At 42.9% G+C, this 67,105-nt stretch overlaps 1 protein-coding gene and 1 long non-coding RNA gene across 3 annotated transcripts; both read left to right on the forward strand.

Moving 5' to 3' along the window:
* The first annotated feature begins 26,118 nt into the window (after nt 1-26,118).
* LOC140592673 (uncharacterized) lies at nt 26,119-35,609 on the forward strand. Of its 2 annotated transcripts, XR_011993062.1 has the most exons (6): nt 26,119-26,538; nt 26,905-27,042; nt 27,289-27,453; nt 27,710-27,815; nt 32,318-32,410; nt 35,101-35,609. It is a non-coding gene; the product is annotated as an uncharacterized lncRNA (long non-coding RNA). The 2 variants fall into 2 exon arrangements; XR_011993061.1 differs by lacking the exons at nt 26,119-26,538; nt 26,905-27,042; nt 27,289-27,453; nt 27,710-27,815 and adding an exon at nt 30,769-30,932.
* Nucleotides 35,610-43,133: 7,524 nt separating this feature from the next.
* On the forward strand, nt 43,134-47,708 carry has1 (hyaluronan synthase 1). Its single transcript, XM_023834820.2, has 5 exons — nt 43,134-43,179; nt 45,306-45,987; nt 46,386-46,611; nt 46,736-46,868; nt 47,033-47,708. Exons 2-5 carry the CDS (start codon nt 45,310-45,312, stop codon nt 47,706-47,708), a joined length of 1,713 nt encoding a protein of 570 aa, XP_023690588.1. The 5' UTR covers nt 43,134-43,179; nt 45,306-45,309.
* Nucleotides 47,709-67,105: the final 19,397 nt, after the last annotated feature.

The following is a 67,105-nucleotide window of genomic DNA, read 5'->3' on the forward strand; positions in this document are numbered from 1 at the left end:
CAAAAAGCAACCTCAGTGTGTTAATAACTGCTGATGATGACATAGAACTCATCAGGGATACCTCCAGCCATTTGCTGTGTGCATCCACCACTATGAGGAATACCTTGCCTTGGAAAGGGCCCGCAAAGTCAATATGCAGCCGGGACCATCTTTTAGTTATCTACTCCCAATGATGTACTTTTGCCTTATTGGGTGCATGACGTGACATCTGACAGGTTCTGCATGCCTTGACAGTCCACCACACATAACTCCTCGCGAGTCCCTTCATGTGTACGATGCCCGGGTGTGCATCATGTAGCATAGCCAGTACCTCCCTCCTCGCGGAGCTAGGAACAACCACACGACTTCCCCAAAGCACACAGTTCTTATGCGCGGAGAGCTCATGGCAGCGCGAGAAGAATGGTCTAAACCGGCCATCCGGTGCCTCAGCCGGCCACCCATGCAGTACCCAATGTAGCACCCGTGACATGACAGGGTCCTTAAGTGTGCAGCTGGCAATTCTTTCAGCATGCATGGGTGCATCTGGGACCATCTCCAATAATAAAACTTCCAGTGGAGGAGGTGTAGCAGCGTCAGGTGCGGGTAGAGGTAAGCAACTCAGGGCATCAGCATTTCCCATTTGCTTTCCGGGCCTATAGCATAACTCATAATCGTAAGCTCCCATGATCAAACTCCAACGCAGCATGCATGGTGATAGAATAACCGGCATGGGCTTGGAATGGTGCAAGAGTCCAAGTAGGGGCTTGTGGTCTGTAAAGATCACGAAATGACGGCCTGCTAGATACTGGTGGAACTTCCTGATAGCAAAAACTACCACCAATGCTTCCTTATCGACTTGGGCATAATTTCGCTCCGTGGTGGTCATTGTTCCGGAGGCAAAGCAGATGGGCTTTTCCTGGCCATCACGCTCCAAGTGAAACAATAAAGCCCCGAGGCCATAGGGCGAAGCATCGCAAACCACTGCCAGGGGTTTCTTTTCATCATAATGTGCCAACATCTTATCCGTCTGCAGCAACTGTTTCGCCTGAGCATACGCCATCTCATGCTTTGCGTCCCACCGCCAAGGGACGGACTGGTCAAGAAGATGATGCAGAGGCTCCAGAACAGTGGCCTTGTTAGGGAGAAAACAGCTGTAAAAGTTAAGGAGCCCCAAGAACGCCTGAAGCTCTGTCTTGTTCCGTGGGGATGGAGCCTTTTGGATAGCGTCCACTTTTTCACAAGTCGGTTTAATGCCATCCTTATCCACATGAAAACCCAGAAATTCCACTTAGTTCGCTGCAAAGACACTTTTCTCCTTTTTTAGTCGTAACCCCGCTTCCGCGAAACACTTCAAGACGGCCCTTAGCCGCGCATTGTGTTCCTCCATGGTCTTGCCCGAAATTAGGATGTCGTCCAGGTACGGTTGGACACCTGGGATGCCTGCGAGCAAGGTATCCATAAATCTTTGAAATATTGAAACAACTGTTGACACCCCAAACTGTAAACGTTGAGCCCGGAAAAGTCCACGGTGAGTGTTAATAGTCAGTAAGTCGGCTGCTTCGTCATCCAATGGGAGCTGCTGATAAGCTTGTTTCAAATCAAGTTTCGTGAAAACTACTCCTCCCGCCAGTTTTGAGAACAACTCAGATGCTGTGGGAATGGGGTACACATCAGGCTTAACAGCTGTGTTGACGGTACAGCGATAATCACCACAAATCGTCAGACCCCCATCCTTTTTTGCTACCAGCACTATGGGTGTGGCCCAGCTTGCATGCCGCACTGGTTCAAAAATCCCTTGAGCCACTAATTTATTCAGCTCTTCATCGAGCTGTGGCCGTAAAGCAAAAGGGAACTGGACGGGCTTTGAAGAAACGTGGCGTCACCATGGAATCAATGTCAATTGAGATTGGGGTAGTGCTGTAGTTCTTGAGACTAGTCTTGAGACCAATTTTTTGTGGTCTCGGTCTTGTCTTGGTCTCGACCCTATTTGGTCTCGGTCTTGTCTTGGTCTCGGACATAGCGGTCTCGATGGGATGGGGAAAAAAAGAGAAAACAGCACAGAACAGTATCATTATTCATTACGCGCCTCAATTCAAATGCAACCAGCCAGATGCATCTACTTTAAAAACGTTACATTGTATACATTTTCTCAATGGACACAGCGCTTCATAGTCCACACACTTCATACACATCGCATGATAGCGAAGTCGGCAAAGAAATGTTCCAAAACGTCACCACGCGTCACCATGTTACATGGTACAAAATCCTCGCGAGAGCAAGACGACTTGCCCTTATTGGCTGAAGATTTTAGTCACACGCATGAGGTTTGTATCCCAGGAAGTTCCAATGCGTTATCTGCTATTTCTCCTGAAAAACACATAAAGCAGTGAGAACTGGTTTCAGTTCATTTACTGGTAAAATAAAGTTTAAATAAATTACATAAATGCTCTAACAGTACACGTAAGTTAGTGGTTTATTTATTGTTAGTTACTTTAATGTTGTGCTGCTTTATTTGTTTAATCGTCAGACATACCCATCAGAAAGACATACCTATCGGACATACCCATCAGAAAGACATACCAATGAGACATGCCGATCAGAAAGACATACCTATCAGAAAGACATGCCCACTAGACATAACTATCAGAAAGACATACCAATCAGAAAGACATACCCATGAGACATGCCCATCAGAAAGACATGCCTATCAGAAAGACATACCCATTAGACATGCCCATCAGAAAGACATGCCTATCAGAAAGACATACCCATGAAGACATACCCATCAGACATACCCATCAGACATGCCCATCAGAAAGACATACCGATCAGACATACCGATCAGACATACCGATCAGAAAGACATACCTATCAGAAAGACATACCAATCAGACATACCTATCAGAAAGACATACCGATCAGACATGCCGATCAGAAAGATGGTGTTATTGTGGTGTTATTCTTCAGTGTTATTTCCTGGTGTTATTTTCTGGTGTTATTCCTCAGTGCTATACCTATCAGAAAGACATACCGATCAGACATGCCAATCATAAAGGCATACCCATGAGACATGCCCATCAGAAAGACATACCGATCTGACATATCCATCAGACATACCCATCAGAAAGACATACCTATCAGACATACCTATCAGAAAGACATACCGATCAGACATGCCGATCAGAAAGACATACCCATGAGACATGCCCATCAGAAAGACATACCGATCAGACATATCCATCAGACATACCGATCAGAAAGACATACCTATCAGAAAGACGTACCCATGATACAGTTGATCTGAGTAATGTGATGTCTATTCTAGCCCTAGTCTGTTTTCGGTCTTGGTCTTGGTCTCGACCAGTCTTGGTCTTGGTCTTGATACCCTCCGGTCTCAGCAATGTCTTGGTCTCGGTTTAGGCGGTCTTGACTACAACACTAGAATGGGGGCATTCTGCAAACCCCAATGTCCTGAAATATTCAGTCAGTATGTTCTCCATGGTCTGAAACTGCACTCTGTGCACGCCTTCAACTCCCAAGGGCCTCAAACCAGTCTCGTCCCAGCAGACTAGTGCCCTGGCCCCCGATAATGAACAGAGGCAGTGTGTTTCGTGTCCCTTTGAACAGCACTTCTACAAATATCCTCCCTTTCACGTCCAAAGTTGCTTTCGACCACTGCTTTAACACTCCGCTGTCTGCATGCATTTCAGGGGGTTGAGAGGGCCACTGTGAGCGATAAGTATGCTCACTAATCAAGGAGCATGCTGCTCCCGAATCCACTTCCATTGTGTGTGCTTGTTTGTTCAGTATCACATTGGCCAAATATGGCTTATACCCCCCTTTTTCCGATTTGGCAGTTGCTCTAAAAACAGGGTACTCATTTTTCTGGTTGAGAGTTACAGTGTTTGTAGGTCGTTCGGCTGTGACCCCGGCTGCCTCCTTGTTGTTACTATGTCTGGTCTTGGATAAACACACTCTAGCAATGTGTCCTCTTTTTTTACAATAATGGCATACAGCAGTGGAAAATTTACAGGCTTGTGGAAAATGCTGGCCGCCACACCTGTAGCATGGTTTGTCATGGTTTTGATTTTCACTTGTAGTTGTCACTTCGCGTGCTGATGCGCGTGTATGGGCTGCATAATGAACTTCATCTTGAGGCAGTAATTCATGTAGTTGCTGTCGAAGTAAGCGAGCATTTAACAATGCTGTTTCTGCAGCCAATGCCCTTTCTTCTGCCTCTTTAAAAGTGAGCGTAGGCTCCGCCAGTAGGCGACGTTGCAGCGCTTCATCCAAAACCCCGCATACTATCCTATCATGCAGCATTGCATCTAACTAATCCCCAAAAGAGCAGTGGACTGAGAGACGTCGAAGTTCAGCGATGTAGTTAGAAACGCTTTGATTAGGCTTCTGCTTACAGTTATGAAAGTGAAATCGCTGAACGACCTCTGACGGCGCTGGGCTGTAATGATGTTTTAATGCAGCCACAATGTTAGCATAAGTCACTGTAGAGGGCTGCGTCGGGGCGATAACAGAACGTAACATGGAATATGTCTTTGCGCCACACACACTAAGCAGCACAGAGCGTTTCTTCGCGTCGTCCACAATATCATTTGCGTGGAAAAAACATTCCAGTCTTTCTATATATTCTTCAAAAGAACTACTTGAGCATTCATCAAACTCTTCGATATGGCCGAGCACCGACATGGCTGTAGCTTCACTTATTTGCACACAATCGGTCCGAATCCGCTCGTCGCCAGTGTAATATACTGGAATGACAGGAGGCTGAGGTGTTCAGAACTCTTTACTGACTAGGTGTCGTACAGAACAGCACATACATCATCAGCCAGCGTCTCAAATCAAACGACAACTTCCCCTTTTCCTAGTGGGTCACTCCCCATGCCCCTCCTCATCTTTGCTCTCTTAAAGGGGCTTCATTTATCGCAACTTATATATAGTCAAAACACTACACTCAGCATGTTTTTGGACTGTGGGGAGAAACCAGAGTACCTGGAGGAAAACCCACAATGACATGGGGAGAACATGCAAACTCCACATATGTGGAATCCCAGCAGAGACTTGAACCCAGGTCCCAGAGGTGCGAGGTGACAATGCTAACCACTGCATCACCATGCTACCCCACCAACAAAACATAGTTTTTTAAATTGTGCTGTATTTCCCAAAACTCTAAACACAAGTACATGCACACTCATCTTCACAAACTTCCATGTCAAAAACAAACTATCCACTCAAAACCATGTAATTTTACATTTAAACCAAACCTTTCCTTCAGACATCACAAAAAAACCACGAAATATACAAACACTACAAAATAGCCATTACACACTGGTGAGATCAATTCAAAACACTACCATAAAAACTGCAATGAGCAATGGAGCTTATGGCTTTGCCCTGGGACAACTTCTTTACATTATGAAATAATATAGGAAAGTTAAACTGAGTACATGTAAAAGGATGCAACTGATAAAGAATGTAGAAGATTTCCATGTGTTTACCAATGTGAACTAATGAGGAAAACAAGGCTCATACATGACAAAAGAAAACATGTATTCAGCCTCAGCATCCCGTCTCTGTTCTGGGTCAGGCCAGAGATTCTCAGCAATATCGCAAGCAATATGAGCCCTGGCCTGGCAACCAGGGAAAACCCCCTCGCATGCCTTATCCACCCCTGGCAAGCCTTGACCGTGATATCTAAACAAGCCTATGGGATTACTGTAAACCTTGCTTTTTACAAAATAGGAGCATACAGTAATTCCCAATTACTGTACGTGAGATGGTACAGTAATACAATGCATTTCTGACAGCATGCAGTGCAATAGCGCAAGCAGGTACAGTACGTGTCTGTGCTGTAACTGCACAGAATACAGCACTCCACAGTTTCAGTAGAGAGCAGTATGTACATTACCTACCTATGTTCCTCTCTGAAGGTCCGGATCATAGAGGCCACTGCGAAGCGGCTCAGAATCGACTGCACTCTTTGCCCAGCTTTCCTCATTGAGGTCTCAGACACAAGGACAAGGTTAACTACAGTTGCACAAATCTCATTAGAAACTATTTGTCTAATTGCTCTTACTATCCTATATCCCATTCCTCTACCTTCAGATCTTTGTGGATTCATAGTCCCAAAATAAGTGCACTAACCCATGGTCCTTATATCCATCTGATTAGTGTGTGAATAATTTTGCCTCTTAGCGTTTGTGTGCTACTTGGGTTTAAGCTGTGCTGACTTGAGTTAATGCTATTGAATGCCAGTGCTTCATGAATAAGCACATGATGCAGCCAGTGATATACAGTATGAAGGGATTATGGGTATTTTGTTTTTCAAGTTTATTGACCTTTCATTATTATTACAGGTTCACAAAGATCATTGCCATTAAAAATTCGGAATTATTTTGCAGTTACAATAAAACATCATTACTAATATCAAGTTAAAATTGTGGTATCTCAGATCTAAACACTAAAATTCACTGTCATTTAGAAGTCTAAACATGTAGACCATTGGTGATCTTCAATATCTTTCAATTTGACATCTTAGGCTGGCCAGTTTGTTTGAGTTCCTTGATGACCTGTGAGCTTTTCAGTAAGGGTATCAGGGTCGGTGCCCATCTGGCCCTAGCCTTTGTGCCTTTTCCCACTTGCCATCCTGAATGGTGTAGCCCTAGTGTTTTTCCATGCTCCCTGGGCCACAGTGTGGCTCAATGGGCTAAGTATGTGGCCTTTGAGGCAGATATCCCTTCCATCATGAGGTTGTTTTTATTGGTTTTATTTTATCCCCTGGTGTCTTGTATTGTTGCTTTTGTGTCCTTGTTAATTGTTATCCTACAGTACCTGTACCTTATTTAGATATATTCTGTATTAGTTGTGTTCCTTGTCTCGCCTAGTGTAGATAGCCCACAATGTTTAAGATCTCCTAGTCTCCAGAGCCAGTTAATTGGAATATATCCCACCTGTTCCTTGTTGTCCTGAGTCCTTATAGTGATTGGTTGATTGGTTATGGTTCTGACTTGTCCTTCAACTTGTTTTGTTAGTAGTGTATTTAAGTGCCTACTTTTGTTCTGTTCCTCAGTGGGTCATTGTGGCTATTGCCCTGTGTTAGTTGTGTCATTGTTAGGTGTAGTCAGTATTGTTATCCTATGTTAGTTATTGTAGCTTCCTGTGTTCCTTCCTGCTTTTGGTAGTTTTCTGTGGTGCTCCCTGCCTTTGTTTTGCTTTACCTGTTCTATTTTGACCCCTTGTGGTCCCTTTGTTTTCTGGTTCTCCTGTTTTGTTCTACATTCTTAATAAATCCTTGTTAGTTGAGAGCCACTATGTGGATTGTCCCTCCTTTGCCATGCTGAACTGTAACAAAGGGGAGGTAACCAATCCCTGAAGTTGGACCTCAGCAGCTTACTGGCAAAGCCAAGATGAGTTTAATGCATTTCTGTGAGATTGTATATTTCTCTTGTATGGAGTACACCGGATTTGCCTTGGCCGATAGGGCGATCCGCGGATCTGCTACGTAGGACTTGGTTCAGAAGTTGGGAAATCCCTACAACTTAACACAATGTCACAATGCCCGGCAACTAATAACACCTCAGAGGCTCAGCCGACACTTGCTGTATCTGAGCTTGTGAGTGCCTCAGAGGCTAAGCCAGTGTTTGCCATAACTCAGCATGTGCGCGCTTCAGAGGCTGAGCCGGTCTTTGCCGTAACTCCGGGTGTGTGCGCCTCAGAGGCTGGCTGAGCTGGTATTCGCCGTAACTCAGCTTGTGCAGTCGCATTGGGTCTCGGAGAAACAGAGTTGAGTCAGAGGCTGCAAGACAGTGTTAGATGTAATGAAGCTAATATACCCGAGCTAAATGGCAGTTTGACTCTGACTGGGGAAATAACCCCAATCTACCGGAAACTTAGTGGTTAGCAAAGTGAGACAACCAAGAAGTAATCAAAACACATTTTATTCACAATTAATACAAGACACATCAATTTAACCAAATATAACATTAATGTAATTCTAACATGTGACCACAAATTCCTAAACTATACCATCAAGTCAAAACAATTACATACCTCAGCTGAGTGGGCACAGAGTAACTGCAGAAAATATCTGATTACAGATGTAGATTCATGCAGCACTATGTGGGAGCTCTGATTACAGAGTGTCTCCCTTTGCTACTCTGGAGCTCTTCCTTAAGTATTGCAAACCAAGTGACGGGATGTCTTTGAAGACTAAATTTCCAGAACAAATATTGTGATTAATTATTTTAGGGACTGTTTTGATCTTGTGTGTGTATCCTGGAGAACTGCTGATCTTATCAATTCTCAATTCCCTCAGCCGATCGAATTGCTTTAGGAGGAATGTGGGAATTCCTTTGTTCAACCAGGTGATAAGGTCCTCCACTTCGGTGGGTTTAGTCTTATTTTCTATATTTCTCTTATGTGAGGACATACTGCTTTAAGGTTGAGAGTATTGTACTCGTCATACTGTGACCATTCAAATGAGACCAAACATGGGTGTATGTGCCCCTAATGTTAGTCTGGGGTAATACCTCCTGTGTTCATGTGAGTTAGCGAGTGTAGGATGCATCTGTGTCTTGAGGCAATCAGGCCTTGTTGCTGGAATTTGGCTGCGGGGTTCTGGCCACCCAGGAGGGGTGAGGTCCCTTTTGATGTGGTGATCTGGTAATGTGGGTCCAATCTTGTTGGAGCCGGTGGACCTTTGCCTTAGGACACTGGGTGAAACATTGCAGGCTAGTCAGAGCTCAGGCTGATGGGGCCTGTGGCCTTACAACTTTTTTTTTAAACATAAATATCTTGTTCTCTTTTTTTAAAAGAGACATCCAAAAACAATCTGTCAGGTGCATTGTCTGTAGGGTCCAGGGTGTCCCCTGTGATGGACTGGAATTCTGTTCAGGGTACCCCCCTGCCTTGTGCTCTGTGATGGACAGGCATCCAGTCAAGGGTGTCCCCTGTTCTATGTTTTATGGGAAAGGCTCCCATAAAACATACACTTCTATCCATCATCACCGCTTAACCCCAACTGGGGTAAAAGGGGACCAGGCGGAAACCAACCCACCACAGGGCTTGCACACAGTCACAACTTAGATTTGCCAATTAACCAATCATGCACACTTTTGTACTGGGGGAAGAAACCAGAGCCCCCAGGAGAAACCCACATGAACACAGGGAGAGCATGCAAACTCCACACAGAAAGGTCCTACACCGACCCAGGGATTGAACCCAGGATCTTCTTGTGGTAAGGCAGCAGCACTAACCATTGCACCACTATGCCGCCCTATACCATACACTTCCCCTTGTAAAATACTTCCCATTTTCATCTTCTTTTTTCACAAGACTGATATAGTGTGATGGCTTTCAAGGCATAACATTTACATAGGCATTTTAACAGACATACACATACAGCTTATTATATATATTGTGGGGACTGCTCACTCATTTCCACGCTAAACCAATAAAAAAGGAAAAACAAAATCATATTATTATTTTGATCACATATATCAACATATCCTTCGTTCTTTTGAAACATAAATATCTACAGTAGTTCTCTTTTTTGTAAAATACATTTCAAAGAACCTGTATGTCTAAACACAGAAAAACATTCACAAAGGAAGTCACTGATGTAATGTGATGACAATCTACAAGCAGGAAATGCTGGACACCAACAGAAGATAAGTTTAGAAGATACCTTCATAATGGATTACAATGGTCGGTATAAGCATTAAGGATGCTTTATATTACATAATGTGGGTATCTATAATGCTTTATGAATGTATTATAGTGCATTATGAAGGTGTTTATAAATTACTAAAAACATGGCCAAAGTAAAATGCTACCCAAGAATCTATCATAAGAGCAGTTGTCCATTGAAACCCAGATGACAAACAGAACGGAGGCAGACCAAAGGACAATCGGAAGCAGAACTGAACCCTGAACCATAGCTACAGCACTATTCAGAAACCCACCTAAGAGAGAAAAGTGGAAACCCTTTACTGTTGCCCTACATGTCAGCCGGCATCATGAGCAGTAGTAACAACAAGATGTCATTAAGGGGAGATGCGTTACACTTTGCACTTCTTTTTAATATGTCCTGGGATCGATACATCATATTGTAAATGACATACCTAATGAAAGAAGAAAGTCTAAAGAATATATTTCCTAATCATTACAGTTTCATGTTTTAGTTCATGACAGTCATAGGCAGTTAAGTTGCTAGTATGTACTTGTGTCAGTTTGCCCCATTAACCAATTCGAGTTTGATATTTTTTACTTCAAAAAGGGCCCAAGAAAGCAATGACATTTCTGTGGTTAAAGCCATTTGCCCTGGCAAAGCTGGTCACTTCTGGCTTTTTGAGAGAGAGTGTGGGGTGCTGCTTTAAGAAGCCTGTGAACCGGTCGCTTCTGGCCGTTCCATTTTTAAGCCATGTTGGTGGAATCTGCAGCTCCTATGCCACTACAAACTGGTCAGCTAATTTTATCACTTTGTTGGTGACAGACCTCAGTAGATATTAGCTGATCTCATACAACACCCCTCAGGCTGTAGCTCCAAGTCCTAGCTACAAACTTGCCATGGAGATGTATAACCAACTATTGTAGCTGCCCCACTTTCCATTTCATCCATCCAGCAATGACTTGAGATGTTACCATTGATTAGTAAAAAATCATATTGCTTAAAAATTGTGGACACAGTAGTGATATTACTTATTGCTGTAATGAGAAAATGAAGAGGGTGGGGCATTCTAGAGTTGTATGCAAAGCTGCAATTATGACTGGCTTTGTGCTGGAGTATCAGAAATAACCTAAGCCTAGTAACGTCACTGATGGCAAGGAAATTGTTGTCAACAGAGAAACTATTGTGTTACCTTGTAATGGAAATTGAAGACTACTCTCCCATTACACAGAGAAGCCAGAATTCTACACAGCTGCAATTGTTATGCAAGGGATAAATATTTACATTTTTAACACTTGTCTTGAAGAGAACTTTGCTGTCATGAAGAGAACATATTGAGTCATGAGGGAATGATGATACTTTGATGGCTTTCAAACAAGGGGGATTTTATAATAAAGGAAGAGACCAGAAACAAAAAGGACAATGAGGGGTCAAAACAAAGGCAGGTAGGTTGAGAAAAAATCCAACAAGAGCTATAACTCACACAGAGGAAAAGACAGAGGGACCACTATCAAGGGCCACTCAACACAATTCAACACATGCAGCTCAAACAATGAGGACAAACAGAGACACAGACCAAGGGCATGCATATGTATACACTGACGACGAGGACTAAACAAGAGACAGGTGTATTCCATTATCAATTAACAAAACACTAAATTCACAATCACTAAAGTCACAATCATAAGCACTAAAGGACTCAGGAGAAGCAGGGATTATAAGACATAACTACAAAACTAGATACAAATAAGGATGATTAAGAACAAAGACACAAAATCAGAAATAATACAAAAACACATGAACATACTAAGGCAATTACTTACTTATTAACTAAGATGTCTGATGCAGCTGAGGCTGGTCACTGGATAGCCTGGGACTAACAACGCAAGGGAAGCATGGATACCTAACCACATGTTCAGTCTATTCAGCCATGTTGTGGCCTGCGGAACATGGGAAAAATTAATGAAGGGATAATGAAAGGTGCTAAACATGGAGAAAAGAACAGGAGGGCCAGCTGAGAAAATCTGTCCACTTAGGTGTCAGACTCCAGTCCTGGGGGGCCGGAGCCCTGCACATTTTTGGGTTTCCCCTCGTTTAACACACCTGATTCAGCTTCTTGTGCTAATTACCACATAGCTGTTGAGCTGAATCATTAGTGGTGGAAGGGGGAAAGAACTAAGCTACACAGGGCTGTGGCCCTCCAGGACTGCAGTTTGACACTCCTGACTTAGAGACTTACTAAAGAAGTCTAACATGTGGGCATGGAGACTCAGCAGCAGGAGGCTTTTAATAGCATTAAAAAGGAACTGACAACACTCCCTAGCCTAGCACTGTTTGGTCCAAACACTGACACTGTAGTATCAGTGGACGCCTCATCATATGAACTAGGCATTCAGTGTCTTAGGATGTGCCTGATGAGATTCTCCCACACCATATCGCATTTGGCTGTCAAAAATGTTGTGAATACAGGTGTGCTGTCCAGAGCACCACTACACAGCACAGCGGATGGCATACAGGAGGAGGAAATAGACCTCTATGTTGTGTTATGGCAAGCCTGCCAGCCACAGAAAAGAGGCTCAGAGAAATCCAGGCACACCAAGACCATAATCACCCGCTCAGACATCGGAAGCAGTACTGCATGGAAGGCTGGCCAGATAAATTCTCCATTGAAGAAGTGTTTTAACCCCACCTACCATTTTTGGGTGAGTTCACAGTGTAGGATGGTCTGTAACTGATTAGAAACAGACTAGTTATCCTAGCATCACTTCAAGAACACATACTGAGTAAGCTGTGCAAGGGACACCTGGGAATAACAATATTCAAGGAGAGGGCTAAACAATCAGTGTGGTGGAAGGCCACAGAACAAGATAGAGAACTGTGACACGTGTGCTTGTGGAAGAACACTGTAGAGAGTCACTGCTGCTGACTGAGTTTCCAACATGACCATGGTTGGCTATAGGAGCAGATCTGTTTCAGAACATAACACACCCACATAACAAAATTTGTCTGGCCCACTTGTGGGCCACATCCTTGCCTCAGTTCTGGGTCAATTCTGGCTGGGTCACCGGCCCAAAAAATTAAAACCGAGACTAATAATTTGCTTTGGCCCAGATCTGGCCTGCACACCGTAAAATGACTCCTATTGTTTATTTTGGCCCAGATCTGGCCCACACACTGTAAAACTGATCTGACTGAGTGTCAGTTTGGTCCCCGGGCCAGATGTGGCCCATAAACTGCTCGAAATGAAACACAAATTCAAAATTTGTAATCCACTTAAAAATACAAGGTATTTTTTTATTATAACAAACATAATAAACAATTAACAAAAATTAATAATTATAATAATGTCACGATGCGCATAAGCGCCCGGAGCGTAGACAAATGGGCAGGAAGCCAGGGATCGGGAACACGGGGTTTAATTGCAGACAATCCACACAACACTACAACATCAATGACCGGACTGGGGATACTAACACAGACGTGGACTAAATACACAAGACAAGTCAAAATCAAATAGGAAACAGGTGATAACAATTAGGAAATAACATGAGGTAACGAGGTGGGCGTGGCACACACGAGGATCGTACGGAGCCGGGCGTGACAAACAACCTATATTACAAAACCAATCAATTTTTCAATAATAATACAACAAATTTGAGCAATTTTTTACATATTTAAACATTACTGAAATTTTCTGAAAGAACCCCATGAAAAAGTTTAAAAACAAAGTCCCGTTTCCCTCGCCCGGACTAGAGTCACCGGGGCCCCACCCTGGAGCCAGGCCTGGGGGAGGGGCCTGTTGGCGAGCGCCTGGTGGCCGGGCCTTGGCCCGTGGGGCCCGGCCGGGCACAGCCCGAAAGAGGCACGCGGGACTGTCCCCAGGTGGGCCCACCACCCGCAGGGGGAATGTCAGGGGTTTGGTGCTTTGTGGATCGGGTGGCGGCCAAGGGAGGCCCTGGCGGTCCGATCCCCGGCTGACAAAACTGGCTTTCGGGACATGGAATGTCACCTCTCTGGTGGGGAAGGAGCCTGAGCTTGTGCGTGAGGTTGAGAGGTATCGACTAGATATAGTCGGGCTCACCTCGACACATAGCTTGGGTTCTGGAACCAATCTCCTGGAGAGGGGCTGGACGCTCTTTTACTCTGGAGTTGCGGCGGGTAAGCGACGCCGGGCTGGGGTGGGGCTATTGGTGGAGTTTACCCCGGTGAACGAGAGGGCTGTTTCCCTGCGCCTTCGGGTCGGGGATAGGTCTCTGACTGTCATCTGCGCTTATGCGACGAATGTCAGTTCGGAGTACCCGGCCTTCTTGGATCCCTTAGCGGTATGCTATTTGGCGTGCCGCGGGGGGATTCCATCGTTTTGCTGGAGGACTTCAACGCTCACGTGGGCAATGACAGTGTGACCTGGAAGGGGGTGATTGGGAGGAACGGCCTCCCTGATCTGAACCCGAGTGGTGTTCTGTTATTGGACTTCTGTGCAATGCATGGTTTGTCCATAACGAACACCATGTTCGAGCATAAGCGTATCCATAAGTGGACATGGTATGAACATGCCCGGGGCTACAGGTCGATGATCGATTTTATAATCGTATCATCTGATCTGCGGCCTTCCGTCTAGGACACTCGGGTAAAGAGAGGGGCAGAGCTGTCAACTGATCACCACCTGGTGATGAGTTGGCTCAGGTGGCGGGGGAGGAAGCCGGTTAGACCTGGTAGACCCAAGCGCATAGTGAGGGTGTGCTGGGAACGTCTGGCAGAGGCTCCTGTTCACTGGAGCTTTAACTCGTGCCTCCGGCAGAATTCCAACTGCATGCCGGGGGAGGTTGGGGACATTGAGTCTGAATGGACACTGTTCCGGACTTCCATTGTGGAAGCGGCCGTACGGAGCTGTGGCTGCAGGGTGGTCGGTGCCAGTCGTGGCGGTAACCCCCGTACCCAATGGTGGACACCAGAGTTGAGGGGGGCCGTGAAGCTGAAGAAGGAGGCTTACCGGGAATTATTAGCCCGGGGGTCTCCGGAGGCAGCTGACGGGTACCGGCGGGCCAGGCGGAACGCAACTCGGGCAGTCACAGATGCAAAAACCCGGGCGCAGGAGTTCGGTGAGGCCATGGAAAGTGACTTTCGGTCGGCCTCAAAAAGGTTCTGGCAAACCATCCGGAGTATCAGGAGGGGGAAGCAGCTCCTGTTGACCTCACCTGGGGACATGACCCGGAGGTGGAAGGAGTACTTTGAGGACCTCCTCAACCCTGCCTCAGATACATCTACGCACACTGCCTTTGAGACATCTGAGGGCACAGAGCCCGAGGGTGCTGGGGGGGGCTTGCACATCACTGGGGCTGAGGTGGCCAGGGTGGTTAAAGAGCTCCGTGGTGGCCGGGCCCCAGGGGTGGACGAGATCCACCCGGAGTACCTGAAGGCTCTGGATGTTGTGGGGCTGTCGTGGCTGACACGCCTACTCAACAGTGCGTGGAGGTCAGGGACGGTGCCGCTGGATTGGCAGATTTAAGAAAGGGGACCGGAGGGTGTGTTCCAACTACAGGGGGATCACACTTCTCAGCCTCCCTGGGAAAGTCTATTCCGTGGTACTGGAGAGGAGGGTGAGATCGATAGTCGAATCTCGGATTCAGGAGGAACAATGCGGTTTTCGTCCTGGCCGTGGAACACTGGACCAGCTTTATACCCTTGCAAGGGTACTGGAGGGGGCCTGGGAGTTTGCCTATCCAGTCTACATGTGTTTTGTGGATTTGGAAAAGGCTTACGACCGGGTTCCCCGAGGTGCTCTGTGGGGGGTGCTTCGAGAGTATGGGGTCCGGGGTCCACTGTTGTGGGCGATTCGGTCCCTGTACGAACGGAGCAGAAGCTTGGTCCGCATTGCCGGTAATAAGTCGGACGTGTTCCGAGTGCGTGTTGGGCTCCGCCAGGGCTGCCCTTTGTCATCAGTCCTGTTTATAATATTTGCGACTTGTTTATATATTTATGGACAGGATTTCTAGGCGCAGCCAGGGTGTTGAGGGTGTCCAGTTTGGTGGCCTCAGGATTGCCTCGCTGCTTTTTGCAGACGATGTCCTGTTAGCTTCATCTGCTGGGGGTCTCCAGCATGCACTGGGGCGGTTCGCAGCCGAGTGCGAAGCGGCAGGGATGAGGATTAGCACCTCCAAGTCCAAGACCATGGTTCTCAGCCGGAAAAGGGTGGCTTGCCCTCTTCGGGTCGGGGAAGATGTACTGCCTCAAGTGGAGGAGTTTAAGTATCTCGGGGTCTTGTTCACGAGTGAGGGTAGGCGAGATCGGGAGCTGGATAGACGAATCGGAGCGGCGTCTACAGTTTTGCATGCGCTTAACCAGTCCGTCGTGGCTAAGAAAGAACTGAGCCAAAAAGCAAAGCTCTCGATCTATTGGTCCATCTTTGTCCCTACCCTCACCTATGGTCATGAGCTATGGGTAATGACCGAAAGAATGAGATCGCGAATACAGGCGGCCGAAATGAGGTTTCTCCGCAGGGTGTCTGGGCTCTCCCTTAGGGATAGGGTGAGAAGTTCGGATATCCAGGAGAGCCTCAGAGTAGAATCGCTGCTTCTTCACGTCGAAAGGAGCCAGTTGAGGTGGTTTGGACATCTGGTGCGGATGCCTCCTGGACGGCTACCCGGAGAGGTCTTCTGTGCATGTCCTACAGGGAGGAGGCCCCGGGGCAGGCCCAGGACTCGCTGGAGGGATTATATCTCTCGGCTGGCCTGGGAACGCCTTGGTGTCCCCCCCGAGGAGCTGGTGGAGGTAGCTGGGGAGAGGGAGGTCTGGGTGCCTCTCCTGAAGCTGCTGCCCCCGCGACCCGAACCCCGGACAAGCGGCAGGTGATGGATGGATGGATGGATGAAATTTTCTGTATCTCACTCCCACACACACACACACTAAAGACTTCCCCTCATGAGTAGCCAGCTGGAGCCACTGTTTTATTGTTGCCTCAATATCTACTTCTGCTGCACTAGCAGTCAAGGGGTTCCTCTGAACTGGAGCTAGGTATAAATGAGTACACATTGTAAGGCCATTATGGAGGTCTTAAGCATCAGTTAAACATGTCATCTGAGAGTAACCTTCTGTACTGTATGTCCAGACAAATATACTTACCAATCACTATCTCTCCCAGTTTAAGGGTGACCAAAGAAGTATTTCCATTAACCCCCCTACAGTTGAGCTTCTTTGCCAGCATGTTTGATAACGCCTTCTTTAATACACGCCAAGTGCAGTCATGCACATCAGCCCCACCAAGAAGCCCCAAACAGTTAGATGCAAGCACAGGTAAAACTAGCTGCTCAGCATTTCTGCCTGATGCACCTTCGACGGTGCCGCTTGGCTGGCTGCTGGGTTGTCAGCCGGGAGCCACCCTTAACAGATGTTTCGCTCCTTTAATCCCGGAACATCTCAGGGTGGTGGAGCAGCGAAAGGGACGTCTCCCTAACGCTACATGCAGCCTGCCCTAAGATCCCTCTCTCCCCCATGCCTTGTCCTTCCTTCAGAGCCAGAGCCAGAACTTCCCTTGCTTTGCCTCATGAGCTGGATCTTGCGTTGCTCCCCTCATCCTGTGGCCTGTGAGACCAAAGGTTTTCAGGAGCCGCTGCATGGATGTTCCAACAAAGCCCCTGCACTCGACTTCCACCGGGAATGTAAAAGCCCTCCAGCTGGCCTGAGAGCATGCAGCAGCCAGGTCTGCATACCTCTCTTTCTTCCTCTCATAGGCAGACTCCATCTCCTCCTCCCATGGGACGGTCAGTTTCACCAGAATGACTACTTTGGCGAGTGTTGACCAGAGCACTATGTCAGGGGTGAACTGGTGATCTCGGCCGGAAATTTCACCTGGCGAACTAGATCAGCTGCCAGCTGCCACTCTCCCCCCGGGGACAAGAGGGTGAACCCTGCGTTGGTACTGCGCTGTGCTACTCCCCCTTGCCTAATGAACTGGATCCATCCCTGGGATGATGGGATGCTGGCACGGTTTACCTCCAGCCTCCGTGTCTCCAGCAGCTCAGCCAACTTGCACAGGACTTTGTCGTGCCACCATCTATATCTGCCCTCTGTCAGTGCTGCCTTGCAGCTACATAGGATGTGCTTGAGGCCTGGGTTTGGGGAGCTGCAGAGGTAGCAGTGTTCTTCTGAGCCATACCAGGTGTAAAGATTGCGAGGGCTGGGGAGTGTGTCATAAGTGGCCCTGATGAGGAAGCTCAGCCTTGCCTGGGGTGTGCTCCACATCTCCACCCAGGTAATGGTCCTGCTGGTCACAGCTTCCCAGGTGGACCATTTGCCTTGCTGTTGTTGGCTCACTGCTGTAACTTTGTAGTGCTCCTCATCCATTTTGGTCACCTCGGAGATGATGATATCTTTCCTCTCCTTCTTATTGGCTTTAGACCATCTTAGCGCTGGTGCTCTCCATCCTAATCCAGCTGTGCCAGGCTGCGTAAAGCCTGCAATCTCCAGTTAGGACTTGTATGTTTGCATTTCGGATAGACGGGTCTGGCGAGTCTCTTAGTTCGAATAGGAGTCTCACCTTCTCCTTCTTGTAGCCCAGGCTGATTGACTGAAGTGGGAGCTTTAGCATATTTTTGGCAAAGAGTGCTGCATTGGAGAGGCAGAGGGGAAGGCCAAGCCATTTCCTGACGTAATTGTTGGCCTTTGCTTCCAGTTTCAGGACTGTTGTCATGGTGATCTCTCACAGCTTCAGTGGCCACATTATTCATTGGTACAAGGTGATCTGGTAACACCAAACCTTGAATTTTCCAGGAAGGGAGCACTGATTGATCTTGTGAAGGCTGTCCATGAGATGGGTTGTAACGGCTGAGGCCATATGCTTGTCGGAAAGATCAGCCATATATAGCCTTCCGAGGCTTCGCACTGGTTCTTCCTTTCGCCATCCACAGTGAAACATGTTGTCATTCCTAACCCCCTTCCGGATTGAGAGGCTGCAGGACTTTGTGGGCTTGATTTCCACGTGGACCCATGCTAGCAATTCCTCCAGCCTTTTTAGGAGTTTACCTGAAACAGATTTTAAAAGAAAACAAAAGGGATTCAATTATTTATCATCAACTGTGTGACAAAAGTAGGATTAATGCTGTTATGCACTGTGACTGTCATGCCAGTGAGCCTAGCTTACTGCTCCTGTCATCAAAGTGTTTCTCTCCGATCATAGGCAGGGTTGGGATCTGAAACTCTGTTACAAATTAAAACTGAAGCCAATATGCTAAGTACCAGGTACCCATAAAAAAACCCAGCAAACGTATAATGCATATACACAAGCTATCCAAAAGTATAGCCTATGGCATAAGAACAGGGGACTGGTGGCTTGGCCATTTGCTCAGGGGTGTGCTCCCAGTGGCACCAGGGGGTTTTCAAAATAAAAGCCCCCGTGGTAACTCATTAGTCATTGCTTTAGTTTTAATTTAAAGTGATGTGTATGTCTCATCATTAAAAATGGTATTTTAATTAAAGGTCAGATGATGTTTTATCATCTAAAGATTTGCCATCTTTTTTAACATTGTAGAATAAAAACTGTGAACCAATAACATCTGGAATCTACAAGGAAAATTGGAACCTGAACTGATAAGCAACTGGTCTTGCAGGGGCAGCAGACCTTATTCAACGCCTAGGTCCAACAAATTGGTTGGTCAAGCATCATCTCAAGTTTTGTAAGGACTTCCCTAAGCAATGCTATGAAAAAGAAGTTTAATATATTAAAATGAAATGCACACACACCAGAATGCCCTACGATAGCCGTCATCATAATGTACAGTCAACCCAGCAATGTCTAGGCAAATAAATTTGCAACAAAATCCACTTAGTCGTAATACACGATTTAAGTATGTCCCCTGGTCAATGGATATGTAAAAGAGGTGGGGGTAACAAAAATATCTGGCCAAGATGACAGAAGCTAAAGGCTTGGAAAAATACCAGTAAGGTAGCTGAGCAAAATTAGTATTGGACTTACCTGGTTCTGATGAGTGCTGAGGAGCACTGAGTTCTGATAACTTGCCAGTGCTACAAGAGCATACAGTGTTAAGTGAATGATGTTCCATGAAATGTATCCATACATACACAGTCAATCAGAAAGCTAAAGGACACACTGACATGGAATTTCATCTCCTGGCTCTCAGCAATCTAGCATATCTGTAAGGGGCCCATGTGATCCCGGGGGTGCTGCTTCTGGTAATGTGGTGATAGGAGCAGGGAGTAAATTGGGGTGTGGGGTGGCTGTGACAACGGTTATGTTAGGGACAGGGAGGGAACTAGCTGTTACCTGTTGTGGTGACAGGTAAATTTATGGTAGAGGCAGGAGGAAGGTTTTTTTGGGATGGCGGGGAACAGTCCTCTTCTGAGTCCATAGGTGAGAGCTCCAGACCCACGAGGGCACCAAACCTGACATTCTTCTTGTTTTAATGAATCAACACAACTCATCAACACTGAAAGGAAAACTGTGTAAAATAAAACGCAAACCTCTACCCGTACCAATTCAATTCAGTGAAGTTTAATAGAAAACAAGATTTTAAACAGCATGTTAACGGGAAAAGTAATGGTGATGTGCTGAACAAATTGACATACCTTTTACGCCTTGGTAGCCATTGCTCAGACACATCTGCTACAGACTGGAGGTCAGACTGCGTCTCTGCCTCTTTGGCCTTCCTCCTGCCCTCTTCATAGCTGTCTGTAAAATAGAGATGCAATAAACATTATTGAATCCCCTTAGAATCACTCAGCAAGACACTGCTGATTTACTGAAATTGAGTACTTTGCAGAATATCAGTCAGCCTCCACTACAGCCAAACAATGATCGCATATCTTAGCCAATGGTCATGCATACAAAACAGTTTTTCTGTCTCTTTCATGCAATTTCCTCATCAGAAACACCATTCTCACCACTCTTAATGCAGTTCTCAAAACAGTTCATGCATTTCTCCTAACACTAAATCACCAGAAGCTACTGAAACAATCAAAACCTTGTGCACGTGTGTCAGAGCATACATCAGTCAATCACTCCATCACTGCGACAAATAAATAAAACACTTTCACCAGTGCATCAGGACTTAGTCAGCAAATGTTTTAATCTTTTAATTAAATCCTTACTCAAATCTAATATAGAGAAAAAAAACAGAATAAAATATAATGTGAAACATTTGTAAATCTACAGATAATTACTGTAACTGAGAAAGCATAGACCCAAGTAACAGAAAATACACACAAAAATATGTAAGTGAACATTGTACATTTACTGTAGTACATTATGTTACAGTACATAGTACATACAGTATATACAGATATGTATAGATGGATGAACTTGCATCAAATTACAGTCTTACATACCCCCTGGTTTAGAACAGGGGGAACACAGATGTGCCGTGAAATCCCACAAGGGGCATCCAGTCTCTCTTTCCTGTTAGGCCACATCATTGTGTCTACATCACACCTGATATTTTCTCTTCTGAGACAAAGCGGGAGAAATCGTTTGGCATGCAGCACCCAGGTCCAACAAGCCTCAGGTGTGATGTCCCCACTGCCAACATCCATTGCCTCCAGTAATGACATTTGATCATGGGGCCTGCAATCATACACCTTCCACCTCCAAGCAGAGAATAATTCCTCAATAGGGTTGAGAAATGCTGAATAAGGTGGCAGGAACACCATTATCATTTGTTGGTGGGATTCAAACCATTCCCTCACATGGTTTAAATGGTGAAAACTAACATTGTCCTAAATCACAACATAGCATGACACGTTGGCTCTCACAACCCCACTTGCATTTTCTGGAATAAGAGCATTGTAGAGCCCATCCAAAAACTGAAGAAGGGCCCAGTGGTGGCTGCATTGTCAATGACTCCATGTTCAGCAATAGCAGCACACATTGTGATATTGGCCCCACGCTGGCCTGGGACATCTACTGTGGCCCTCTGACCTTTTATGTTCCTGCCATGTCGCCTCACTTTGTTTAGGTTAAAACCTGCTTCATCTACATACACCACAATGTGCTGGGTCTCACTGGCCTCCAACTCAAGTATCCTCTAAATAGAAATACAAACATATATAACGTTCATATATACTGTAAATAAGAAAGAGCAAAAGAGAGAGCAAGAGTGATCATGTTGATCATGAAATCTTGTCAAGGACAAATATGCATTTCGAACACCACGCCCTCTCACAACTTCCTGCTCCATTTTTAGCACTATGCACTGAGTGGAACCTGAGCATCTATATACAGGTATGCTTGTGTAAATGCAATTTAGTGGCATGACATGCCCCTGTGATATAACATTGTGAACATGTGTTTCTCTTTGTTTCAAATGATTCTTATCTGAGAAAATGTAATTTCATTTATTTTCAATTGAACTCCAATTTTATTGTTATCACTGCCAGTGTGTGATTGGCCTTATTCTTTACTACATACCTGAAAAAAGTTTAAAATGATTCGATTGATGACACTAATGCATGGTGCGACAGCATCAAAGCGAGTGACAGACCTGCAACTCTCAGTGATGAATGTACGAACTGTTTTGATGAATTGTCAAAGTCAGATGAGAAATGCTAATTTGTTTGGGAGACTGTGTTACTGTTTCAGTGTTTTGAGAACTGCATTAAGAGTGGTGAGAATGGTGTTTCTGATGAGGAAATTACATGAAAGTGACTAAGAAAAACTGTAATAAATTAGAATACAGTGGTGCTTAGTGTCACGCCCAGCTCCGTCTGATCCTAGTGTGTGCCACGCCCACCTCGTTACCTCGTGTTAATCCCCGATTGTGCTCACCTGTTACCTGTTATTTCGGCTTGTTTCATGTATATTAGTCCACGTCTTCCTTAGTTGGGTGTCCGTCATTGATGTTCGTTCGTTGCCATCTGCCCAGTGTTATCTTTAATAAACCCACTTGTCAGAGGATTACCTCCTTCCTGCCTCGTCCTTCCCCAGCGACTCTGACAGAATGACGGACCCCCTCGGAAGCACAGCGCAGCAGACCGAGCGCCAACGGCTCGGTCTGCTGCAAGAGGTTGTGTACTAGCTGTCCCAACCAGAGGTCCAGGAGGACCCCGTAGCAAGGGACTTAGCCAGCCGGAGCGGGACCCTCCTGGAGGAGATCACCCCGCTCACGGAAGCGCACGTCTTCACAGACGTGCGTGAAATTCTCCTGCAGTTGCACGAGAGGGTAACGGATAGGCGGCTCCAGCCACTCACCCTCTCCGCGACAGCCCTAACTCAACCCAGCCAAAGCCGGAGAAAAAAGAAGAGGCGTAAGGAGAGGGCACCGGAAGCCGAACCTGCGATCTTCCTGAGGGCATGCTCTCTCTCTCTCCAGCTTCTCTCTTCATCACCCCGGAAGGCACCGACACAGAGGCAACTTCCCCCTTCCGGGGCTGCCCCTTAAAGGGGCCAGGGCCATCTGGGATGCAATTCCCCGGATCCCCAAGGCCCTTAAAGGGGCAGCGCCTGCACGCCCGGCGCCGATCCTGGCGCCTATTTCGGACCTGCCTGCTCCGGACTTGCCAGCAGCACCGGCTGCTACTGCCGCCGCACTGCCCGCAGCAACGCCTGTCCAGCCTGTCCAGCCTGACCCGCCTGTTCTGCCTGCAGTTCCTGCAGCTGATGTCGCTCTGCTCACAGCACCACCTGCTGCTGCTGCCGCTCTATCTGAGGTGCCTGCTGCGGCACCCCCTGCTGGCCACGTGATGGCGGCGCCCCCTGCTGGCCGCACATCTCTGCCCGTCCAGCCCTGCTCATCAGTCCAGCCTGCTCCAGACCCGCCTGCTCCCGTCCTGCCCGCAACTCTGGCTGCACCGCCTGCTGCAGTTGCCGCCGCTCTTCACGAGGCACCCGCTGAGGCGCCCCCTGCTGGCCCCGTGTCGGCGGCGCTTGCTGAGGCGCCCCCTGTAGGCCATGTGATGGCGGTGCCCGCCGTGGCACCCCCTGCTGGCCATGTGATGGCGGCGCCCGCCATGGCGCCCCCTGTTGGCAGCACCCGCCGAGGCGCCCCCTGCTGCCCGCACGCCCGAGGAGCCCGCCGAGGCGCCCCCTCCTAATCTGCCTGTCTCGCCTGTCCTGCCAGCGCCTGATCTGCCTGTCTCGCCTGTCCTGCCGGCGCCTGATCTGCCTGTTTCGCCTGTCCTGCCTGATGCCGCACACGAGGCTCCTAATGGAGCAGTTGCTGCCGAGGCGCCCCCTGCTGGCCGCACGCCCGCGGCGGCGCCTGCCGAGGCGCCCTCCTGCTGGCCGCACGCCCACAGCCCTGCCAGAGGCTGCCTCTCTGCCCGCGGCCCTGCCTGACGCCGCCTCCCTACCTGAGGCCGCCTCTCTGCCCGTCCAGCCCGGCTCTCCTGTCCTGCCCGTCCAGCCCGGCTCTCCTGTCCTGCCCATCCAGCCCGGCTCGCCCGTCCTGACTGTGGCTCTGGCTGCACCGCCTGCGGCCACGCCTGCTGCCTCACTGGAGGCCCTGACTCCAGTTCTCCAAGCCCTGGTCCCAGTCCCCGAGGAGGTCCCAGACAATCCAACCACCGCTCCTTCCTCCGCCTGTCGGTGTCCCGGAAAGGGAGAGGACATAGGCGCAGGGGTCGGGTCCCGCCCGCCCTGCCCCCCGGCTCGCCTGTGGTCCCCCGGGCTCCTGCTCGGCGGTCGCCTGCGGGTCCCCCGTTGTCGCCTCGTCGGCCACAGGTAGTCCCGCCTCCGACGCCTTGGCGGCCTCCTGCGGGTTCCCCCGCTCCGACTCGTCGCTCGCCTGCGGGTCTCCCCGCTCTGGCTCGTCGGTGAACGGCGCCTCCACCTGCTGTGGCTGCGCCGTCGCCTGCTGCAGCTTCCCCTCCCTCCTTGCCTTCACCGTGTTCCCCTTCTGCTCCCTCCTTGCCTTCGCTGGTGCCCCCTCCAGCTTCCTTCTCTGCTCCTCCGTTGGTCCCTCCGGCTACCTCCTCTGCCCCATCGTTGTCCCCTCCGGCTCCTGCCTCGCGGTTGCCCGGGGGCCCTCCGGCTTCGGCCGCTCGGTCATCCGCGGCTCCTCCTGCTGCCGCCTTTCGCCCCCTGGGGTTCCCTTGGGCTCCCCTGGTTCCTCCTCCCTTTCCCTTTCTGTCTCCTGTCTCTGCTCCTCCTCCCTCTGTGTCTCCTCCGTTCCCTCCTCATCCCTTTTTCCCTCCTGTCTCTGTTCCTCGTCCCCTTCTGGTTCCTTCGTTCACTCCTGGCCCTTTTGTTCCGCCTGTCGGTGTTCCCCCGGTGTCTCCCTTCCTGATCTGTCTGTCCACGTTCCCCGTCCTTTGTCAGGTTTTGTCTTGGTTTTTGCCCGTGCTTGTTTTGTGTTTCTGTTCTGTTCCCGATTCCTCGTTGATGTTTTTGCTCTTGTTTTCCCGGTCTTGTCTCGTCCGATGCCTCCCCTGAGGCGCGCCCGGAGTGCGCGCCTTTGGGGGGGGGTTCTGTCATGCCCAGCTCGTTACCTCGTGTTAATCCCTGATTGTGCTCACCTGTTACCTGTTATTTCGGTTTGTTTCATGTATATTAGTCCACATCTTCCTTAGTTAGGTGTCCGTCATTGATGTTTGTTCGTTGCCGTCTGCCCAGTGTTATCTTTAATAAACCCACTTGTCAGAGGATTACCTCCTTCCTGCCTCGTCCTTCCCCAGCAACTCTGACACTTAGAAGTTTGCGAACCCTTTAGAATTTACAAGTTCCCTATCTACTTTTAGATCATATTTATGGAAAAATATAGAATATTTTAAGGGGTTCACGATCTTTCAAGCACCACTGTACAGTCCCTTGTAAAAAAATAGTATACTTAGATATATATCCAGTATACTAAAAGTATATGGCACATACTTAAAACATGCTACCATTTTCCCCTTATTTCTAGAAGTACACTTAAATATACTTTAGAGACGCTAGATATAGCTTTCATAAGTATACTTAAAACAGTATAGTAATTAGTTTTGTGTAATACACATTAAATTTATTTTTTTGGGTTCTTAAAATATACTTAAAATAAATTCAGAAAGTCATATACTTCAATTATATTAATTTCATTCTTCAAAGTTGCTAACCAAAATTTGTGAAAACAAACCTAAAATAGCACAGTATTTTAAAATATTACAAAATACATTTTAAGTATGTTAGCAGTTAAGTAACACTGATATTTAAACTCATTTCTAGATGCACACTTTAAATGTATTTAATTTACTTTTCACAGCTTTTTGTACTAATGCACACTTCACAAATAGGAACTACTGTGAACAGTGGTTTATTTGAAAAAATGTATGCGCATGTCTATAAAAAGAACAAACACATAAATCAATATCTACATTTTCATTTGTAACTTGAAATTCTTCTACCCCTTTAAAATGCCTAAATTAATTACAAAATGTGTAAACTTTGTATATTTTGAGAATTAGGCAATTTGCTTTTGACACTAAATATTATATGTCACGATATTAATGGAATATTAAACCAGCAAATGTCTTTTCGATTGGCTGATCTAAGCAATGCTTGCGTGCCAAATGTGACCAATGACAGCGCGACAATGCAATTTTTTACATTAACTGTAAAGTTAACTACTTACAAATTGCAGCAATTGGGATGGGATGATCGGTAAAACGGTGTATATTTTATATTTTACGAAGCACGAATGCAAATAGTTCCTTGATTTACCAGATTGTTCTCTACTTAATTAGCAACGCAGAGCGGCATTGATGTCTGTAAAATACAATTTAGCATTATTTTATTTTCAGGATAGGTCTGTAGAGGTGGAACGCTTAGATACTGTAGACAAATCAGACAACATAACGCAGGTTACAAAAGTCTGAAGACGGTTGGGTAGAAGTTCTTTGGCCATCGAAAAAAGGAGGGAAGAAAGAACACGGTATCGCTGCAAAGATATTGCTTCTTGGCGGTAAGCTAATCTGAAGATCTGTATTTATACATGTTTGCTGTAATATTAACACTAGTCTGGTGAAGTAGCTAGTAGATGTGGTTAGCATGTCTGTTGTCCATACCTAAATCTGCCACCGAGTCTACGCTAGCTCATTGCTTTGAGATAAAAGTAATTATTTTTCTCTCTCGGGGTGCATGGCGTGTGCTAAACTGCAAAATTTTTGTTTCGGCGCCCATTTTAACAAATTAAACATGAACAGCACAATCGAAACAGGTTGGCAGGTCAAAAAACTGAATGGCCAAGAAAATTGCAATCGGTGCAACTGTACAGAAAAGTTCATATGCTAAATAGTGTGCATATCCTTCTTTAATGTCATTATTACAGATGACTGGAAAACCATGGCTGAAAAAAGAGACAAATTCATTAGTGGAGAGGATATTTGGAAAACTTCTGTGAATGTGAAGAGACAGAGAAAAGTAAATAGCAGATTTGTTGTTGAAAATGTCACTGAAAAAAAAGAAGGTAAGCAAACAATCACTATTAGATTGGTCAGAAGTGTGAATCCCTGAAATGTTTCCAACCATTGAAGGCATGGTAAATGTAAATGCAAATGATCTGACAGTTGTAAAACAATGTTATTTACTGGAAGTATAATCAAATTACCAGTACCATATGTTATTATTTCAAATAATGCATTGATGTTATAAAATAAATACTTTTTTTTTTTTTTTACCATTTTTAACCCTGGCTATTTTAATTTGAATACAGGAAAACAACCCCACCCTAAACAAGGATGCTGCCATTGCAATGGCAGAAAAGCTAAAGAAGGAAATTCAGAAGAAAAGGTCTGTAATTCCCACAGAGGTCCGTTATGATTCTGAAGAAAGTGAATATGACTGTGCCCGACATCAAAGGAGTATGTCTAAATGACTGGTAAGGATATATTTTGTTGAATTATAAATTAAACATGTTCAATACAAATACAAGTTTATTTGCCAGTAAATTATAAATTTGCATTTATAAACTAAAATTAATAAAATAATATAGTGCACTTATTGTGCAGCCTTCCTCCCAGGGTTTCCCAAACATGCTTCCAGAGTTCTATGGCTCTGCACGTTTGTGGATACCCGCACTCGTCTGACAACTGAGAAAGGTAACAACTTGATGCTTTCTTTTCTTTTTCTTTTAGTTGGTAAGTGATTCAGAGGATGAAGAGGATGACGGCTATATCAAACCAAGTACAACCCAAAGTGCCAGCTGTTGTCTTGACATAGAGACCATAAAGGCTCTTAAAGGTATGTTTTCTATGCTACATACAACCATCACATGCATATTAACTATTTTAATTGTGATAAAAAACACAAATGTAATGTAGGATCACACATGCACATATCACAGGGCCTAAATTCCAGGTGGCCTGAGACAAGGCCGAGCCTGGTACGAGAGGCACCAAAGCGGGGTTACACACATAAACACAAACAGACAGATAACCAGGGAGGCCAGCACTCCAACTTTTATTGCCCAAAGATTTAGGGACCTACAGACAAGCAGAGTGGACCTAATGGACAGGGGTCCCTCGACTTGGCACACAACCCCCTCCCCATACACTCTGCCTTACATATCACTCACCCAACAGACGAAAACCCTAAAGGAAGTTTCATTTAAGTTTGGCTTTTGTATACCCTGTATATTGATTTACTCATGACTACTAGTCTCAATATACAGATAGGTTATGTGTCCTTAGACAATCTTAGTGTTTTGTGTGCCACCCTTATAACCATGTTCACGGAGTATCACCTATTTTAACCCTTTGCACTTGAACACATATAAATTTAAATAAATAGATAGGTATAGCTACCATTGTATATATGTTCTCATGGTATACCAGAATAATCTGGAAAGTGAGTGTAACCAATGTGTCCTAACTTTTAGAGAGTCTTCTTTGTTAACAACCCCCCCTTCTCTTCCAACATTCCTTTGTGGTCCTTATCTGATCTTGGTGGACCGTTACCAAGTTTCTTTGTTCTACCATGCTATATTAAAAAGAGCTGAATTAAGGTGTACATTATCCATTTTGGAGAAGATCAATTAGAATAAGCCACACCAACCAAGATATGTTGTGTCCAGATGTGCAACTTATATTGATATTACCACAAACTAATGGCCACGCCTATCTATGTATAAGATGTGCTGTTTGTAATATGAATATTTGATGTAATGTCTGCACAAAGTGTAACATCTGTTGAGGTGCAACCCAAAACACCTGTATCCTATACTGATGTGAATCAGTCACATAGATAAAATAATTAATTGTTTAATCAATTAATACAGATGGTATGAGGTATGTACCTGTGAAGCTGGTATGGCATGTTTGGTGTCAAACTGATTGTTAATCACCCCTGATTCCAAATCTGGTCAGTGATTACCATAAAAGTGGATGTATCAAAAGTTATAACAGCTTAATGAAAATCATCAGTAAAGGGAGAATCAGTCGGGCCATAAATCCCAAAAGGACTGACACAGAACCCCTTCCGAAAGCCCGCCAAATGGATGGCCAGCCATTGGGCCAGGAGTCGAATTCCTGGTCATCCCTATTTATGAACTTTAGACCATAAAAACCTGGCACCTCAGAACAAAGGTGCGCAGAGAATAACCATCAGCCCGAAGGAGAACATCAGCCGGGGCAAACAGATCATCAAGCGCAGAAAAGACCATCAGCCCGGGAGACGAGAAGCCCACAAGAAACCCTTCGGTGAAGGCCCAGCTGAACAGAGAACAGCACCCAAGACAAAGCTTCACCAGGAGAGAGAATCCAAAGGGGCTCCACTCCACTGCTCCAAACGCCGCGCCTTCCTGAGTGCCATCAGCTCAACAGCTCTGCCATCAACTGCCAAGACCTCCCCCCCCCCCAACTCTTCAACCAAGTAAACCAACTTCCTTTCATTCTAACAACTTAAGCTGTTCTGTTAACCTGCTATAAGACTTTAGGGTCGTGTTCCACAAACTGTGCTTGCTTTGCAGAACAGTATTTCCCATTTAAGGTTACTCATTTAAATCCGGTCATTGCATTTTCATAATTACATCGTTTGTTTTATTCCGTTATTTCGTGTTTGTTGTTTGTGTTAGGTGTAATGTCTGTCTTATGTTAGTTGTAGTGTTAGCTAGGAATAAATGCATGTCTTTTACACAACTTCAGCCTCCGTCATTGAGTGTTTCACAATAAAGTCCCTGCCTCTGTGCGATCTTGCTACACGCTCTGAACCTCAAACTCGCCTGAAACATCGCGAGACTCTCTCTCGTCGACCGTGACGGGAAGCTTCGCTACCAATTGTTTACATTACCTGGTGACGCAGCTCGGTGGAGGAGCCTTCTAACCCAGGTTACTAAGTGATACTGGTAATTAGTGAATCCCATTTAAGTCTCACATTAACAGACTCACGGGGATACCGCAATCGAGTTTGGAGGAGCCGACCATTCGGCATAACAATTGATTAATAATCAGCATTAAATAATAATTAATTAAACTTTAATTAATTCAAACATATTGGTGGAGATATTAAAATTTACCTGAGCTAATAATTCCTACACTACCTAGCAAGTTTATTTTACATAGATTGGTCGTCATTAGCCGTTTATTGGGAAATGCTCAATGTGAATATTAGTATTAATATATACTGTAGATATTATTTTGTGTTAGCTAGCCATATTAAGTACTAGTTCCTTTTGAATTAATGTCAAGAACCACAGCAAGGGTACAAGGTGCGATTTTTGAGTTCGTTGTTAAGAAAACAGTTCTGTGTCGCGTGTAGAGAAACGGGGAAAAGGATTTCTCAACATGTACACGGATGTTTAAAAAACGTTGCTTTTTCTTAACCTTTTGGTCTTTCATCCACACGTAAACTGAGTTTCAGTTCATTGAAACGGAGTTTTTGCAAAACTCCAGGGTGAACATTATCAGAAGCTGGTTTAACATGCTGTGGACAGCCATTTTTTGTGTTTTATGTGGGCACAAATGTTTTAAAGTAGTGTTTGTGTGGACGGGATTATATTGTAATTAGGTGATTGTTTTTCGCAGAGTGCAGAAAGGTGTCATAATTACCCATAAAAATAACAGATCTTCCGCGCAAGTAGCTATTAGTGGCTGCACCTTCGCTCGCTCACCACTAATATCCAACTTATTTCCCCCTCCCATTCAGCCGTCCTAGAATGGCTATTTCTTCACCCCAATCCACAAAATCCCATCCCATTTCATACTGGCCTATCTAGCCTCACTGTTCGCGCCCTATCACTGATCCCTCCCAATCAAAATCAATTTTAATAACAGATGACAGGGGGAAAGGGCGTTACACACCTACACTTTCCTCTACCGCTCTGCTCAGACAGACGTGAATGCAGAGAGCGATTAGGAAAAGGTAAACGGCGTCACGATATTGTTTTAAAGTTGTAATATTACTATTGTCACCAAACCGCACAGAAGGATCGATATTTTGTCATTAATAAAGCAACTTGGTTGTGATTTTAAAAAAAAACCCGAAAAAGTGGATAAAGAAAGCATATTGGGTATGTGCATGTGATTTTCGCAGTGTGTATATAAGATATTATGTCAATTAATTCAGTCTCCTCAACAGCATCTGATGTTCATAATTAGTAATCACGTTGTAATGGCCTCATATTTTAATTTAATCACATGTATGTCTGTCTATCCATTATGTCTGTCCATAAACTGGTACCTTTTACACTTGAGGTTCTATGAACAGAATTTAAAGAAAATGAGGGTTTAATCTGTCACTGCTTTAAAACATTTCTGTCTCCATGAAATATCTGTCTGAAACCGCAGCCAGAGTATCAATTCTGCTTACTTTCTTGTAGTGCTGGGCGATAAAACAATCTCGATTTTTTTATCGATAAAAAATGAGGACGATCACGATGATACACATAGACTATAAAACTCGGATCAACCAAATTTGCTCCCTTTTAGAAAATGCGCTGAGAAGGACAACTCGATGGCCTATCGAGCAGAGGTTTACTGAACACCAGCACAACAGCTAATCACCGGCAACATTGTAATTTTGCCCATCCTCCCTTAAAGAAGCAATGGGTGCGTTAGACTTAGGTCTGTCTGCAGCTACCAGTTTCTATCAGAACCAGCATGACCTTTCCAGCAATTCTATTGGATTGGACAAGACGGGCCAGCCTTCTTTCCCCATATGTATCAGTGAGCCTTGGCTGCCCATGACCCTGTCATCAGTTTTCTTCCTTGGACCACTTCTGGTAGGACCTGACCTCTGCAGACCAGGAACATTTCACAAGAGCTGCAGTTTTGGAAATGCTATGACCCAGCTGTCTACCATCAAAATTTGGCCCTTGTTGAAGTCACTCAAATCTGCATGCTTGCCCCTTTTTTCTGCTCCTAGCACATTTAAGGGCAGTATTTTACTTGCTGCCTAATATAGCCCAACCTCTGCCCATTGTAACCAGCAATGTTATTTACTTCACCTGGTCATGATGTTACGACTCCTGTGTAATGAGTGCTTCCTTATGTTGTAAGACAGATGTGTTCCAAAGGATGTATTTCTTAATCCTGGTTTTTGAGGCCACCTGCACTACATATTCTGGGTTCTTCTTGCTCTCAACACATCACATTTTAAATTTATGAAATGATTGCTTGTTAGGTGATGAGTTAATTTCAGGTGCCTTGTCACTAAAATGAGCAGTGCAGATGGGCTCCAGAATTAAGGACCCCCAGATTTCTCTGAATTTACACTTTTTTCTTTTACTGTTTACATTACTGTTCTAGACTACAGACATCACAGTGAAGAGGGAGTTGCTGCTGAAATCACTCATCATCTACCTTGGTGAAGATGTTGATATGCTTTTCAAAGAGTTCTTGGTATGTACACACCAGACTAAAATCTGATTTTTTTATTTATTTTTTTGGTTTTCCTGCCTGAATCTAACCTAACCGGGCCCGGACATAGGCATGGGCAAGGTGGGGCAATGCCCCCGTAAATGCTGTGACTGCCCCCCCAAACGTGAAGGCATGCAAAATTCCGAATTTCATAAAAACTTTAAGTAAAATGGTCAGAGCGCTCTCTGCTCGCTTTCAAACTAGCTACTGATTGGTAGATGTAGGGAGGGTGTGGCTACTCACTTCATTTGCTTGCTCGTCTCACTTGCTCACAGTCACGGCACGACAGAGCTCAAAACTAAAAAAAAAAAAAGACATCGTTCTAAATAACTTTTCTTTCGCGGTCTCTCACCGGAATTATTTAATTACTATAACTCTGTTCCTCTTCTCTATCTTCTCTCTCTTTCTCCTCACTCATTTACAATTTGTTGAAGTGAATCAAGTAACGAGTCGACAATGCACAGATTTCTGGTTGCTAAAGCTAAACCTAGCAGTAGCAGCGGAGCTGCCAGCAGCAGTGCTACGGATTTAGCAGCAGTGGAGACAGAATCATTACCCGGTCCCGGCTCATCGGGTGGTACTGCTTGTGGACTCGCCACAAACCATTGTGCCCGGTCCAGTACCAGTACAAGTTTTTCTAGCTGCACAAGCACCACAGCCCCCGCTGCCCCCACCGTTCGCAGTCCAGTGGCCGCTGCGGATGATGTAGACATAGGCTTGAACACCATAGCACCGTCACAACCCATAGCTCTTGTTTTCCCCAAGCGTAATTTTGGTAAAAACGCACGCTCATTCTGCCCAGGCTGGTATCGCGGGAGACCATGGCTCGAATATTCAGCAAAGCTTGATGCGTGCTTTTGTTTCCCATGTCGTAAATTTGGCGGGAACAATGACAGGGATTTGGTTTTTACAAAACAAGGATTTAATAATTGGAAAACGGCATTGGAAAAGGACAAGGGACTCACAAAGCACGCATCAAGTCAATGCCACATAAAAAATGCAAAAGCCTGGTCTGAAATGTCCCAAAGAGAGGCCACAGGGGAAACCATTGGTAATTTATTAGGGCCAACACAAATGGAAAAAAATAGATATTATATAAAAACAATTGGAGAAGTAGTTCAGTTCCTAGCAGTAAATGAACTTCCACTTCGTGGCAGTGTGGAGAGCTCAAATGAAGATGATTTCTCTGCAGGACTGTTCTTAAAAATGGTTGACTACACACTAGCAAAGGACCCCAAATTTAATGAAATAAACAAACACATCCCACTAAATGCAAAATACACCTCTCACAACATACAAAACGAAATTATTGATACTCTGGCCAAAATGGTATTAAAAAAGATCAAAGATAATTATGACAAAGCAGATTACGCTGGGTTTTGCATTAAAAGTGATGGAACTAGGGACAGATGCAATGTGGAGAATCTGTCCGTCATGGTTAGATTTGTCTCTAAAGGCATTCCAGAGGAACACCTGATTGGTCTGCTTGACCTCAGTCAGTTAAATGCTGAATTTATTACCACCCAAATTCTTGAGCATCTTTCTGACTCAGGCTATAGAGCAGCTGAAATTATCAGTCAGTGCTATGATGGAGCTGCTGTCATGAGTGGAGTCAGGGGTGGGGTTCAGGCCTTATTGCAAAAGAAGGTAGGAAAGGATATTCCTTATATCCACTGCTATAACCACCAGCTGCACTTGGCAGTGGTCCATGCAATGCAAGCAGAGCCATGTGCAAAAACCTTTTTTGATCTATCAGGATCACTGCACTCATTTTTTCACTGTCATTATGTGTCACAGAACTATAATGTTCCCTCCCTTAAACGACTGTTGGAGATCAGGTGGACAAGCCATCATGATGTGACCAAGTGCCTTGTGGAGAATCAGGATGCTATTATGAGTATCCTGTCAGAAGTTGCAGAGGACAGAGCCGCTGCTATTGATATCTGTACAGAGGCATCAGGGTTATTGATAATGTTAAGGAGGCATAATTTCTTTGAAATAGGAAAATTTCTCCTAAAAGTTCTGGGTTCGTTGACATCTGCAAATGTTATGCTGCAGGCTCATTCTGTTTACCTGTGCTGTGCTTCAGAAGTAGTCAGTGCATCTCTGCGGGCTTTGAAGCAGATGAGAGATGAGGAAAGCGAGGCATTAACCAGCATGCCTGCACCAGGTGCTAAAAGAAAGAGAACAATGAGCTCACTGCTCACAGATAGTGTCACTATGTCCACATGCAGACGACTCCATGACTCCTTGCCAGGCTCTGAAGAGAGCTCTTCTCAACATTTTGGACATAGCCATTGTAGAGATGGAGACAAGATTCTCCAAAAGTAATCTTGATCTCATGAAAGCAGTTAATTGCCTTCAACCTCAATCTCCCTCTTTTCTGGATGTTGCCATGTTAAGTCCTCTGCAAAAAATGGCGGAAAGTGACAGTGACAAACTTTCCAATGAGATTCTTGTAGCAAAAATAATGTTGGAAAAAGAATTTAAAAAGACTGATGATTATGGCAATGTAGAGTTTGTAGACCTCTCCACCGTTTGCAAATATCTACACGGTTATAAGAATGCCTTTCCTCAGCTCCATCGCATGTATGTGACCTCCCTTGTGATTGGAATATCATCTGCATCATGCGAGAGCTCTTTCTCAAGGATCAATTTCATTGTTTTCACAGGATACAGAAAGTGCCCATAAAGAAGTCTCACAGGAAGCCATGAGGATCTTTGTGATCCGAGAAGATGAGAATGCTCCCCAGCCACCTGTGGACATTGCAATTGTCGTGGATGGGAAGGAAGTGCTTAATCAGCTGACTTCTGTGGCATCTGCTTGTGCCTTATTGTTTGGCCTTACGTACACGCTCAACTTGGAGTACCCTAAAGGACTTCAACGCACATTTGAAGCAATCCAGAAAATACTGATGGAGCTTGATGCAAAGAGGATGTCAAGCAAAGTACATTCTCTGAGCATCAAGCTCCAAAGTATTAACTAAATCCCAGTCACTTTGCTGACAGACATTTCATATATGTTTTAGTTGTTACTTTAATTAGTTAAGAATAACTTACAGCAAATTTATGTGATATGTTTTATGTGAAACATTTAAACTTGTCCACTGTCCCTGGCCACTATTCTTGTTTATGGCTTGTTTATGAATAATGCGTCAATAAAGTGGACTGTTACAGTAAACTGGCTTGGTTTTTTTATTTGTTTCAAATTATATTCATTTGTTGAGCATGATTGGTTGTAAGTGAAAAAATCTAATGTATTAGATTGACTATTTTAAGTTGAACTGACTTGAAAAAAGTATATTAACCCAACTTGAAAAAATTAAGTGTGAAAAAATGAAGTAATTTTTTAAGTTGATCCAATGTTTCATTTTTTACAGTGTACATGTGAAGAAATTGACAATAAAGCTGACTTTGACTTTGACTTTGGCAGGGCTGCCCTATATCTCCATATCTCTTTCTTTTAGCTATGCAGTTACTATAAGGAATGCGGCATAAAAGGTTTGGAAATCGCCAATCACACATCATTAGCCAGTTAGCAGACAAAGTTGAAATTGATGCTGCAATAAGATTAATTAATTTCTTTTCATTGGCTTTGGGACTATGTTTGAATTTGGATAAATGTCAGTTGCTTCTGCTGAAAGAGTGCTCTGACAGTTATTTCAGGGATTCCAGTGGTGGGGAAAGTTAAATATTTGGGTGTTATTGTTGGAATAGATCAGACCTCTAAGATGCTGGACATTTTTAATCCAATTCTCAGATCTATGGAAAATAAATTAAATTCATGGCTGCAAAAAGATCTCTCAATTACAAGCAGATCACTTCTGTGCAAAATTCAGGGACTCTCTAGACTCATTTACACTTCTATGGCTCTGGATGTCTCCAAAGTGTTCTGTAAAAAAAAGTTGATAAAATTCTGTTCGACTTTATATGGAAGAAAAGAACACATTATATACAGAAAAAAGTTATGATTAACGATCTTTCTTCTGTTGGCTTTAATTCCCTCGATTTCACGTCCTTAGACATTGTCTTTAAAGTGAAGTGGATTAGGGCATATTTTAAAAATCGTAACTCAATATGGATCTTTATATCTACGCATCCTCTCCTGGAGCCGACACCTTATCGTGGTGGAGGGGTTTGCGGGTTCCAATGATCCCAGGAGCTAAGTTGCCTGGGGCTTTATGCCCCTGGTAGAGTCACCCAAGGCAAACAGGTCCTGGGTGAGGAACCAGACAAAGTGTGGCTCATTAGACCCCTTATGATGAGTAAAAACATGGATTCACGTTTTCCCTCGCCCGGACGCAGGTCACCGGGGCCCTCCCCTGGAACCAGGCCTGGAGGTACCCTCTTCCACTCTGGAGTTGCTTTTGGGGAGAGGCACCAAGCAGGGATGGGCATACTTATTGCCAGGGCTGTGGAGTCGGTAGATAAATGCTCCGACTCCGACTCCCCGACTCCGACTCCTCTGTATGTATATACTATGCTAATGTATTTTCTACATCCATTGAAGGAAAGGAAGGCAACATACATGTCATTTCACCACAGAACTACTGGCTAGGAAGCCAACACTCTACTATAATGCCAGATTAAAGACAAACACAATGAAAACAAGGTTTCAAGGGTAGCGCATAGCGAAGGGGAGCCGACGGAGCTGAGAACACACCAGATGATTTTTCAGGCGTTTGACGCGTGATGACTCGTTGAACGGCCAAAAAATCGGCAGTGCATCTGTAAATGTATGGGGGGCTTTAGGCTAGGTTCACAGTTCCCTGTAACAGTGGAACACGACACAATGGAAAGCGGTGCCGCACCTTACCTGTGCATTACATCCCATATAGTGACGCATACAGTCAATGAAAAGCATGCTTCATGGTTACTTGACATGTTCGTTTTGTGGTAACATTATGCACTGCATGCATTGGGCTTTATTCTTACAGCAGAGAAGTAGTTCATTATGACTGTTTGTGAATTGGGACATTTCAACTTACTTTTTTAATTTCCATTTAAATTTAGTAGGAGTCGGAGTCGGTTAACTTTTTGCCGACTCCGACTCCGACTCCAGGTACCCAAAATTGTCTCCGACTCCGACTCCTCGACTCCGACTCCACAGCCCTGCTTATTGCCCCCTGGCTGGGTGCCTGTACATTGGGGTTTCCCCATGGTGGACGAGAGGGTAGCCTCCCTTCGGCTTCGGGTGGGGGGACGGGTCCTGACTGTTGTTTGCGCTTATGCGCCTAACAGAATACCCACCCTTTTTGGAGTACTTGGAAGGGGTGTTAGAGAGCACTGCTCCTGGGGACTCTCTTGTTCTGCTGGGGGACTTCAATGTTCATGTGGGCAATGACAGTGAGACCTGGAGGGGCGTGATTGGGAGGAATGGCCCCCCCGATCTGAACCCGAGCGGTGTTTTGTTATTGGACTTCTGTGCTCGTCACGGATTGTCCATAATGAACACCATGTTCAAACGTAAGGGTGTCCATATGTGCACTTGGCACAAATGCTAGTCTGTTTATTCCTAAATTATCTAAACCCTCCTTACAACTTAGTTGTTTAATTTGGTATATTATTATTTACTGGATTATGGACATGTGAAGTAATTGGCAGTTAGGGTAACCACATGGTTACTTATAAGGGTACAGATGCCTAATGCGCAAGGGTTTGTTTTTGCCTAAAGAATATGTTGAGTGTGTTGTAAAATGACATGCCTTTGTTCGTAATTCATATTATAATATGTTGCATATAAGAGCTCAAACTACCTATTCATGTTACTACTGCTTATTGCTTATACAAAACCACACCTATAGTCAAGCCTGTACATTGGAGTAATCCAGTAACTGGAAGATTGTAGAGAAGTGACAATTCTTCAATAAAGAATTTAAAATCGGACCCTGGGACCCTGTGATTCTGACAGATCACCTGTGGTGGGCTAGTCTTTGCCATTCCAGCAACAGAAGTTAGGTTCAGTTATCAAGAAGCCAGCATGCACAACCCTGCCTCCTTTTCACAGTGACTTTAATTTATGCAATGTATAATTTTTTTTTGTTATTCACCTCTCCCATGTTCTTCCTCAAGCATTGTATTGTATTCCTTTTTCTGTTGTTTTAGTTTTCTTCTACCATTTGTACTGTCACAGTGAACTATATCCTAAGATGTGCTTGTAAAATATTTGTATATAGTACAGCATTAAAAATAAATAAATAAATAAATAGTGCTTCAGCCGACAGGTGAACATCTGTATGTTAATATTTGGAGTGCAAATAAGGATTTTGCCATCTTGCTAATTTGACTTCCTCTGCAACCCAGGGAGGATGGGCTCCCCTTTGAGTCTGGTTTCTCCCAAGGTTTCTTCCTACTAATTAATTGCCCTTCTGTACTACAGAGCACATGGTCTAAATACCTATATATGTAGAATATTACAGTTGGGCTTAAGTAGTTATCTCCAAGAGTTATAGGTTATTTCCTAAATTCATTAATGCTTGCTTGGAAGGCAATGACATCACTTCCTAGGGATTCGGAGGGGACTCCCCAAGACCTATGTCTCGTTAGCGCTGACTGCTGCTTGTCTGAGGTATGACACTTTGCTTTTCATGTATGTAGTCGTATGGCTTTAAATATTTTCTATTTGACAACATCAAAAAAAAATTATAATTAAGATAACAAGACAAAGGTGTGCCTATCATTTGTAAAGCAACAACATTTGAATACTGGACACTTTTGCAAATCAGTCTATATTAGAATTTAATTACTGACTAAGGTAACACAGGGCATAGCAGACCTGTGATGTTTCCTTTCTTTCTTGTGTTTGGAATTTATTTGAAAATTATGAATAAATAAATATGCATGAAATCCCCCATGATGGAGTGTAGCCTGCCACAATACCCAGCCTTCCCAGGCTAGACTTTAGAACACAGCAAACTGAGTATAAGTCCTACAGTATAAGACCTTTATTAATGAACATTGAAAGCAAATGCCAGACCAAAAGAAATTGTATTTTTGGCTACACAGCTTCTCTGTATGACCCTGTCCTATATAAGTGGTTATTGAAGGTATAATGGATGGATTAATGTATTCTCTATTAAAAACATATGTTTTGACATATGTTAAAAGGATATGCAAATGATAACATTAATTTCCTCAAAAGAATGTAAGCATATTTTTTAATAGGTTAGGTTCAGGGCCGGATTTAGCCAGCCCCAGTAGGGGGTGCATGTAGAATATTGGGGGGGGCGAGTGTGGGTGAGCTTCTCTAATCATCTATGCAAAGAAAACTATACTAACTATGCTGTCGTCATATCAGTCCCCCTATCCATATCTCTATCTTCTCATTTGATCCATTTGATTTGCCTTACAGGTTTCATGTTTGATGCTCTACCCTCTGCATTTACCCAGACTTGGGACCGGCACAAATAGGACACTGGATTGCAAAAAAACAAAAAAAAAAAAACATAAATGCAGCCTCAAAAGGGTGCAATCATTGCACCCTTTTGAGGCTGCATTTATGTTTTCTTTTTTTTTTTTTACTTTTTAAATGTGTCTGTCTGTCTGCTTTTGTCTGATTGTCTGTCTGTCTGTCTGTCTGTCTATCTATCTACCCTTTCATTTTTTTGTCTTTTATTTAATTTATATATTTTTTTATTTCTTTTTTTGTGTATTTTTTGTCGTTTTTATTTTTATAGTATGCTTATTATTTAAAAGTATTTTGGCAATTTAAATGCCTTGTTATTAATGTCCCAAGGAAACAGCGATACACAGAGCACGGCAACTATTTCTGCAGCAGTGCATTTGTGTAACCCTTCCTCTGCATTCAGAAAGAGATACTGTACCTGCTTTTCAGTGCTAATTATTACAGTTTAATATTGGATTAATCCCTCTATCAAACCATTAAATGCAATTTTGATATAATAATTAGTATCTGCTTTCACTGGTTCCCCATAGCCCATAAACGCCACATCTTTACACTAGTTTGTACTGTTCCTCTTTCACATTCATGTTTTAAAAATACCCTAGTGTCTCCATTGTCAGAACATGCCTGTCTTTTCCAATTCACTTCTACCACATCCTGCGCTGGTAGTTTCCCCTTTGCATTGCACAATGGTAACTGTGGTGGCTCTATGAAAGGAGACAGACAATTTTAAGGTACTACATCTTGGTGTCACATTTGGGTCAAGAAAAATTTATATGGTCCAATGTGATAGATTTCATTAATTTTTCCTGGATTCATCTAAGACAACTCACACGTGGAATGAAAAAGTGTTCCTTAAGATAGGTAATGAAACACTCCGCTTTGGACCCGATATGTGCAGAGAATTACACCATGCTGAGATCTAAGGGAAAAAAACAACTGCACTAGAGGTCGCCATTCACACATATTTTACTGCACCGTACTTTTGTCATTTACACACACACACACACACACACACACATATATATATACACACACACAAAACATACTGTATGCTTTCTCCACAAAAATAACGAAAAGTGACGAATATTTATTTCTGAAAGTTTACTGTTAACAGTAACATAACAGTTCTTCACAGCAAGGCATATTTATGGTGAAGGACGTATGCTCTACAAAACAATGACACAATTTTATGGCAGTTACTGATAAAACAGTAAAAACATTTCCTACATCCTATAATGCCTTTTCCACTTAATTGAAAGATATTGTGCACATATGAATTGAAAAGATTACTATAAAATCTGTGCCAAGGAGGCGTTAGAGTATGACTTTGTACTGTGATATAGGACAGTCTGTGCAGAAAACAACTGAAGTATATTGTGTCCTGATAATAAATAATAATAATAATAAAAAGGTCCTTTCGATTACCAACCTTCTGTTGACCTTGATTCAATGACAGAAATGACTGTTAGGTGGTGAAGTAATTGTACGCTATCAGTCACTGGCAGATTCTACCAAGTGACCAATGGCTGCTCCATAATTTAAAAAATTGGCACCTATTCTCTGTTGAGAAAAGAGATTGGCAGTTTAATCATCTCACAAAGGAGGGTCAGGTGTACCTACCTATCCTGGGCAGAGAAATTGACATCTAGGTGCCCCAGGAACCACTCCTATTTTCACACACCCCCACCCCAAGTGAAATCTTTAGCCATGTATTGATCCACTGCCCTGCAACTTTGATCCGTTGTATTGAAGCAGTTATAACTATTCATAGAATGTGTAATAATATCTAAACAATATGTATCCTTGGCATCACAAGCAAATGGAACTCCATCTATCCTCAATATCCGCTTACCTAAACAGGGTTACACTGGTAAGGTTATCCTGGCATACAAAGGCAAGATACACCCTGGATGTGACACCAGTTTCTCACAGGCCACTATGCAATGGAAGAAACAGGTAAACTGAGGAAATGTGTGAAACTCTCTCAGCGTGGTTACTACATCTTATGTTCTTTTCTGCCGAAATGACATTGCTGCTGTCAGAAGTATTTTGTATTTCTGTGCCTCTCTTCTATTAAAATGTATATTAGTGGTACCGCCAGGGGGGCAAAGAGATCCATCCATCCATCTATCCACTTTAAAACCGTTTGTTCTTGTTAGGGTTTGGGGTGCAATAATATCAGAAATGCAAAAATACAGGGGAAATGTGTTTTGTTGATGGCGAAACGGAAAAATGCGCACTATTTAGTACTCCGGTAGTATATTCTGTTTAATTAATATAGTAATGTTTAACCATGTTTATCTTCGTTAAGCCCGTATCCAGTGCAGTGTATGATCGTTGTGTGATCATTTAATGCAGTGTAAATTTAATATCACAAGAGAAATAATTTATCATTAAGTAATAAAGTAATAAAGATTGCAATAAAGAAAAACATGTTTTCATGTAGTATTAAACGGAACCGAACTAAATGAAATTAGTCTGAATTAAGAATTACAGCGGGAAGTGCATGAGTTTGTACATATAATAAATCCACGATTCATAATGCCAATTATTGTAAAATTACTCCGAAATTCAAGGATACAAATCCATCCATTTTCCAACCTGCTTATCCTACTGGGTCGCGGGGGGTCCGGAGCCTATCCCGGAAGCAATGGGCACGAGGCAGGGAACAACCCTGGACAGGGGGCCAGCCCATCGCAGGGCACACTCAAACACCATTCACACCTATGGACAATTTAGCCAATTAACCTCAGCGTGTCTTTGGACTGTGGGGGGAAACCGGAGTACCCGGAGAAAACCCTACGACTACACGGGAAGAACATGCAAACTCCACACACGTGTAACCGAGGGGGAGACTTGAACCCAGGTCCCAGAGGTGTGAGTCAACAGTGCTAACCACTGCATCACCATGTCGCCCCCACGATACAAATCAATAGTGTAAATGGTTTTTTAATGAAGCATCTAACGAGAAATTAAAACCAATTCAAAATAAATTTCATTTGGGTTACTGATGGGCTTAATCCAGAACCATACATAAATGATGCCAAAACAGAGAACAGTATATTACTGTATAACTAAATTAAAAATCATAAAAATCAAGGGGAACAACAACTAAAGTTACAACAAATACAATGAAGATTTAGTAAAATATGAAAGGAATGAAGACTTGAACTTTTTCTAGGAGTACGTGTGTGAAAGTTTGTGGAACTGTCCACATCATCCTTGCGAGGTAGGCGTATCTATAGTTATAAGTAAACCGACCAAGAATGCGGGGGGTGTCAGTACTAATAAAATAAAAAGAAGACAGGGTGAACGGAGATCTGGGATCTGACCTTACAAACACAAGGTAAAAAAAGACGTATTTTACTTCTGGTGTAGTATTGGTGGCATGTAGATATAGTTACCGTCTAATTGCTTAGTTAAAATATGTGTTTTAAATATCTCTTAATATCATTTTACATTAGTACAGAAACTGTCTCTAACTAATTAGCCTGTTATATATCGAAGTACTAACACACGATAATTTCATATATTTATATACCAACGACAATGGAAATAAAGGGAGTCAGGATGTCAGGTGGACTTGATACTCCATTACCGCTGAAGATCGTAAAATATTTCAACTAATTAAATCTGCTTCGCAATTTCATAAATATAATCGGTATGCTTATGTATGTAAGCAAAATGAAGATGAAAAATTAGTAAAATTGGAAAGCTTATTTTATCATAACAACTGTAATGACATCTATTCAATGTTTATGTGTTGCCGGCAATTTATTTTTCGTGCGTTTATTTCACTATGAACGTTCAACGACACAAGGTGACTAGGCAATATAGGTGAGACCTAGCCAATGTGTAGGCCGGCAGAAAGGAACCACAATAATCAATGAAATTGCTCAAGCCAGCGGTGCATCACAAATAACTTATTCTTCATATCTCTCTTTTGGGTTCATGTTCTGACTTTTCAAATCATCAGGAATTAAGTGAATCAGAATCTAACTTTCAGTAAAAATTCACAATATTTCTCAATGGCAGGTAAGCACACAACATTAAGCCAGTAACAAAAATAGCCCTATTTCACCAATTTAACCACGTTGGTACTTCATTTATCTAAGGTGACCACACAATCCTTTTCAGGCATGACATTTTGAGCTGTTTCAGGTTTTATAAGGATGGTGTAACAATACACTTTAGGAATAATTAAGTGTCTGCTCATCTATTAGAGTAGTTTAGTTCTCATTATTTTGAACTGCACTATAATTGGAGTTGTTTTAGCCACATGCAACTGAATATTTGATGGTATTTTAATTCAAGTGCATTTGGTGCATGTAGCAGAAATGCATTCTTTTAAACTAAACTATTTCATTTACAGAACCCCCCAAAAATGTAATGAAAGTATTTTTAATGTAATGAAAGTAATATCATTAGCAGGGGCCTTTCTAACTACTGAAAAAAATCAGGGGCTATTGTCAAGTTTACCTGGAACTTGACTTTTTTTTTTTTGAAGGAAGATCAGGGGGTAAAATACACGTGGCTATAGCCCCGAGAGATCGGACCTACTGACCTATTGCCCATGGCTGTTAGCATGCTGTGTACCTGATGAGTGCACTCTGACGTCACACACGTCAGTTAATGATTACTGCTTTCAAAACAAAATATTAATTTTATTTGAGAGGCCTTGCACTTCTAGTATATAACGTCCAATGGAAAAGTGGTTTGCTCTCTATAACTTGGGTGTCACAGTGCAGCATCAGCTCACGTGCGGTGCCCCTGAAGCTGGGGGTTAAGGGCCTTGCTCAAGGGCCCACGGACATGTGACTGTTCCTTCGAGGCTCTAACCGGCGATCTTCTGATCACAGGCACCACTGTAAATTTATCACTATTATTATTATTATTAAAATTATTACTGTAAATTTTTAATGTGTAAATTAACAGAAACAGGATGAAAAAGGTGTATAATAATAATAATAAGCATCATCACCATCATCATCAAATTTTATAGTAGTAATTGCTATATTATTGCATTCACATTTATTTATAAGTACTGTTTTGTTAGTTCATTGGTAGAAATTTAATACTTATTCACTTAGACCAGGGGTGGCCAATCTTATCCGCAAATGGCTGGTGTGTATGCGTTTTTTTGTTGCAACTCCCTAATTAGATTACTAATTAGAGAACTGATTGACTGAAGAGTCCTCACACCTGGGTTTGAACAGCTGACTTACAGGTTATCCCAAAAACCTGCATACATACTGTACTGACCCTTTGCGGATAAGATTGGCCAACACTGACTTAGACAAACATTAAGGAATCAACCTAGCAGCTCTGCAAAATCCTATTATCCTCATTTTATTCCATTTGTTCTACCCTGCTACCCATTTTTTGGATTTTACAGTTTGTCTGGTCATCTAACCATATACAAAGTCCTTTAACACTTAATAAACTCTGACATTGTTCTGAATTCTTTAACAGAGAGATGCAACTTAAACCCGTGCTACAGAAAACCGGTACTGTGGTCCGGATTGTGATCACCCACCTTTTTGCCATGCTGGTTCTGGCAGTGATGGTGTGGGCTTATGTCAAGGGCTTCAAGCTGGCCAGTTCTTTGTTCAACATTGTCTCTTTTGGATTCTATGGTCTCTTCCTGGCCTTCCATGTCCTCCTCCAGAGTGTTTTTGCCTTTGTGGAGCACCGACGTATGAATGCACGGCATGAACCCTGTAGTCACAGGAAATCAATTGGACTCACTATCTCCGCCTACCAGGAAGACCCTGTCTATCTGAAAGAGTGTCTTAATTCCATACGTAGTATTAAGTATCCACCTGAACTCCTGAAGATCATCATGGTCGTGGATGGCAACACAGAAGATGACCGCTACATGATGGAGATGTTCAGGGAGGTGTTTGCTGATGAGAATCCTGCCTGCTATGTGTGGGACAACAATTATCACACTTGGGACCCCCACAAACAGACAAACGGTGAACCAGCAGGGGATGCTGGCATGGAAATTAGAGGGGAAGATCCTCAGAGAAATGTGGTGGAAGATTTGATCAATAGCAAAAGGTGTGTGTGCATAATGCAAAAGTGGGGCGGCAAGAGGGAAGTGATGTACACGGCCTTCAAAGCATTGGGGACATCAGTGGATTACGTCCAGGTAAGTGGGGAGTTTGAATTTCAGCCTAAATAAAAGTTGACAATTCTGATTCATTTCACAACATTCCACTTCAAGTGATTATTACATCAAAGCCAATGTGATAGATTGGTATTTTTGAGAACCCTCACTCCCTAAAATTTATGACAATAAAAGAGGTAAAAATATTATATTATAAAAATGTGGGCCTCATTGGTGTTTAACTGAAATGTCTGAACACAAATTAAACTTTGCCTTAATTCTTCCTGTACATGAACTTGATAATTACCGAGGAGTGTTAATCACTCAATCACAGCCTGTTTTAGATTAATCTAAATGGCTGCTATATTAATACTCTAGTACAATTGCTAATTATCACTAATAATGTTGTTAACTAAAACCTTCTGTTTTATTCTGCACAGGTGTGTGATTCAGACACCAAATTAGACCCATTAGCTACAGTGGAACTGTGCAAGGTGTTGGAGAGCAATGAAAAATATGGAGCAGTTGGGGGTGATGTGATGATCCTCAATTTGAAAGACTCCTACATTAGTTTCATGAGCAGTCTCAGATACTGGATGGCCTTTAATGTTGAGAGATCCTGCCAGTCTTTCTTCAACTGTGTGTCCTGCATCAGCGGTCCCCTAGGTGAGTGATTCACCCTAATAGTTCACAGCTGAAGGGAATGTCAATATTTTTGTACAATATCATTCTAAATGTGCTTTATTCTGTTTTTTTTTTTTATCTTTTCCCTTTCATTATCTGAGGTCAGGTCTCTATCGAAACGACCTCCTTCAGGAGTTTCTGGAGTCCTGGTACAACCAGAAGTTCCTGGGCACACACTGTACCTTTGGGGATGATCGACACCTCACAAATCGTATGCTGAGCCTGGGCTATGCCACAAAGTGAGTTCCTTTCAACGTGCATTGACCCACTATTAATTACCTTAGGAAAAGTCTGAAGCCTCATGTGGAGAATTAGGAATAAAAATGACATCTGGCACTCAAAAGAGAGATACTGTATCTGCTTCTGCCTCACGTTATCTTTTTAATTGGCCTCACTCTTTTAGGTACACGGCTCGATCCAAGTGTTACACAGAGACTCCAGCCCAATTTTTGCGATGGCTGAACCAGCAGACCAGATGGACCAAGTCTTACTTCCGTGAGTGGCTGTATAATGCAATGTGGTGGCATAAACACAGCCTATGGATGACCTATGAATCTATTGTGTCTGGAGTCTTTCCATTCTTTGTCACTGGGACTGTTATTAAGCTGTTCTGGACTGGGACCCTTTGGAACATCCTTTGGGTCCTCTGCTGCATTCAGATCATTGGCCTAGTCAAAGCTGCCTATGCCTGTTTCCTCCGGAGGAGTGTAGTTATGATCTTCATGTCATTGTATTCTGTGCTGTACATGACCAGCCTTCTCCCTGCTAAGTATTTTGCCATCTTCACTATGAACAAGAGCACCTGGGGCACCTCTGGCAGACGTAAGATAGTGGGCAATTATGTCCCACTTATTCCTCTTTCATTGTGGGCGGCCATTTTGTTGAGCGGGCTCGGGTACAGCATATACCGCGAGACCACCCAGAACTGGAAATCAGAGGAGAAGCAAATGGAGATCAAGTTCTTGATATATGGATCTGTTGCCTATATCTGTTACTGGATCTTCATGATATTCCTGTATTGGGTCTGGTTCCGGAGATTATTTCGGAAACGGTCCCAGACTTACAATGTAAGTGTTTAGGAAAGTGTTTACCAGAAATGTAATATTAATTTATGATGTGTTTTATACCATTTATTTGTAGTTTATTTATTAACCCTGGAGAACCCACGGTGTCATATACGACCCTTCCTTTTATTTCTGCCTTACATTCAACCCACTCATCAGAGTTAAGATTTTCTTTTTGCTTTACAGCCCATTGTACCATTGTACTTGTACCCAGTAACAGTGACATTTAGTGATTACTGACTGAATTAACCAGATTTTTTTCCACAATAAATATGGCCTCCAACTCGTTTTGAGGTTGTTTCTGTACATGCTGCAAAGATTCACCTGTCAAGCTGTGAATAGCTAAATGGCAGAAATTTTGCATCATCAGTTATAATGTTTAGATGCTATAGAACATGTACAGCTAGGATTTGGATGTTTTGAAACTTTTCTGGCAACTGTGATGATCATGTTCCATGTGCACAACATCAGCCTCAAACAAAAACAGAGGAAATACAGGTGGTGCACCAGACCTTACAACCCACCACAAGTAAACGTTCTGTGTGTAGTACACCTTTTTGCAGGTCTGTTCACTTGACCTGTTTCTTGATGGGTTGGCATGTTTGAAGCATGTGTTTTATTGCCAGCACATGGTGAATGATGAAAAGGAAAACTCAATAAATGCATTTTGAAAATGAGAATGTTGCAAAGATTTGGTTTTTCCTTCTTTTCTGTCCTAATTTCATACGTGAAATTAACAGGTTGGAACAGCATGAACAGTCCAGCGGGTCGTATATGACACATTCATAACATGGACTGGGAAAGGGTTATATTTACAAAATACCTGTTTTTGAGTTCACTGGGTGTGTATGATCATTTTATCCAATATTTTTCCTATAATGATAAGGTGGTCTGGGTTCCCCAGGGTTAATATAACATGCAGTATACAATCATATTAAGTAATCAAAGATCTGATTCTGTTAATTGTTAGAGATTCTGTGCAGCTCTTTTTTTCCCCTCCACCTACCTGTGTAGAATTGCTCAGGGTTTTTAAACAATTTATTGCTTTTCATTTATGTATTGAATAAGAACTATACAATTTGAGAGATTAAAATGGGAGAAAAGAGTAATAACATTTTCAAAAGAAAAATGGTACAAGTCAGCACTGAAATGCTCCAATATACACTATGAATATGTCATATAAGATTCATATATATTGCCAAAAGTATTGGACACCTGCCTTTTCACACATATGAACTTTTATGACATTCCATTCTTAATACATAGGCTTTAATACAGAGTTGGCCAACACTTTGCAGCTATAACAGCTTCAACTCTCCACAAGGTTTAGAAGTGTGTTTATGGGAATTTTTGACCATTCTTCCAAAAGAGCATTTGTGAGGTCAGGCACTAATGTTGGATGAGAAGGCCTGGCTTGTAGTCTCCCCTCTTGCTTTGTGCACTGGTGCGCAGTCATGTTGGAACAGGAAGGGGTCATCCCCAAACTGTCCCCAAGAAGTTGGGAGCATGAAATTGTCCAAAATGGCTTCAAATGCTGCAGCATTAAAAGTTCCCTTAACCAGAACAAAGGGCCCTGAAAAACACCCCCACACCATAATCCCCCCGCCACCAAACTTTTCACTTGGCACAATGCAGTCAGGCAAGTACCGTTCTCCTGGTAACCGCCAAACCCAGACTAGTGTCCATTGAATTGCCAGACAGGGAAGCGTGATTCGTCACTCCAGCGAATATGTTTCCACTGCTCTAGAGTCCAGTGGCGGTGTGCTATACACCACTGACACTTGACACATAATAATAATAATTGACACTTTTTTATTAATCCCAGTGGGGAAATTCTTTTTACACCTCCCTCAACTTGCTCTTTGTAGAGCAAGCTGTCTGTGAAGGGCAGCCATGATTACAGCACACAGCTTAGCCCACTGAGCCACACGCTGCCCCTGATGCTTTGTATTGCACTTGGTGATATAAGGCTTGGATGCAGCTGCTTGGCCATGGAAACCCATTCCATGAAGTTCTCTACGCAATGTTCTTGAGCTAATCTGAAGGCCACACAATGTTTGGAAGTCTGTAGCTATTGACTCTGCAGACAGTTGGTGACTTCTGCGCACTGACTGCCTCAGCATGCATTGTCCCCACTCTGTGATTTTACATGACCTACCACTTTGTGGCTGAGTTGCTGTTTTTCCCAATTGCTTCCACTTTGCTGTAATACCACTAGTAGTTGACTGTGGAATATTTAGTAGAGAGGAAATTTCATGAATGGACTTATTGCACAAGTGGCATCCTATCATGGTACCACGCTTGAATTCACTGAGCTCCTGAGAGCGACCTATTCTTTTGCAAATGTTTGTAGAAGCAGTCTGCATGCCTAGGTGCTTGATTTTATACACCTGTGGCTATGGAAGTGATTGGAACACCTGAATTCAATGATTTGGTGGGGTGTCCCAATACTTTTGGCAATATACAGTATGACAGTTATTATGATGTTTCAAATGTGTTTAGATTTTTTTTGTATTGTTTTAGTTTTGTTCTGTTATTTATTGTGCAGTTATTTTTAATGGCATGTGTTAAAATCAAATATATCTATAACTAGATTCTTCACTGGTTTAGACTATACAGTCGAGTTTACAGATAAATGAAGAACAGATTTTCTGAGCTGGCACAAAAATTTAATTATGTGAATAATTAGATGATACGTGAAATAAGTGAAAGTAAAGGAAATTTAGGAAGATCTTCAGCTACTGTTTAAGCTGTATTGTGCAGTTATGTATTATAATGCTGCAATATTGCTGTACTATGCAGTAACAACCAGGACATTGATGACAGAACATACTACTTCTGAGACACTACTGATTAATTAGCAAAATGCAGTCTAACCATGTAATGTTAGCTACCTTTAGAAGATGACTTTCATTAGTATTGAGTATACAACTGTCTCGTAGTACCTTAATATATTAGGAGAATCTGTTGTGATCTGAGGTGATTTCACCATCATAAATACTAAACCGACCGATAGTTTTCTATCTAGAAGCATTTGGATCAGGGTAATGTTTGAAAATAAAACTGTCAGTAAATAGAAAGTAAAAAATGGCATAGGTATTTATTTATTTGTGTATAATTATGAATTGATGTTGCAAAAATCCTCCTTGAATCCCCTTTGTCTTTGTAAAGGTGTTTTTGGAAGTCAAATGTTTCAAGCAAAATGATAAAACGTGCTAGACAGATGCTTTAAAATTTCAATTTTGTTATTTTGATGTTGGGAAATATTTTTTTCTGTACAATGATGGATTGATGGGAAGTAATCGAGGGTTTTGTTAATAAAAGAAAACAATAATAAGAATTATATGTAAGTGAAACAAAACAATAAATTGCTGGCAGTGGCTTATAAAGTTGTTTTTGCTGTATTTTAAATTATTATTATAAATTGTATCATTCACTTCCCGTCATTGTAACATTTACAGCAATAGATATTTGCTTTACATTGCATTATATTTATGCATTTAAGGGTCGATTCTCCGTGCACTTATGTCAAAGCATATTCTCCCATTGACTTAAGCGTGGAGTTTAAGTGCACTGGCGATATAAGTGCTTTTGGATGGAGAAACACTAAACATAAGAACATAAGAATATAAGAACTATACAAACGAGAGGAGGCCATTCGGCCCATTGAGCTCGCTTGGGGAGAATTTAACTCATAGCTCAGAGTTGTTAAAATCTTATCTAGCTCTGATTTAAAGGAACCCAAGGATTCAGCTTGCACTATGTTATCAGGAAGACTATTCCATACTCTGACTACACGCTGTGTAAAGAAGTGCTTCCTTAAATCCAGTTTGAAATGTTCTCCCGCTAATTTCCACCTATGGCCACGAGTTCTTGTATTTGAACTAATGCTGAAGTAACTATTCGGTTGAACAGCATCCAAACCTGTTAGAATCTTATAGACCTGGATCATGTCCCCCCTCAGTCTCCTTTGCTTGAGGCTGAACAGATTTAGCTCAACTAACCTTTCCTCATATGACATTCCTCTAAGACCAGGAATCATTCTTGTGGCCCTACACTGCACCTTTTCTAAGGCCGCAATGTCCTTTTTAAGATATGGTGACCAAACCTGCACACAATATTCTAGGTGAGGTCTCACCAAGGAATTGTATAATCTTAGCATTACCTCCCTTGACTTAAACTCCACACACCTGGAGATACAGTATACCCCAACATCCTATTGGCCTTTTTTATTGCTTCCCCACACTGGCAAGAATGAGACATGGAAGCATCAACATACACACCAAGGTCTTTCTCGTAATCAGCTACCTTTATTTCAGTAGGTCCTATAAAATACCTGTACTTTATATTTCTGCTCCCTACATGGAATACCTTACATTTGTCTATGTTAAATTTAATCTGCCAGGTATCGGCCCAGTCACTAATTAAATCAAGATCCCGCTGTAGCTGCTGAGCCGCTAGTTCAGTATCTGCTACACCACCCACCTTGGTGTCACTTGCAAATTTCACCAGTTTACTGTATATATTGGTGTCTATATCATTTTTGTAAATTAGGAACAATAGTGGTCCTAAAATTGAACCCTGTGGTACCCCACTATGAACGCAGGCCCACTGTGACATTGTGCCTCTAATAACTACTCGCTGCTTCCTATCTGTTAACCAGTTATCAATCCAGGTCGCTACAGTTCCTAAAATACCTGTCGCTTTGAGTTTAAGTAAAAGCCTTTTGTGGGGGACAACATCAAAAGCCTTTTGGAAATCTAAGTAGATTACATCATAGCCCTTCTTATCATCAACTTCCTGAGTAGCTTCCTCAAAAAACTCCAACAGATTTGTTAAACAGGATCTACCTCTCCTAAATCCATGCTGGCTATCCCTCAAAATTTTAATCGAGTCCAGGTAATCTACCATTTTCTCTTTGATTATAGCCTCCATAACTTTACCAGTTATACAAGTTAGACTGATTGGCCTATAGTTTGACAAATTACTTCTATCCCCTTTTTTGAAAATGGGCGTTATGTTGGCATGCTTCCAATCAGAAGGTACCACACCTTCAGATAAGGATTTTTGAAACAGTAAAGTTAAGGGTCAGCAAATAATATCTTTTAACACTATAGGTAAGTTGCCATCAGGGCCCTGTGATTTATTTATATTTTGAGCTTTGCTAGGCTTTGCAAAACATCAGCTTCAGTTATATATATATTAGTTATAGACGTGGGTGTATCACATGTAAATGACCCTTAAGCGCATTCTGCCACTAAAGGCATGTAAGTGTATTTTTCTGTAAGTGCTCTGGAGGGCTGTATTAAGTCCCGCACCTCTACATGGCCACATGCAATACTGCAGTTTTCAGAAATCCTAACATCTAACAAAACGAAATTTCTAACCTGTATCATACATTTACAAACAAAGGTTACAATCCAAAATGGATATGTATAATTCATATAACTAAGAATTATATAACACAGTAATAAATAGAACTATACCAGCGTGTACAAAGTTTATTAGCATTACACAGAATTTGATGATATCTGCCTTGTCAACATGCCTAAGTGGCGAAATTAATTAGGCGAAACACCTGGCCAAATATTTTTTTTTCAGTTAAAGTGAGTAAAAAATGGTTCAAAGGAAGTAGTCCGTACTCACAGTCCTAAAGCTGTAATGCATGTGTATTTGCACTCCTGCGAGAGTGGGACAAACAGAGGGGGTCTGAATAACAAGAGTGCAACGATCATACTTGTGGTATTGGGCTAGACCGGTCTTGTTAACTTGTCTTGTGGCATGCTGAATCATGGGATTGGTCTTGTTTGGCAAGGAGGCAGCCAATGCATCCTTGATATCTGGGGTGCAGAAAGAATCTGTGGATTTTGTACTGTTCTCTGTACTTCTGTTCTTGAGTATTCGGCAATGGAAGATAGCGTAGAACGAGTACACGAGAACACAAGTACAATCAAGTACGCATATTGAGAAACACCCGAGGTGTACTCAAACTAGCCAATCCGTGCAGTGCCCGAGAACATTTGACCCCCTAAAGTCCAATTTGTTTGACTAGTGTGATCCCTTAACCACGCCCGTGGAAACAGGTAGCAGATGTCGATGGAAGTACGTTCACCGGGCAATCAGGTAGTGATTCTCTCATGAATATAAATAAATTTTCCCAAACCACCCTGTAAAAGTAAAATTCGCACCCATGTACAGAACGCAGACATGATGTAAAAGATTGCAACTAACACATGCTTGTGCACATGTACAAAAGGCATAAACCAAACCCAGAAGGAACGGTTCGGGCAGGCTGTGCAGTTTGCGTCATTTTTTCCTGCAAAACTACGTTGTGGAAAAAAATGATGTGTACAGATGGAATAGCAACAAACCTGTTGGTAAAGTATCATTTGGTCTATGGCAGTGTTGTCACGATTCCAAAATTATTATACCGATACCATTTTTAAGTATCACGATACTTGTACTGAAAGGATACAAACAAAAAACAGTTTTGTTAGTGACAGGAGACAATTATCTCAAATGCATTTAAATTGTTACACTTTTAATTTTAATTAAAAAAATTTTCATTTTACTAAAGTATGGATAAGATTCCTCATATGGATTTTGACAGTGTGCTGAGTTGATGAATGAAAATAAACACAAGCAAGCAAAACTTTAAAATGTATTTTTTCCATGATCAAACTGGAAATTGGATAAAAATCAGAATTACTCTCCACTGTAAGAAAAAGAAAGCAAACAGATAAGCACCCATAAAGGTTACAGCAGTTTCTTTTGCTTTCTTCCATCCATCAACTCAATAAATATGAAAGAACTTCCTGCGCAGCGCATTATGCTTGATTATCTATCTGCTTAGAACACAGCGTAGCATAATAACCTGTTAAATTACGTTAATGTGACCTGTTTGCAGTATTATAAGTTCTTACATAAATCACTGTTGCCTTTACTGCCAACTTGATATGTGGAATCACCAGGAAGCCTGCATTTTGTGATCTGAGTGTATTGACTTGTAAACTTGAAGTACTGTAGTTCTGTTTATGTAGGCAGGTGCTAAACCTTTAAGTGCCTTATATGTAAGTAGGAGAACTTTGAAGTCAGTTCTGAACATAACAGGAAACCAGTGCAGGAACAGGGGTTATGTATTCAAACTTTCTGCTCCTGGTGACAATTTGACCTGCTGCATTTTAAATACGCTGCAAGGTGTTTAATGTGTGGTGTGTACTCCGAGATAACAGAGCATTAGAGTAGTCTAACCTACTGTACACAGAGGCATATATTATTGTCTCAGTGTCTTGAATATTAAGAAAATGTTGTAGTTTGGCAATGTTACATAGCTGTAGGAGAAACACCTTCGATACTGCATCCACATGCGATTTGAATGAGAGGCTTATAACTGAGGTGAGGCCTAAGGTATGGACTTAGCTGCTAAGGGAAAAGTTCAGTCTCTCGGCACAGAGTGGGGAGATTATAGCATTCCTATCCACAGGCTTGCCTTAAAAAATCAGAACCTCAGGTTTCTGTGCATTTCGTGACCAAATGTTTTCACTCATCCAGGTGTTAACTTCATTAATACAATGAGCTAAAATGACAACAGATGCAGTGTCATTAGGCATAACTGAAATGCATATTTAGATGTCATTGGCATCAGTGGCGTAGCGCAAACTGCGTTGGCCCACCCGCAAGAGTGGAGGTGGGGCCCTTCACCGCATAATTAGATGGGGGATTCACCTTTTCATTCAAAATCGTGAATTAGTACTGTGGAATTTAATAGTATGTAATTATTTCGTATTTATTTATTAAGAACTTTTCACAAAAAAAGAATAAAAGAAACACCAACAATAAAACAGCAATTACATTAACTTGTTAAAATGCAAGGGAGCACATGACGTCAAAATATTTTTTCTATCTGCAGTATACAACAAAGATTCATGACGTTTAACATTCAATAAAGGTAATATATATTACCTTTAAAATCCTCCAAAGCGCCCCTTTCTCCTAGCATTTTTCTGCGCAAAGTCCTGAGTAACGTTACCCGTGCTCGCTCTCGCAGCTCCTTCCCGCTGATTTGGAAGAAATATGGATGAAATTTTCGGTAGTTTTGCATTGAATTGCTGTTTTCGGTGTTGGTTAGTCCGTTTTTGAGCTCCGCTGACATATTTTCTTTTACTCATTTTGCGCTCATAAGCTTCACTCTCTAAACAGTTGCGGAAATTCTTAATCGTGATTGGATAACAAGGACAACGGATATTCATAATCGCCAAACACGGTAGGCTGCAATTACTACCAAAATAAAAGTCCTATACGTTCACGTTATAAAAACGCTTTAATTATTTATTCGAGTCAATTTTTTAGGGGCCCCCCACAACGCGGGGCCCCCCCGCAGTGCGTGCCCTGCGGGCCCGTCCGCTACGCCACTGATTGGCATAGGAGAGATAATTAACATCATATTACCTAATGGGGGGCAGTGAGTCTCTGTGCCTATGACCAGAAGATCACCATTTGAGCCCCAACCTCCGCAGAACAGTCACATGTCCGTGGGCACTTGAGCAAAGCCCTTAACCCTTATTCCTGGGGTGCTGCATGTTAGCTGACCCTGGCTGTGACCCCCAAGCATTCCAGTGTACCTGTACTTGTGCAAAAGGCAAATAAAGCATGTTTGTTGTTGCTAGTGGCAGCATGTAGAGAGAGAATGACACAGGACCAATAACCAATCCCTGTGTTATTCCATATTGATCGGTGACATTGACAACAGAGTGCAATTATTGAACACTTGAACCTATTGATATCAAATACTCAAATAGGATTTAAGCCACTTCAACACCATTCCACACAACCCAACATCAAATTCAAGTCCAAACAATAGAGAAGAATGGTTGCACTAAGGTCCAAAAGCATTAGCATAGTTGCAGTGTCAGCATAAGTTACCATTGTTATGTCTGTTATGGGCCGTAAGGAAAGTACGTGCCGTAAGTTTCGGGTATGTGCCATAATTGTTATGTGCCATAAATTCGGGAGGATGCCCACTCGCCCATTCATCAGCCGCTCCTTCGACCCCGCCCTGGAACTGGCCACGCATCCAATCTGCAGCACCGTTTCCAGTTTCCGGTCCTCTGCGAAGAAAAGGCCACTGCTCGTAACCCTTGGGAGCTCTTGCTCTTTTTCTGATCGTTGGTTTGTGATTGATTTCTGATTTGCCTTATTGTTTATGACTGTTTTTGTTTCTTGGATTCTGACTTTCGCTTTGCCCTTTCTGATACTGTCGCCTTGGTTGTCTGCTCTTCTGGTTTTAAACTCTCGCAGGGCTCCCGATTACTCCCTTTGCTCGCCCCTTTGGATACCATGCTTTCCTTGTGTCCGTGTGTTTGCTGTTTATTTGTTTGGTTTGGTGCATACGGAGTGACTGCCTTTTTCTTTTTGCGCAACGTGGTGTTTACTGTGTGTTTGGCTAGGGAGTCAGATTTAGTTCTTGTCGCTTGTTGTTTACTTTTTTCACTTAGGTTTAGTTTGGGTTGTGCTCGTTAGATGTGTTTTTGTTTGTTTGGCCTCTGACACTTTCGAAGTCACAACCTACTGTTGTGAAGTGTCTGTGAATAAAATATAAAAAACTTTAAAAAAGATCCCTTTGTGTCTCGTGTTCCCTTTTCCCGTTCCCTAGTTGTCTCGTCCTCCCCTTACCCTTTCCCTGTTTTTTCTGACGATCCCCAACCCTATACTGGGGACTGTAACATGTCATTTACAACTTTAGTTAAGGCTGTTTTGGTGCTGTATCCTTGACGGAAGCACCACTGGAATCTATCCAGTATGTTGTGTGTCTCAGTTAGTACTAGGAGGTATACCGGTTCATACCGAAAACCATTTTTTAATTATTGTTATGATATGAATTTTTCTTATACTGCAATACCGGTTTAAATAGCCTACACAACATTCAGAAAATGGCACAGCTGGAAATTGTTTAAGGGGGGGACCTTTTTCACCTGCACCACTAAAAATGTACTGCGAAAGATCAGAAACGGAAGATATAGCTGACGCTGGAGTTGAAATGAGACACTGGGGTTGTCAAAAATCAATTCTCAGATACTAATCGATATTAGTATTAGATACTAATTTTCACCATTATTGATACCAACATTCGCCATTCTTCACACAGCACCACTGCAACGCAGGCGCGCATGCATGCATGGACACACTCGCGCAGCCCCTCCCCTCCTCTCAATAGCCACTGAATGCATTCACGATGGCTAACACACACATACCGAGTTGGCCAAACATGACATATGTTGCACTTCACAAGCTGTTTTAGTAAAAAAAAAAAAAAAAAACGCAAAGATGCCATTTAGAAGTATTTTGCAGACAAGCATGGAAAGGCTAAGGATGTCGATAAGCCTCTATGCAAACAGTGCTACGAAGTTGTGGCAACGAAGTCAAGTAGCACGTCAAACCTAGCGAAGCATCTTAAAGACCGACATCCCGGTCTTTATGAGACATTTTGCGAGGCTAGTAAAGCTCGCATTCCAGCAACACTGAACTATTTAACAATTACCAAAAATGTTAACTTATGTTATCATTAAGGTAGCGGATAGGTGCAATGGCTAATAATAAAATAATACAGTTATGTGGGAACAATGCAAAAACGTTAAAAAAAAATGTGTCCTGTGAAATCCTGTAAAATTTGGTAAACGCCCAGTAATTCTTTTAAAAAAATACCGTCGTGTGCCGTGAAACTGATATAACTTTGAAAAATACCGTGATATAAGAAAAAAAGAAATATAATTTCTTTTTTTACAAAATACAAAATTCTATACCTTTCTCTTACAGCATCAAACACACAAAGGGGAGGAAAAAGAGTGAAAAAAGTGTCTACACACTTTAACATCCAACTCCAAGTAGCATCCAGAATACACCTTAACCAAACCTCAGTAACCTCAGAGGTCTGTTCAACCGCCATCCCACTCTTCACTCTGCTCCCTATATAATGATGTCCAGCACATCACAAGCCCAAAGGTGGAGGGTGAAGAACACAGTTTACAATCCATCAAACAAGCACAACACATCTCTTCTTGGTAACAATTTCAAAATAGAGTAATAGACATGATTTGATTAACTACCAAAATTCAACATTTTATTTAACCACTTAATCCCCTGTCACCACACCAAAACACAACCCCCCTTCCAGCCTGCACCATATTGAAAAGTCCAATTACTTGGTACCCCATAAAACATCTATGTTTTGCAATGAGACTCTTCTAATGGTTGCACCTTCCTTGGTAATTTGTATGAAATATCTGCAGAACTAAATTGTTCTTCAGTGCATTCTGTGCATTAAACTAATCAATAAATCAATGTTTCAATAAGTACCATGGTATCAATTTATAGTGTAACCATGGGTCCACCTTAGCAAAACATTTTCTTTAAGGACTGCATGACAGCTTGACACGAGCACTTTGCCCTGGCAAGGGCCGTTGCAAGTGGGTATAGAAAAGAATTGCCCCCCTAATTTGTTTTTTTTACTATATTTTTTACTTTTATTCTATTTTTATTTTATTATTTTTAGTCTATTTTATTTATTTGTACTTTAATGTACTTTAGATGTGATTTTAAGTTTATTTTTGCCATTTATTCTTATTCTGATACACTTGTAGCACTTTGGTCAACTTCGTTGTGTGAAAGTGCGTTATAAATAAAGTTGCCATTGCTATTGCCATTGCCCTGCAAAATATACACATTTTGTTGCTTTGCAGCCTGTACTGAAGACACACACACACACACAAATATTTTTCCAGCTGTATTTACTCAATGCAACTTAGAACAGCCAATTGAAAGATATAACAGCAATAGTTCAGAAAAAACAAAAAAGGAGAGTCACTGAGATGGTTAAAGGATCGCCCCCGTGTCAGTACTTTGTGGAAGCACCCTTTTCTTTGATTACAGCCAAGAGTTTGTTGAGATGCTTCTCTACCAACTTTGCATATCTAGAATCTGCAGTATTTGCCCACTCTTCTTTAACGAACTGTTCAAGCTCAGCAGAATTGGATGGTGACTGTTGGTGGAGTGCAATCTTCAAGTCATTCCACAGATTAATGTAAGCGAATTAAAAGAGGTTGTTGTGTGTTTTTATATCATAATTTGTGAAATATGTTTAGATTTTTAGAAACTAAGACTTTCATCTGTGCAAGGTGTGGATGTACAAAAAGTTCTGTTCTTTTAGCTTTGAAAACCAGTTCAACCGAATCACTGATAAGAACTGCTTCAAGAGAACGATTCATTCACAAATCGGACATTGCTATCACTTGGATAGCTGTTCTTGTGTGTAAGTAGTGTTTCTGGCTAAGACCATATTGTGCTTAGTGCTTTTCCCTCCAGCTGAAAATTGTGCAAATACAAATGTGATTCTGCATTGTAGTGGAGTTGGGTACTAACATATCAGTTGCGTTACAATGGATTTGTGGTGTGAGATCATGTGTTATAGCAGGACTGACTGCATATGAAATTGTTATGAAAGTACGCCGTATTATAATATTCTCTAAGTCAGCATTTCCAAATCCAATCCACAACCAGCAAACAGTCCACGTTTTTGTTCCTACTGGGGGCTGGGAGGAAGCATAATGATGGACTGTCTGTGGGTCCCCAAGGACTGGGCTGGGAAACACTGTTGTAAGTTAATGACTAAGTCAGTGAGAAGTCTTCCAAACTCAGTTAGGAATGATGTATATGGTCCAGGTGGTCCGTATAAAATAAAAATATAGACGGACGGATCAGATGCCATTTGAATTAGCATTGCTTCAAATGTTGTAAAATATTCTATAATTTTGGGTTCAGTTTTTAACAGTGAGTTAAAAATAGCTGCCGGGTCGCCTCCATGCCTAGAGCCACGTGGTTTCTGTACAAAACTAAAGCCTTCAGATGAGGCTTCAACTATAAGAATAGTGTCTGTGTCTGAGTCAGGCTTCTGTTAAAAAATGGTCTGCACCAGTGTCAAGCACCAAGTCATTGACAAGAAGTGATTTGTTTGCTAAAAAGCACATGTACAGTAATTAGCATTTGATGGTGGGCTTATGTTGTGGCTCATTTAGTCTTACCAGTGGGATTGACAGACAAGTATATGGAGAAACTAACTGGCTCTAGGGCCCCCCCCTGGAGCCAGGCCTGGGGGTGGGGCTCGATGGCGAGCGCCTGGTAGCCAGGCCTACACCCATGGCGCCTGTTCAGGCACAGGGCACGTGGGTCCCCCCTCCAATGGGCTCACCACCTGAAGGAGGGGCCATATGGGTCGTGTGCAGTGTGAGTTGGGCAGTGGCCGAAGGTGGGGACCTTGGCGATCCGATTCTCGGCTGCAGAAGCTAGCTCTAGGGACATGGAATGTCACCTCTCTGGTGGGGAAGGAGCCTGAGTTGGTGCGCGAGGCTGTGAGGTTCCGACTAAATGTAGTTGGGCTCACCTCGACGCACGGCTTGGGCTCTGGAACCAGTCTCCTCGAAGGGGGTAGGAACCTCTTCCACTCTGGAGTTGCTCAAACTTATTGCCCCCTGGCTGGGCGCCTGTACATTGGGGTTTACCGCAGTGGACGAGAGGGTAGCCTCCCTTCGCCTTCGAGTGGGGGGACGGGTCCTGACTGTTGTTTGCGCTTATGCGCTAAACGGCAGTTCAGAATACCCACGCTTTTTGGAGTCCTTGGAAGCGGTGTTGGAGAGCGCTCCTCCCGGGAACTCTCTCGTTCTGCTGGGGGACTTCAGTGCTCACGTGGGCAATGACATTGAGACCTGGAGGGGCATGATTGGGAGGAACGGCCCCCCCGATCTGAACCCGAGTGGTGTTTTGTTGTTGGATTTCTGTGCTCGTCACGGATTGTCCATAATGAACACCATGTTCAAGCATAAGGGCGTCCATATGTGCACTTGGCACCAGGACACCCTAGGCCGCAGTTCGATGATCAACTTTGTGGTCGTGTCATCGGACTTGTGGCCGCATGTATTGGACACTCGGGTGAGGAGAGGGGTGGAGCTGTCAACTGATCACGACCTGGTGGTGGGTTGGCTCCGCTGGTAGGGGAGGAAGCCGGTCAGACCTGGCAGACCGAAGCGTATAGTGCGGGTCTGCTGGGAACGTCTGGCGGAATCCTCTGTCAGAGGGAGTTTCAACTCCTACCTCCGGCAGGATGTCCCAGGGGAGGCGGAGGACATCGAGTCTGAATGGGCCATGTTCCGTGCCTCCATTGTGGAGGCGGCTGACCGGAGCTGTGGCAGTAAGGTGGTCGGTGCTTGTCAAGGCGGCAATCCCCGAACCCGCTGGTGGACACCGGCGGTGAGGGATGCCGTCAAGCTGAAGAAGGAGTCCTATCGGGCCTTTTTAGCCTGTGGGACTCCGGAAGCAGCTGATGAGTACCGGCGGGCCAAGTGGAACGTGGCTTCGGCGGTCGCTGAGGCAAAAACTCGGGTATGGGAGGAGTTTGGCGAGGCAATGGAGAACGACTTCCGGACGGATTCGAGGAGATTCTGGTCCACCATCCGGCGTCTCAGGGCGGGAAAGTGGTGCAGCATCAACACTGTTTATGGTGGGGATGGTGCACTGCTGACCTCAGCTCGTGATGTTGTGGGTCGGTGGAAGGAATACTTCGAAGACCTCCTCAATCCCACCAACATGCCTTCCAATGAGGAAGCAGAGTCTGGGGACTCGGGGGTGGATTCGCCTATCTCTGGGGCAGAGGTTCCTGAGGTGGTTAAAAAGCTCCTCGGTGGCCGGGCCCTGGGGGTGGATGTGATCCGCCCAGAGTTCCTCAAGGCTCTGGATGTTGTGTCTTGGTTGACACGCATCTGCAGCATCGCGTGGACATCGGGGGCGGTGCCTCTGGATTGGCAGACCGGGGTGGTGGTCCTCATCTTCAAGAAGGAGGACCGGAGGGTGTGTTCCAACTATAGGGGATCACAATCCTCAGCCTCCCTGGTAAGGTCTATTCGGGGTTGCTGGAGAGGAGGGTCTGTTGGATAGTTGAACCTCGGATTCAGGAGGAGCAATGTGGTTTTCCCCCACAGAGAGGAGCTGGAGGAAGTGGCCAGGGAGAGGGAAGTCTGGGTTTCCCTGCTGAGACTGCTGCCCCCGCGACCCGACCTCGGATAAGTGGAAGTAAATGGATGGATGGATGGATGGATGACTGGCTCTAGGTTGGTTTCAAAAAAGTTAGAAAATGTTGCATACTATCATTTACTATTACTTTTTAAAAAACATTCCAAGTATGCAAAGCAACTTTCATTCATTAGAAATGTGCAGGAAACAGCTAGCTCCTAGAACATTCCTATTCAATAAGAAAGCTGTCACTAGACATTCTGTTACAGAGAATCTACAGAGAAGTTGTTGCGTATGTTGAGAAAAAGTTTGAGTGAATAATTACAGCTGCCAGACCAATTACTTCTACAACCAGACAGATGATAACTCTGCAGCTTCTGACTCTAATTACATCACCCACCCGCTCCCATATCCCACTTCCCACTTCCCACGTGCGTCAGAAATCCCAAAAAAATGTAGATTTAACTACACCGCATTAAAGTTACACTCATCGTTATACTCATACTTTTGGGAAATCTAGCCCAGCTTGGAGGGAGGATATACAAACAGGGACTCTCCCTCACTCATTTTTAAAAAAAGTTAATTCTGGTTCTGTCTTAGTTCTTTGTCTCAGTAAATCTTTTTAAATAATTATAAACACATTTAATTTTATTTGCTTTTACTGCTATAGGAACAAAAGTGATATCAAAATGGCTACCCACTATATTGTTAAGACTTGTTTAAAGCTTGTACAAGTCTATGATAACAGCTTTCTTGGGAGGAAAAAAAAAGGAATAATTTCTTCACCTAAAGCTATGTTCATGACAAAATCAGAAAGGGTGGGGACTCTCATTTTGCTGTCTGAAACATACAGTCATTGCTTGCTAGGAAAGGTTGAACTGTGGGGGTTCAATTCTGTAAAAGAGCTACTGTATTAGACCTCTGTTTTGGTTACAAGTTTCAAAGCTGACCATAACAAAATGTAGGTGTATTCTCTGTAAACACACAGTTAGTGCCTTTGGTGGAAACTATTGGTACAAGGCTGAGATAGACTGGTGTTCTGCCTAGAGTGTACCCCTGCTCTGAGCTCCGTGCTTTCTGGAATAGGCTCCAAGCTCACCAAGACCTTGTACTGAACAAGAATTTGAAAGATAGATAGGTGGATGTTGGTGCAAAGTCCAATAATCAAATCAGGGACCAAACCACCTTCTACATGTGCACCTCTGACATCTGATAACTGAATACCCTGCTCAACCTAATTTTTAAATGAACCACTCTGAATACTATGGAAATAATTCCATTTTATTATATATACTGGAAAAAGTGACAGCACCATTATATTCAACATGTTCTTTGCTGGTCATGGCCACAGGCAAAATATGCCTGAGACTGAGAATGGAATTGGAGGGGGTTAGATTTTAGTGGTGTACTTTTTCTACAGGTTCTTATATGCTGTTAAAAGAAAAACAATATATTCCTAGAATACAGACCTTTAGGAAGTTATAGAATTATAGAATACACACATGCACACACACTATAGTGGAGAAAAAATAACTATGTCACTTCCTGTTACAGGACTTGTCTTTATGGTTCTGGACATCTAAAAATTGTAGTAAGATGATATGTCTATTTTGCTCTTCAATTACAAAAATCATATGATATTTGAGTTCAACTAAGGCTACTGACACTATAAAACGTCAGCAGTGACACATACCTTTTCTTTGGTTCATCATTATGGCTCATCATGGTTCATCATTCTGATTCTGATAATAGTGCATTAATTGCCCCGCCCCCCCGAAGTAAATAATTACTGTGAAAGTAGATATTAAAAATCCTAAATTAAATATGCTGTATAATATAATACATTTTAAAATAGATATACCAGACAACTGGATACAATTCACTCTAAATGTAAAATTTTCCACTGTCTTCAGGTCTGTGCTTCCTGAGATGTGAACCAAGTGAATGGGCTGCTGCCTGAATCATGAAAGATGGGCTACTATCTTATCAAGACTAAATGTAAGCAACGGGCCTCCACACCCACTCAAATACAAAGACAAAATATAACTGATTAAAAGGTATTCATCAGCAGTCATGGTTCTGACTACTTTAAGGCTTAAATGTGGCATTAAACGTATTGGACTGTGTTGAACTACTCTGTGATATTGGAAACAGTCACTCCTGTTCTTAGTATTACATGTCACAAACTACTCACACTGGAAGCTGAATCACTGTGATTAGTCCTAAGAGGAGACATCGCCTTCTTTACTCAGCACCGTAACGGAAAGTCGAATTACGTCGTCCGTACCCTCCTGTGCATTACCCCGTTACCATGACGAGTAATTCAAACCACACACTAAAATCAAAATAAATAATTTACTACAGGCCAGATTGCTGAGTTATTTTGTGAGTCATGTCTGGCTATACTTAGTAACACAACTAGGGGTTTAAAAGTCCAGTAAATCCTGTCTTGCTTCAGAATATGAGGCAGAAATAGTAAGGCTCCACTAAGGTTATTCGACAGCAATGTGTTTGACAGTATTATTAAACTGGAATATCTGGCCCCAATGGCAATGGCATCCTGTGTTTTTAAGATATTTTTAAAATAGCTACTTTTTTTAAGATATTTTTTTACATACCTGAAGGAGCACACCACCACACATAATTAAAGGCCTCATATTGTGGACAAATTATGTACCACATATTTTGTATAACCATCCATCCTTCCATCCATCCATTGATTTTCCAACCACATTACAGGGTCACGAGGTGTGGGGCCTGTCAGAGGCAGTAGAGTATAAAGGATTGAGGGATGCCAGGCCTATGCAGTACATATAGCATATTCCCAGTGTTTTTCCATGTTTTTCCCTTAGGAAGCATGCACTTTCTGTCACACTAATCTTCAAAAAATCATGTTAGAGTCAGTTGATGTTTTGGATATTTGATCACTATGTATTTTTTTCCTGTACGTATTACATAAAATCTCACTATCAGAATCACAAGTTTCATCTTGCCCTACTTTCTCTAACAGTGATTTAGTATAAAATTCAATTATACTTTTCGGTAACTTGAACCTGAATGATATAATTTCCTGCTGAATTCAGGCACGTTGCACAATTCTACATTCAAGTGAAGTCAAGTATGTTTATTTGTCATTTTAGCCATATACATAGTATACAGTGAAACAAAACACTGTTCCTTTAGGGCCAAGGTACACAAAAAAAAGTCATACAACCACATACCCATAATATCATCAGTTTTTTTTATTAAGTTGACAATATTTACATTTCATTTCCATTTAATATTATACATGCAAGAGCAGGAAATTTTTTGTAACAGATTTCATATTTTTCTTACTGCTTCTTGTCTGTTTACATCAGATGACAAATGACTGGACGCATAAAAACTTTATGTAATTTTCATGTTTGAAAAACTTTTTTATATAAATTTCCATTTTAAAGAGAACTAACGTTTCTCTATATAAACGAGTTTTTGGTAAATAGCAGTCTTTGTTTTAGTTGGTAATTAAGAAAGACCCTAAAGCCCCAAACTCTGGTGCTTGGCTCCCCCTACTGCTAATTTGATGCAACATGCAGCTTGTCAGTTTGCATGTCTGCTCATTTGTATATGAAATGTCTCATATATAAAATGCAAAATTTGCATAATATAGTTTTTGCATTTTAGGTAGTTTTCTAAATGGAGTGAGATTAATTAAAATACCACTCTTTTTTTACCTTACCAGAGCATGTTATGAATTCAAAGGATTGACAATTATACACATGGTAGCTATTTTAACAAAAGTGAAATGGGAGAATACACAACAGAGTGTGACAGAAAAAAGCAAAAGAAATGGGGGCCAGCAACCGAAGCATGTTTTTACAAAAAACATTTTGCTGAAGGCATAGCACAAAGGTGCTGCCTTAGTTATAACAGTCAGTGTAACTGTGTCAGGTACACAGGTAAAGAGGAAGGTGATTGACCAGAGTGCAGGTCTAAAATGAGGACATGGCACAGTTTGAAAAGAGAAATGAGCTCTGTTCAGCTTCAGTCCTCAGTGTCTGGCTCTGTCTGCACGGAGTCTACCTGAAGTGGAAAAGAAACAGAGAGAGAGAGAGAGAGAGAGAGAGAGGAAAGCACAGGGATGTTTAAATGTGACTGGGTAATGTTTATATTACACAGTTAACCCCCCAGCCACAGGAACATCGGGTAGGTAGTATGTGTGTGGGGGCGCAGGTCGGTGTGGGATTTGCCCTCCCGGAAGCAGAGCCTTGTCAAATATGCCTTGCAGCTGAACATGACCTAAGGCGACCTAAGGGGGTCATTGTCAGTGAATGACAGACATTCAATCCAATACCAAGGGATTTTAGGAATTCTGAGGT

This window comes from Paramormyrops kingsleyae, chromosome 9, assembly GCF_048594095.1.
Source record: "Paramormyrops kingsleyae isolate MSU_618 chromosome 9, PKINGS_0.4, whole genome shotgun sequence".
Classification (NCBI taxonomy): Eukaryota; Metazoa; Chordata; class Actinopteri; order Osteoglossiformes; family Mormyridae; genus Paramormyrops; species Paramormyrops kingsleyae.

What these genes read in the sequence shown, in the direction of transcription:
- has1 (XM_023834820.2), top strand. Translation starts at nt 45,310, where the DNA reads ATGCAACTTAAACCCGTGCTACAGAAAACCGGTACTGTGGTCCGGATT. An exon ending in CTGCATCAGCGGTCCCCTAG is followed by an intron (nt 46,612 to 46,735) that starts GTGAGTGATTCA and finishes ATCTGAGGTCAG; the next exon opens with GTCTCTATCGAAACGACCTC. An exon ending in AGCCTGGGCTATGCCACAAA is followed by an intron (nt 46,869 to 47,032) that starts GTGAGTTCCTTT and finishes TCACTCTTTTAG; the next exon opens with GTACACGGCTCGATCCAAGT.